This window comes from Helianthus annuus, chromosome 14 (genome assembly GCF_002127325.2).
Source record: "Helianthus annuus cultivar XRQ/B chromosome 14, HanXRQr2.0-SUNRISE, whole genome shotgun sequence".
In the NCBI taxonomy this organism is placed as follows: Eukaryota; Viridiplantae; Streptophyta; class Magnoliopsida; order Asterales; family Asteraceae; genus Helianthus; species Helianthus annuus.
Window position 1 is genome coordinate 10607598 of NC_035446.2, and position 72089 is coordinate 10679686.

At 36.8% G+C, this 72089-nt stretch overlaps 1 protein-coding gene and 2 long non-coding RNA genes across 3 annotated transcripts; 2 read left to right on the forward strand and 1 right to left on the reverse strand.

The window, feature by feature from the left end:
- Positions 1–14887: 14887 nt before the first annotated feature.
- LOC110906378 lies at positions 14888–15983 on the reverse strand. The gene is made up of 2 exons (XM_022151521.1): positions 15495–15983; positions 14888–15379 (listed from the first exon to the last, which is right to left on the reverse strand). The coding sequence occupies exons 1-2, from the start codon at positions 15981–15983 to the stop codon at positions 14888–14890; spliced, it is 981 nt and encodes a 326-aa protein (XP_022007213.1).
- A 22703-nt stretch (positions 15984–38686) lies between these two features.
- On the forward strand, positions 38687–39778 carry LOC118486374. The gene is made up of 3 exons (XR_004878681.1): positions 38687–38766; positions 39389–39529; positions 39694–39778. It is a non-coding gene; the product is annotated as an uncharacterized LOC118486374 (long non-coding RNA).
- A 141-nt stretch (positions 39779–39919) lies between these two features.
- Positions 39920–41037, forward strand: LOC118486375. The gene is made up of 3 exons (XR_004878682.1): positions 39920–40021; positions 40773–40874; positions 40976–41037. It is a non-coding gene; the product is annotated as an uncharacterized LOC118486375 (long non-coding RNA).
- Positions 41038–72089: the final 31052 nt, after the last annotated feature.

The window sequence follows — 72089 nt, forward strand, 5'->3', positions numbered from 1 at the left end:
AAGATCGGACGTTGTCTTTGAATAGCAAGCCGGCAAGAACGGATTCAAATAAAGCATGCCAGAGTGATTCAAATCAAGCAAAAAAACCGATTCCAATTTTAGCATGGAAAGCAAAAACGAATGCAAGCAAGAATCGAGAAAGTAGAAAGAACCGAATCAACATTAAGGGGGTGAATGTTGGGTTTAATCTTGATTACGGATCAAGTACGGTTTACAGGTAAAAGGGTCAGATTTTGTTACGTGTAATTGTTGAGGTTTTTGCTGCAAGTTTTATTTGTGAATTGGTCAACATTTGACCGAGTAAATTGGAGAATCATGTTGCATGAAGTTACGTGGTTTGTTTTAACAATTTAGCTTGTGTTTTTTTTTTTTTTTTTTTGCTTGTTTAATATGAATAGTTAGTTGGGTAGTTCATTAAATGTACCTCATTTTCATGTGCGTAGAACAAAAGTGTTTTTCACTTTTCCTTCGTATTATATTTCTTATTCACTACTCATACATATATACGAGAGGTGAGATGTGTGTCTGAAGTGAGGGGCCTAAAACCAACATCTAGTTCCTATATTTTTATACTTTGTATGTGTAGCAATTGTGTACAGAAGGAGGGGAATATCTCCCAATGTCCAAACTGCTAGACAGTTGGACCGAGGAGAAAAGGAGAAGAGCGGACACTGGCATAACTGATAAGGTTCGGCCAATGTATAGATTTTTGCGTGATCAGTTAACCTCCTAAAAACTCTGTTAATCACTACAGAAAGAAAATAAGGTATATATGATATCCCTTTGCAGTTTTACCACCATAACTATTCCAGCAAGACTTTCGCTCTATGGTGGAAGTTAAAAGTTAAAAAGAATTCTATTATACTTGGAGACTCACAAGAAAGAAATCAGGTATGTATGATCAAATAAAAGACTTTGGATATCTGGTTTTCTTGGGAGGCAAGTTCATAGAATTCGCTGGTTCTTTTGTATTTTGTTGCTCAGAATAATAATAGGCCTTTGCGTGATAAAGAAGACATGACATCAAAAATAAACAACATATTGTCGAATTGGGTCAAGGTATCCTTGTTTTTTTTTCCTTTTGCTATTAAGAAACTAAATGTCAGATAACAGGATCTAGCATCTCACTGAATACACTACAAGAATAATCAGTAATAGCGGCAACATCCAATATGTCACAGCTATTGCCTTATGAACACCCGGTGTCCCAACAGAAACCCTAGCCACACGTTTCTTATCTTCATCACGGATGGGGTTTATCCAACTTAATAGGGGCGACATTTTAGGTCAACGTGATGTTCATCAGATCTGAGCCAGAAACCATGTGAAATCCCGTCAGATCTGATGTAAAAGTGTGAGATTCTTAAGTTTTTGTATAAAAGTTGTGAAAATCTGTTAGATCTTGGGCCGTTCTTGCTTAAATGGTGCTCCACAATATTTTGTACCAACTTCTGAGTGGAAACCACCTCCAAGAGACCCCAAATCAGTCGATTTTCATGTAAGTATTGAAGTGTTTGTGTGATTTTGATGAAGAATCTTGTGTAGAAGTGATAATTGATGAAAGTTGTACAAGAATCTGGGAAGAATACTTACGATTTGCCTTGAATCTTGCTTAAATGACTGAGAGTGCGTGTGGTCGGATGACAGAGAGTGAAAGGTGAGAATGAGAGCACCAAGGGCCTATTTATAGCTGATGTTGACGGCTAAGGCGGTGTACGTGCGCAATGGGTCGGAAGGCTATTCGGTCGAATGGTCATCCTATCGGATGGTCATCCGATCGAATGGTCATCCGGTCGGATGTCCATTCGGACAGCCGAGACCCGTTTGCTAGTTTTCCAAATTTTGGTTCCTTTTGCGAGCTAGATTAAGTATTGCGTTGCTTATTATTGTGAATAAACATTACATGATACAATCCTATAATTAACACAAAAGTTTCCGTGTTACAAGTTGCGTTCAAGCTAGTTTATCATACACTAAGTATTCGTTTCTCGTTCAACAAGTATCCACAAAGTATCAAAGTTTCTCGTTCCATGAGTATCAACAAAGTATCAAAGTTTCTCGTTCAATAAAGAATCAAAGTTTCTCGCTCACTAAGTTTCAAGTTTCTCGTTCAATAAGTATCAAGTATCAAAGTATCAACTATCAAGGTCTCTTGTTCAATAAAGGATCAAAGTTTCTCGTTCAATAAGTATCAAGTTTCTTGTTTAATAAGTATCAAGCATAACAAGTGTCTAGTTTCAAGATTCGAGTTTCAAAGTATCACAAGTGTTAAGTATCACAAATGTCAAGTATCACAAGTGTCACGTATCACAAGAGTCAAGTTTCATAAAAGTATTGTTAGTGCATGCGTCTGTCGACTTTTTCTTGTATCGAGTCTTGTTTGTAGATAGTTTGAACAGGGCACGTATTTCGAGAAATAGATAATTTCGCATGGGACAGTAATTCCGCTTGAAAAAGGCTTGAATGTAATTCCGCACGAAATTAGATTCCGCGTGGAATCCTAATTTCATTTGGAACACCTTCAAATAGAATTAACTGCCTATATATAGGTCAGTTCATGCGATATTACGGACATTCATTCCGGTTTGTGCAACGAAGTGCTGCCGAAGTGTCGTCTCGCTGTAATTTGTCATCAGATCAATTAAACGACAGTTTAAAGTGATATTCTTGCTGAATTGACCTCAGTACGACTGTTTCCGCCTTCCGTACTGAGCATAAACTCTTCTGATCGACTTGTTCGGGTCCGAAAACGATCCTACAAGTGGTATCAAAGCTTAGGAGGAAGAGTTCATACCAATTCAGCTGCAAATTCTGATTTCTACACCTTATTTTAAAAATTGAACTTGTTTTCATGGTTAAAATGTCTTGAAATTCACAAAGTATACTCGCAATTGTTTGTTAACAAACCCTTGAAAGTTTCAGAACTAAAATCGGCCTATAACTTGATCAATTTGACAAATTTTGCTTCGAGATGATGACATCAGCATATTCCGCACGAGATTACCTAATTCCGCACCAGATTGTTGATTCCATTTGAAAGTTTCACGCGAAATTAGTGATTCCGTTCCAAAGGTGTAATTCCGTTTGGAAGTTCACGCGGAATTAGTTAATTCTGTTTCAGTTTGTAATTTCGCTTGAAAGGTTCACACGAAATTAGGGTAATTTCGTTTGAAGGATTAATTCCGTTTGGACAGTGTATTTTCGTGTGAAGGGTAATTTCGTTTGAACAAGACAGTTTTGAAAATCCGAAACATGTAAGAGGAATTTTATAACACTTTTGCTACCCCGATCACAGTTACTCAGCAGACAATGTTAGAAAACGAAACGGGCACTATGCAAAAACCTCCCAAACTCATGAACATCAAGGAGTATAAGGGTTGGGAAGAACGTTTTGAGAATTGGGTACAAGCAAATGAGTTGGATGCTTGGGAATGCATTGAAACGAAATACGTTAGACCAACGAATGATGACGAAGAGGTGATTGCTATCAAAGATCTTAGTGCCGAGGAGAAAAAGAAATACAAAAATGAAAAGATGATGATCAGTTTAATGCAACAGGCTGTGAAAGAAGATATCTTGGTCTTACTGTAACACACTGGGAGTGCATATTCGATTTGGAAAGCATTACGATCAAAGTTTGTTGGAAGCCAAGAAATGATAAAAAACAAGAAATCACTTCTGAAAAAAGAGTTTGATCTATTCCATGGTCCGAAAAATGAAAGTACAAAGTAGATAATTGAAAGATACTGCAATCTGTTGGTAAACATGAAGAGAGTTGGCGTCAACAAAGATAATGAAGAGTTGATTGAAATACTGGCTGATGCATTGCCACATGAGACTTGGGGTACATACTTGATGATGCTAAGAAACAAGAAAGGATTCAACAATCTAACACTGCGAAAGTTCATTGAGAAGCTTGAAGCACAAGAAGTGGAACAAATAAAGATTTCTAGAATGAAAGTGTTTGATAGTGAACAAGATATTGAATTGTATTACAAAGCAGGATTGAATGAAAAGACAAACATGTCACTGAAGGTTGAGACAACATTTAATGTAAAAAGCTCATCGGGAGGTTCGTGTAAAGGATCAAGCAGCAAAACGAGTTTTTCATCATATCCATCATTTGAACCAAATTTGGCAACAACAAAGAATGGCAGGAAGTTACAGTGCAACATTGTTTTGAATCTTGAGGATGATCAAGATTACACAGAAGAAGTTGCAAAAAGCCACATGTCTTTGTTGGGAACTGTTTTAGAATCATATGGAAGTTTTGTTGCAGGTCGGATCGGGAATCCAATGCTGATTAAGGAGGATTACGATCAGATCGATGCTGAAGAGATGGAGCTAATGGACATAAAATGGTGTTTGGCAAGTGTGTTGAGAAGGGCTGAGAAATTCAAACAAATCACGGGACGAGATGATTTCCGTGATGCATGTGTTTCTACTTTAGGTTTTGATAAATCTAAAGTCACTTGTTTTCGTTGCAGGGAAAAAGGACACTTCAAGAGAGAGTGCAAGAATCGCGAAGCAAGTGGAGCTCAAAACCCGTTCAACAACAATAATGACTACTATCGGAAAGCAATATACCATCAAGTTTCTCAACCACAACAAGAACCACAAGTAGCATAGGGAAGAAAAGTAATTGAAGATTCTTCAAAGAGAGCATGTTTGGTGAATCAAGAAGATTTCAGTTGGGACAAGTATATGTCAGCTGACAACAAAGCATGCATAATCAATCAAGATGATGAAAAGTTGCCAGAAGGTTTCAGCTGGGAGAATTTCAATTGGGATGATTATGATCCAAACAAAACTTCAATTCAAAAGGCTTTTGTTGCTCGAATTGAAGAAGATAGTGATGATGACACTGAGTATTATGCAAAAAGAATGAGAGATCATTTGAAAATGATGGCAGAAAGCGACAATGAAGATGATAAAGCTAAAAAGAAAAAGAAAAAGGTTAAAACACCTGTCAGCAGTGATGATGAAGAAGTTCTAGTTGTGAGGAGAAAAGTGAAAGAAGTTCCAAAGTTCAAAGTTGATCAAGAAGCTGATGCATGAAAGATTCCAGCAAATTGTGAAACCTGTGAGATTTTGAAGAAGAAAAACAGTGAACTGATTAACAACATGAATAGGTTGAAGGAATCGTATGATGTGCTGAACAAAGCCATGAATATGTACAATGATACAAGTGAAGAACAGGCAACAGCAATGAAGACACTTCAAGGAGCTTTCATGATAAAGCAAAAAATTGTGAACAATTACATTGAGAAGTGTGCTGCTTTGAAACAGAAACTGGAAACACAAAGAATTGAAACTGAAAGAGTTAATCGTTTGTTAAAAAGTTACTCATGTACGTCTTATGTCATTGACAGGATTTATCCAACTGTTGAAGGCATGAAGGCATTTGAGGATGATGAAGTAACTGAAGAACAAAAGGTTACTGATGAAAAGGCTCTAGAAAAGAAGAATGACATTAAGAAAAAGACTGACAAAAAGAATTCTGGTAAGAAATAAGGTGTCAGTTATAACAAGTGTCCACCCCCGCTGGAAAATGGATATTTGCCCAGAAATCCAAATTCTGAAAGAGTCCAAAAGGCAACAAACTTACAATGGGAGTCTGAACCTACAGTCAATTTGCCAGAAAATATTGATGTCACGTTTACATCGTCTGACACTGACCAACAATCTCAATTGATGAAGAAAGTGGTGGATCATGTGTTAGATAACGATGAAACAGAGGAGTCAAAGTCGGAGTCTATGTCGGAGTCAAAGTCTTAGTCCAGCACTCCGAGTCAAACTGAAAAACAGGGCAAAAGAGTATACAATAATGAATTCCTGTTATCAAAATCTAATTTGAATGATGGAACGTTCAAAGTTGCATATACTTTGAGTGATTCTGACAAATTATATTCTGATGAGGAATTTCCAATAAGAGGTGTCAAACCTTACATGATAAAAAAGGTTTTCAAACTAACAGAAATTAATATTTCTAAAATAAAAGATGCATATCTTAATGATAAACCTAAAAAATACACCTCAAGAGTTCAACAAAGAGAAAACAAGAAAAAGGATTACAGTTCTGGTTTTGGTTATCGAAAGAAACCAAACCATAACGGTAATTTCAAAAAGAAAGGTCTTGGTTTTATTCCACCAGAAAATCATAAAAATGGAAAATATGTTTGAGATTTTAAATCAAAGATGATATTTGTTTCAGGTACATCTTCTGAAGAGGACATAGAAAAGTTGTTTAGAAAGCAGTCGAACAGAGAATTCCTTGCGAAGAAGCAAGAAGAAATGCAGACTGTTGATCAGAAGAAGGAAACGCGAACCTGTTTCAAATGTAGAAAAAATGGTCATATTGCCATGAATTGTTCACAGGCAAAACAAATCAAACAGGGAGTTTCTAAACTAAAAGAAAAAGTTGTTGAGTTTTAACCACCAATAGAGAGAACTAAACTTTTCAAAAATTCAAAATTTGAAATTGGTGAATGTTCAAACAGGTTTTATAAAAAGAGAGCTAAATCGGACAATCAGAAATGGGTTTTTAAGAAATCTGATGATGGGTCTAGCAATGATTCTGATTCATCAAAATCAGAGGAGCTATCTTCTGGCGATGAATCTGATTCCACAAAATCAGAGGAGCCACGTGTTGAAGCAAAATGTGAAAACTCAGTTCCTCCAATGGATGATGCAAATTTTCCACCATTGAGGGCTGAAAATTTTAAACAAAAGGTTGGAAAAGATGAAATTTCAAATCAATTCTTTTCAGAAAAAGAAGAATTTGATGTTGAAAAGGCCTTTAACCCCAAAGTAAAACACATCTTTGGAAAAATGATTGACAGAAAAGTCAAAGGGGTTAAAGAGTTCTAAGCGAATCAGATTACTCAAGAGACTCCACAACACTAATAGTTTCAATATAAATTAATTAGGTTTCATGAAATTGTCTAAGAGTCAGACGACCCACAACCACATAAACCATCAAAATACATCATGATTCAAATGTTGTTCAAAACTGTCAAATTTATCTAGATGAGTTTCTAAGCATCATCCTAGCTTGTTTTCTTGAATCCCAGCTACTATCAACCTGCAACATGTATTAAAATACAATCAACAATAATGTTGGCGAGCAAACGAGTTTGAATACGTAGCATAATAGTTTAAAAGAACTCATGTCCATCATAAAACATATAATAAGTTTCACCATGCTAGTTTACGCAGTCCAAGTGATAGCCCATGTTTCCAATGCGTTAAATGCCTTTCCCAAAGTCTAACGGGAGGTTAAATGTCTCATCCTAGCAATACCCCAAAGACTAACGGGGAGGTGCATTACCCCTTTAGCGTTACCATTGTTAAGGCGGAACTACACACCAGGATTAAACGTTCACATAGCATAAAAAGTCTCAAGTATCAAGTTTCAAGTTTCATGTTTAATGAGGATTGAGTATGTTTCAAATAAGTTTCAAGTATCAAGTGTCAAGTTTCTTTGATATAGAATACATGTTGCATCCCAAAAGTGTTTAAAACAAAAAGGGATCGAGTATACTCACAGCGGTTGCTTAAACCAAACACTTCTTAGATTGGATCAAAGGGAGCGCTGGATCAGTCTGCGTGCTGGGAATAGAGCATAAGTCCTCTAAGAGCTGACCCGGTTGGGAACAGAGTGTCGAATGGTGCGAAAAATCGAGTAAAAGTGTCTGACTGAATACCTGAGCGAATGGTCATCCGGACAGATGGTCATCCGGTCGGATGACCATTAGAACGGATGGCCATTCGAAAAGTGGGTAAAGTTTGCGAACAGTTAAAGTTTCAAACATTGTGATCATAGTGTCCTATAAAACAAACAAGTGTCTTGATAATCAGATCATCTGGACGATGGTCATCCGATCGGATGACCATTCGGACAGATGGTCAGTGATTGTAGTTTCTGTGAGCTTGCTAAGTTTTGAGTCAACGGAGACGGTGTAACGACGCGTCAAACAACGGAATCGTACCAAACCCAGCTCGTTCGGTCAGTTGGGAACCACCCCTTTTTGAACCGACAAACTGTTTATGGTGAGGTTTCATATTTGGACCCGCCAATCAGTCCGTTTTCCAGTGGAAATCAGATTTTAAGCCGGCTTTTGACTAAGGAACGAGTCAATAGTCTGTTTGAGTCCGATTCCACTACTGCTTTGTATAAGAATGGAAGAATAATCTGAAAAGTAGTTGTAAAACGTGATGTTCATCAGATCTGAGCCAGAAACCATGTGAAATCCCGTCAGATCTGATGTAAAAGTATGAGATTCTTAAGTTTTTGTATAAAAGTTGTGAAAATCTGTTAGATCTTGGGCCGTTCTTGCTTAAATGGTGCTCCACAATATTTTATACCAACTTCTGAGTGGAAACCACCTCCAAGAGACCCAAATCAGTCGATTTTCATGTAAGTATTGAAGTGTTTGTGTGATTTTGATGAAGAATCATGTGTAGAAGTGATAATTGATGAAAGTTGTACAAGAATCGGGGAAGAATACTTACGATTTGCCTTGAATCTTGCTTAAATGACTGAGAGTGCGTGTGGTCGGATGACAGAGAGTGAAAGGTGAGAATGAGAGCATAAGGGGCCTATTTATAGCTGATGTTGACGGCTAAGGCGGTGTAAGTGCGCAATGGGTCGGATGGCTATTCGGTCGAATGGTCATCCTATCGGATGGTCATCCGATCGAATGGTCATCCGATCGGATGTCCATTCGGACAGCCAAGACCCGTTTGCTAGTTTTCCAAATTTTGGTTCCTTTTGCGAGCTAGATTAAGTATTGCGTTGCGTATTATTGTGAATAAACATTACATGTTACAATCCTATAATTACACAAAAGTTTCCGTGTTACAAGTTACGTTCAAGCTAGTTTATCATACACTAAGTATTCGTTTCTCGTTCAACAAGTATCCATAAAGTATCAAAGTTTCTCGTTCCGTGAGTATCAACAAAGTATCAAAGTTTCTCGTTCAATAAAGAATCAAAGTTTCTCGCTCACCAAGTTTCAAGTTTCTCGTTCAATAAGTATCAAGTATCAAAGTATCAAGTATCAAGGTCTCTTGTTCAAAAAAGGATAAAAGTTTCTCGTTCAATAACTATCAAGTTTCTTGTTTAATAAGTATCAAGCATAACAAGTGTCTAGTTTCAAGATTCAAGTTTCAAAGTATCACAAGTGTCAAGTATCACAAGAGTCAAGTTTCATAAAAGTATTGTTAGTGCATGCGTTTGTCGACTTCGTCTTGTATTGAGTCTTGTTTGTAGATAGTTTGAATAGGGCACGTATTTCGAGAAATTGGTAATTTCGCATGGGACAGTAATTCCGCTTGAAAGAAGCTTGAATGTAATTCCGCACAAAATTAGATTCCGCATGGAATCCTAATTTCGTTTGGAACACCTTCAAACCGAATTAACTGCCTATATATAGGTCAGTCATGCGATATTAGGGACATTCATTCCGGTTTGTGCAACGAAATGCTGCCGAAGTGTCGTCTCGCTGTAATTTGTCATCAGATCAATCAAACGACAGTTTAAAGTGATATTCTTGCTGAATTGACCTCAGTACGACTGTTTCCGCCTTTCGTACTGAGCATAAACTCTTCTGATCGACTCGTTCTCCACAAAATGAAAAATCTCGTTTATTTGCAAGTCTTCGATGGGGACCTAAATTCCTCATTCGCTAAACACTTCCGAAGATTAGATACGGGGAATGTTGGGTGTACATTGCTAAGCTCTTGCGGCAAATCGATTCGGTAAGCCACCTTGCCAATCCTTTCGAGAATCTTGGAAGGACCCACATAGCGAGGGGCAAGCTTTCCCTTTTTACCAAAGCGTATAACTCCTTTCCAAGGAGATACTTTGAGCAGAACGAGATCTCCAACATTGAATTCCAGAGGCTTACTCCTTTTGTCAGCATAGCTCTTTTGTCTGCTCCTAGCCTTGATCAAGTTATCACGGATTTGAAGAATCTTATCCGTCGTCTCTTGAATGATTTCAGGGCTAGTAAGTTGCTTGTCACCAATCTCATGCCAACTGAGAGGAGATCAGCACTTGCAACCGTATAAAGCTTCGAAAGGAGCCATCTGAATACTAGAATGATAGTTGTTGTACGAGAACTCGATCAATGGCAAATGTACATCCCAATTACCACCAAAGTCGATGACACAAGAATGAAGCATATCCTCTAGGGTTTGAATAGTGTGTTCAGTCTGTCCATCCGTTTGAGGATGAAAGGCTGTACTAAGATTCAGGTGAGAACCCATAGCAGACTGAAAAGTTTGCCAAAGGCGCGAAGTGAAACGACCATCACGGTCTGAGATTATGTCAATGGGTATGCCATGACGACATATGATTTCGTCGGTGTAGATTCGAGCAAGTTTCTCCACTTTGAAATCTTCACGAATAGGAAGAAAATGGGTTGATTTGGTCAAACGGTCAATGATAACCCATATACTATCATGACCGGCAGGTGTACAAGGAAGTTTTGTTATAAAGTCCATAGCGATGCTATCCCATTTCCAAATTGGGATTTTGGGTTGTTCAAGAAGACCTGAAGGACGTTGGTGTTCGGCTTTAACCTTTGAGCAAGTAAGACACTTTGAGACATACGCGGCGATGTCCTTCTTCATACTAGGCCACCAATAAGTCATACGCAAGTCATGGTACATCTTATCGGCACCAGGATGAATAGAGTATCGGGATTTGTGAGCCTCATTCATGATGAGTTCATGAAGATTGTCGCGATCTGGCGCCCAGATGCGATTGAGGTAGTATTGAAGTCCATCAGACTTTGTTTCAAGTTGGTCAATCGAAGCACCTCGTATTTCAACGATTAGACTACCTTTGTTGGCTGACGAGTATTGAGCTTCACTGATGCAAGCATGAAGATCACTAGTGATCTGAGAACATAGAATGCAACTAACATGAGTCTTGCGACTAAGAGCATCGGCCACAACATTCGCCTTGCTAGGATGGTAGCGAATCTCGCAGTCGTAGTCATTAAGTTATTCTACCCATCGCCGCTGACGCATATTCAGTTCCTTCGGGTTAAAGATGTGCTGCAGGATCTTATGGTCAGTGAAACCACACACTTAGTACCATATAGGTAGTGTCGCCAGATCTGCAACGCAAAAACAACTGCACCAAGATCTAAGTCGTGGGTAGCATAGTTTTTCTCATGTATTTTAAGCTATCGGGAGGCATAAGCGATGACCTTGCCCGTTGCATGAGTACACAGCCTAGGCCACCGTTCGAGGCATCATAATACACCACAAAATCGTCATTCCCATCAGGGAGAGCAAGTACAGGAGCGTTATAAAGAAGATTCTTAAGAGTCTGAAAGGATTCCTCTTGCTCGGGACACCAAGCAAAAGGTTTCTCTTTCTGAGTCAATGAAGTAAGAGGAACGGCGATCTTTGAAAAGTCCAAGATGAATCGACGGTAATAACCCGCCAATCCCAAGAAGGAACGAATCTTAGACGCAGATTCAGGCGTACTCCAGTTCTTCACAGCTTCGATTTTGGAAGGGTCCACATAAATTCCTTGTTTACTAACAACGTGCCAGAGAAATTGTACTTCATTAATCTAAAATTCACACTTAGAAAACTTTGCGTATAAGCGTTCACCACGTAAAAGTTCTAGCATAAGGCGTAAATGGTGTTCATGATCAGCTTGAGTTTTCGAATAAATAAGAATATCATCAATAAAGACTATCACAAAACGATCCAAATAAGGTTTACAAACACGATTCATAAGGTCCATGAACACGGCGGGTGCGTTGGTCAAACCAAAAGGCATAACCACGAACTCATAGTGCCCATAACGAGTGTGAAATGCAGTTTTGGGGTTATCTTCCTCGAGAACACGGAGCTGATGATAACCAGATCGAAGGTTGATTTTAGAGAAACAGCTTGCGCCTTGTAGTTGGTCAAATAGATCATCGATACAGGGAAGAGGATAACGATTCTTAATGGTGAGTTTATTAAGATTCAAAACGCAGGGCGTTACAGCCAGTCTATACGGTGCTCTAGCAACCGGTTTCGCACCGGGAATTAGTTCAATTCCAAATTCCACTTCACGCTCAGGTGGCATCCCCGATAGTTCTTCCGGGAATACATCTTCAAATTCTCGTACAACAAATACGTCTTCCATCTTTGGCGAATCTTTTTTCCGAATCACGTATGTAGGTCAAAAATGCCGTACATCCGTGTTGTATAAGCTTACGGGCTTTCATCATTGAACATACTATGGGGTTATATGTCACACCCCAACCAATGGCGGAAACATCGGGATGAGACGAAGTGTGAAGATTGCTAGAGACATCATAACGCTATTTGTGACAATATTTAGAAATTCCAAATTTCATTTCATTTCATAACTTCAAATAGTCAACATTACAAGAAATTCAAATACAACAAGTTTAACATAACAACATGATAACATAACAAAATTTGATACAACATATTAAACCCTAACGTCTATATGTGTATCTAGGCATCAACGCTACTTCTTTTCTTAGCATCGTCCTCATCAACCTGTAACATGTTTAAAATAAAGTTCAATGCAAAAGCAAAGGCGAGTATACAAGTTTGATACGTACATAGCAAAAGATAAGTTTGAACAATTCCTCATAGCAAGCATGTGATTCAAGATAAACATTTAAACATGGCATGTGTCTAACATATCAAACCAAGAAAACGCAACTTGCTCATGACATAACCAAAGTTTCAGTAGAGGCGGGTCGTTAATCCTATAGCGCTACATATGTCAAGGTTTGGCTCGTACGAAGTTAATGATAAGTTCAACACATAAGAATCACCCAAATTTAAAGTATCAAGTCATCACATATACAAGCATGTTATAGGAATGTTCACGTGTTTAGACAAAAGTTCATGTGTAAGTTTCAATAGGTAAACATGTTACACCCCAAAAGTAGTAAAAGTAAAAAGGGGAAAAGTACGAGTATACTCACAAAGTTTGCATATGTTTTCCGATTATCCAATTGTTGACGAGTAGAGATTTAGAGTCCGAATGTATAAGGGTTAAGGTTCAAGTATGTTTAGAGTCGAGATTCGGTGTTTAAAACAACATAAAAATAAGATATGAGAATAACATGGAAAATAATCATTTAGTACATATGATGCTTGTTCTTGACACTAGGAAACTCGAAGGAGTTTAGATGTTTTCATGGAACAAGGTTCCATTAGAATCGTGACAAGTTATCATAGTCTAGGATGATGTAATCTAGTACCCCGACATATGAACACTAGTTCATCATCAAAGATTCGATTATTCGAATAATATATTTAGGTTATATAATATATGTCCAATAGTTCAAGCATGAGGTAGAAGATTAAAATCTTCATTTTGGTACCTCTAAATGTCATAGAAGTCATGTAGGAGGTAGGAAGATCAAGTCTTCCATTTAGGCACCTCTATGTGTTCACCACTACACTTGATGTAAAAAAAACAACCAAGGAGGGTCATGAACATACAATAAAGAATAAGAAATATACACACTAACTAAGAGAAATCATCAAATCATGTGAGGATTGTATGTTTAGACAACCCAAGTTGTTCCATAATCACTCATGTATCAAAGACAAAGTTTGACATGACTTGTGGGTTAAAAACCCTAAACAAAACACCAAGTTTATGAGGTTTAATCCTCTGATTTTAAATGTCTCAACCTTGTTTTTAAGCTTAACCAACCATGGGATAAGTTGTAAGCATTAGGACATAGGTATGAGATGTGTTAGACACAAGTTGCATAGGTTTAAACAAGTTTTTGATGAACACAAAAACAAACAGAAAGTTTATGGACTATTTCGGGGCATTTCCAGGTCTGATTTCTCCAAGGAGAAATCTAGGAATCGAACCCCATGATTATACAAGCAAGTAGGAAAAAGAATCGAGTGAATCGGATAAGAATTGAGTGAGTTATGCTCATTTTCGTGAAGGGGTGTCAATCTACTCGAACCCTTGCTTTCAGCTACGGTTTGGTGGATGTTTTGTGAGTTTTTAGGGTTGCAAAAGTGGTAGGGAGGCTGGTTATAAGTGGTATTTATAGGGGGAAGGATTAGGGTTTCAATGGGTTGGGCTTTGGAAGTGTTTAGAAGGGGTTACACCTTGAAACTAGCCCACAAAACCCAACTATATGGGGCTGAATTTTGCTGAATTGGGCTGCCATATTTCTTTATTTTTTTTTATTTTTTAAAACATTATAATGAGTAATTTTGTTAATTAAGTTGTGTAATAATGTGCAACAATGCTTCCCCTAACTTGTAACAAGGTGAAATATGAAATAAAACATGATTTAACTAGGTAAAAAGTGTAATGTACAAGTTTTATTTACGTAGCAAGTTCCGTATTTTACAACGATTACAATGAAAGAATGGTTATAAGAACACAAGATTTCCAAAGTTAGAATTTCACGTAAGGTTTCTAAACGTAGGAAGTTTGAAAACGCAGGGCGTTACATTATAACTCTTCTCCCCATAAATATTGACATGCCTTCCGCTCGGAGATACTAATTGTATTTCCTTACGTAAGCATATCACCTTGGCGTGGTAGCGAGACAACAAGTCCATGCCAACCACCACTTGAAATTCCCCCATTGACATGGGTATCAAATCGACCAGGTAATCCTCACCATCAATATTTAATTTGCATTCCTGACACATATCCCAAACAATAAAACTTTTATTATTACCTACTTCTACTTCGATAGGCGTAGGTAATTTTGTTAATGTAAATGAAGAGTGTTGAATAAATCTATGTGAAACAAAAGATTTATTTGCACCCGTATCAAATAAAACATATGCAGGAATAGAATTTACAGTAAATATACCTGTAACCACATCGGGTTCCATCTTTGCTTCAGCAGCAATGATGTGGAAAGATCTTGCTTTTGGCTTTGGGGTTTTCAATCTTTGAGCCAACGCCCTCTTTCTTTCCCGTTAATTTCGGGCACTCCGATTTCTTATGACCCGATTGATAGAACTTATAACACACCGTCACCTTATCGGGGCAATTTGAAACCCCATGCCCCATTTTCCCACATAAGACACATGGTTTGTCTTTATAAAAACATTTGCCCCGATGGGCACGTCCACATATTTCACAGCTCGGAGATCCTTCTTTCACATTTCCTTTCCTTGAAGGTTTAGTTACCTTCGGCTTCTTTGTGGGGCTTGGGTTTGCAGCCAACGCCCTCCTTTCTCCTATTTCGATTTGCTTTTTCAGTTCAATCTCGCGCTCCCGCGCAGCATTAATTATATCAGTGAGGTTTTCATAATTTGAGGGAGTCACGAACTCCCTATATTCAGCCCTGAGTATATTGTGATAGTAGTATATCTTTTGCTCCTCGGTCTTAACCAATTCGTCATAGAATTTCGGTTTATCGAGGAAAGTAGCCCATGATCTTGTCTACAGTCTCCCCTTTTTGCCTTAGTTGCATAAATTCTTCTTTTATCTTGTTGATTACCGCTTTTGGGCTATGATGTTTGAGGAAAGGTGTTTTGAAATCCTCCCATGTCATAGCCCGCGTAGCTTCATCCCCTTTTTCATTTCTAAGGTTGTCCCACCAATCTTTGGCTTGACCTCTTAGTTGGCCGGTTTCGTAGGCCACAAAATCGCTCACATCACAATGTGTTCGTTCAAAGACACCTTCAATGTCGCTTATCCATCTTTGACAAGCAATTGGATCTACCTTTCCATTATAAATTAGGGGTTTACATGCCATGAATTTGTTGTAGGGACAACCTTTCTTTTCCTTGACCTTACCTCTTTCATGGATAAGATCCTCCTTCAGTTCATTTATCCTCTCCTCAACGATCGAGAGTATTGTGTTTTGTAACCTTTCCATAAATCCCGGTAGGCTAGCTTCAAGGGCCTTTCCGACTTCCTCGGAAATCTTTTCTTGTATCTCCTCAGTCATCACTGATACAGTATTATCACCGGTCCCTCCCGACATCTCTTAACTGAAATTTCAAAAGTAATTTGATAAATAATTTTTTTAATCATTCCCACGTCTTTATATAGGAATTTATACTCATCACTCCCCTAAGTATACAACTTTGCCTTAACCATTTATGTTTAGTGTACTTCCGAGTTCTAGTGTATTACTACACCCCTCCCATACACTTTAAATCATTATCTTTTCTAGTACTTTTGGTTGAAATTCACTTCATAATTAATTCTCACCGATTGAAATTCACTTCATAATTAATTCTCACCGGTTTTGGATCATTGTACTTTTCTTGTATTTTGACAGTTTATGTATTTTGAACGATGTCATATATATGTACAAACTTATTATGTAATTAAATTTGTAGTTTCAGTTTATTTGTTTATTTGTATCTGTGATTGTTTAGTTTAACTGTTTGGATTGGTTTGCTTGGTTACATACAATGTATAATATCACACGTCATGAATACATCAACATAAAAAACATAATACAAAATTACGCTACATTCAATTCGTTGGCCAATGATAGCTATTCTTGTTTTTGTTTTCCCAATAACATTTTTTGGATTTTTTTTAATTTAATTTTCTAACACCCCTTTTAACATAATGTTCCACAATGTCCACATCCCCACTACACCGGTTTTAGAAAAACACCCCATAATACCACATGGCGCAAAACGCTCAAAGGTTGGGGCATTATTTGGGTCTTCCACTACACATGGTTTAGGCATTCTTTAATTCTTGTTTGGTTACTTCTCTTTTCTTCTAAACTAGAATTTTGACCCGTGCCCCGCGTTGCGGCGGCACCGCTATGTTTGTGACTTTGTTACACGCATAACGATGATGATATTAGCGTGCGCGCATTAACTTGTGGTGCGCACATGTGACACAATTTATGTTCACGACATTAACGTCATTAGACATATATAAAAAGAGTATATCTAAGTCGTTGCGGTGTAAACTCGTAAAAGTAATTTAGTTATTAACGTGGTTAGGCATAGATAAAAAAAATATAATAATATGTTGCTCGTTACGGTATAAAGTCGTAAAAGTTAGTTAAACAAAAGGAGGTGTTAAATTAATAAGGCATTGTTTTTTTTTACTTTGTTACACACGTTACGTTCGTGACATTAACGTCATCAAACATAGATAAAAAAGAGTGTCACGGACATTGCAATGTAAAGTCGTATAAGTAATTTAGACAGTGATGTAAAGTCGTAAAAGTAAGAAGGTGTTAAGTTATTAAGTAGAAAAGGTTGGAATGTCAAAGTTGTCAATTACCAAAATTTAGAAGAAAATGTGTAACTTATCTAAAGATAAGGATTAATAGGGTTTCGTATCAAAATTTTAAAGTTGATGGTGTGAATAAAAAACAGTTGGTCCATTACATAGGGCACGACCTTTGTTTTTAAAATTATATATAATATAATATAATTAACATTATCTCAAATATTGTTTCACAAAGAAATTCCAATAGTAAATTTATACTTGGTAGTCAGTAATTATATAGTGGATTTTTGTTACTATTGGGGATACAAAATTACCGTTTACACTATTTATATAGTGGATTTTTTCCATTAAAAAATAAAAAATAAATAAAATGTAGTTTTAAATGAAAAATTAATTACTTTACAGCCATAATAGATCAGTACATCACTCCCATTTGTCTGAAGACTACCACTTGAATCTGCAACCCCATAGATAAGAGCTTGCACCAATCAAACAAAAACACCTAGACCAAACCATCTCACAAAAAGACAATTTGTTGGTGGCATACCACCGACATTCTATTTTAAGATTATATAAATTTTGAGCTTTTATTGTGATCGAGACCTCAGTTTTGATTTTATGGTAGCTTTGGGTTCTGTTACGACTATAGCACACTTACTTGTGACATGTTTCATCATGAAGGGAACTAAATTAGAACTCATATGTTAATTGTTAATAACATGTTGACATTTCATAGCATAACAGGGATCCGTGGCATAGTGCACATGGTAATGTTAAACTTTACAATTATGAAATTTTAATTAAATTACCTCTTTGATCTGCTCTATTTTATTCATTAGCATATCCATAGAAAAAGAAGGTATTAGTTGAAACGGCTGAGATTGGGTTGGGAAGGGAGCAGGGTTAGGCGACGGCCCAGGGCTTGATCTCCCCATGTCCAAAATGTTGTTTATCAATACAACTTTTAGAAATGAAAAATCTATATACCTTGTTAAACACTTAAACCCGTGAATATTTTATTTATTTTTCCCCATTAAACATTAAAACTCATTTTGAATTAAGCTTATTACTCATTTACTAGTCATCACCCATTAGTAAAGGTTAAACACATTTATAATTGGTCCAATAGCTTAAACATAAACCCAATTAATATTTCAACCTATTTAAATTGGTCCAATAGTGGCCCCCTTTTTTTCAATTGAAATATCATGGGAATGATCGAAATAGACTACTGAATGGAATCGAAATAGAATTAATTATATATGTCTATGAATTCGAAATAGAACTTAGTGAACATGATAATATCAAAATAGGATCTCCTTGTTAAAAGCCTATTTCGATAAACATCATAGATCAATTTCGATGGAGAAGCAAGTGTCCAGCTGTATTACGATGTGTTTCCAATATTTGTGTGTTTGTTTCGATGTATCTCTGTTGTATGTACTATAAATACAGCAGAGGCTCTGTTTAAGAACGGTGAGCTTGAATGAGCTAGAGAGAGAGTGTAGTGATAGAGAGTTACCGGAGTTGTTTGTATTTGTCGAATATTGTACCGAAACTCTGTCAAAATCAATACACGGAACAGTTAATCATTGACAACTTTGCGTATTGTTCATTCTCTCGCTCGGTTTATGTCGTAACGTGGATTCCGCACTCGTTAGGGCATCCAAAACAAGAAATCATTGTAGTCCGACAATCCGTATCAGGACCTACAGTTTCAAATTTGAGTTGAGCCGAGTTAGCTCGGTTAATAATCAGGTTGAGCCAAGCTTGCTTGGCTCAGCTTAGATCGGCTCGATATATACCAAACCAACGTTTATATCTAACCCACTTGATTAACGAACTGGATTAATACTAGGATTGATCCTTCGGAAATAACATATATGTGATATCGCTTCACCCATGGCCGGCCCTGAAGGTGGGCGGGGAGGACCACCGGCCAGGGCTGATATTTTGAAGGGCACGTTATGTTTTAAAACACTCCAATATGTATATGTAAAAATATATAAATTAATAGGGTATACCCATACAAGACCAACATAGGCCCACTTACAAAACTATTTTTATGGTTTAGATTAGTTATTAGCCAGTTGCCATTAGGTTTAGACCTTTAGTGAGCACAATACCCAATTTCGTTAAGGCCTAAGGGCACGTTTTTTTAAGCTTGAACAGGATACATGAATTCTCAGTACCGGCCCTGCCTTCACCGCAAAAGTTTTCTGGCAAAACTTTCGCTCAATGGTAGAAGTTTATCCCACATGTACATTTTAGTGATAAATTATGGATATAATTTAAAGTACTTTTGATGTGAAAAAGCGTTAAGTAAACAAAGAAACAATGAATATTCAAATTCAAAATTCAAATTCAAAAGAGATAAGGCACAATAGATGTGAATAGTGAAAAAGTTGGAAAACGACATTGCAACACATAAAAAGGTTAGCAAAAATGTTTACATTGAATTGCACGGAGAGAAAAGAGTTGCAATTTAACTTGTATCTTATTTGTTTTGATAATGAGTCAAGTTATTTTACAAAAACTTCTAATTGTAAGAAGTGTAATAAGGATTTATAGAGTGACAATTGTCCAATAACCTAAAAAAATCCACTACATCACCACCAAAAACCTAAACACCCACCCCCACCCCACCCCACCCACCACCACCAAAAAACCTAACCCCCCCCCCTCCCCCACCAAAAAACCTAAACCCCCCCACCACCCCCCCCCCCCCCCCCCGGCAAAAAAAAAACTATACCTCACTAAAAAACCCCCAAAAAACCTAAACCCCCCCCCCCCACCCCCGAAAAACCTAAAAAAAACCTAACCCCCCCCCCACACCCCACCCCCTAAAAACCTAAAAAAACCTAACCCCCCCCCCCCCCTCCCCACACCCCCAAAAACCTAAAAAAAACGAAACACCCCCACTCTCACCCAAAAACCTAAACTCCCACCCCCACCTCCTCGGCAAAAAAAAAATATATTTTTTTTTTAGGGTGGGTGATGTGGGGGGTGGCGGGGGTGGGGGTGGGGGTTTAGGTTTTTGGTGGTGGTGGATGTTTAAGGGTTTTTTTTTTTTTTTTTTTTTTTTGTGTAGTGGGGTTTTTTATGTAGTGGGTTTTTTTAGGTTATTGGACACTTGTCACTCTATAAATCCTTCTTACACTTCTTACAATTAGGATCTTTTGTATTTGATCCTAATACACTAATTACTATCATTAAAGTTGCATACAACAAGATATTGACGTTGTAGTTTGAGTACTAGCAAATAGTAAACCACATAGTCGTTTAAGAGGCAAAATTATGGCATTTATTAGCGCCTGCTTATGGAGATCTTAAATATTTGTGTAATTAGTAATCTTTTTAGTTAGGGTGTTGTCTTTAGATTTTTCTTTGGAGTAAAATGCCAAAATGGTCTCTAAATTTTGGTCACTTTTGCCAATTCAGTTCAGTTTAAAAATGAAACTTTTTGTATCGGGGCCTGAGGTTTCATTTTTTTTTTTTTTTTTTGTTATTTTCATCCAATTTGCAAACTGGGTTAGAATTTTCTGTTAATTTCTCCCTTTTTATCGGGTTACTCATTTAAACTAAGGATATAATCACTGTTTTATACCATAATATATTTTAATTAAACGAGGAAAACGACATAAAATGGGAGAAGTTAACAGAAAATTCTAACCCAAATTACCAATTGAATGAAAATGACAACAAAAATAAACCTTATAGACCAGATACAAAAAGTTGCTTTTTTGGACTAAACTGACCAAAATGGACTAAACTTAGGCCTATTTTGGCATTTTACTCTTTTTCCTTGTTAAGTTTGGGTTTTATAATTTATTCGAGGGGTACTTCCTAGGCTTAGGCTTTTGATCATCAAATCTTTTAGGCCTCATTTAAGCAAAATATAGATGTAATATAATGATTATAAATATTCCACCCTATTGCTTTGGAGATTTGAGTTCAAATCTCAATCACCAAACTTTCTGGTTTTTACATTTCTTTTACTATTTTAGAATTGGACGGGCCATAGGCCCAAAACAAAGATTTTTTCTTACGTAGTCCAATAATATAAATAAAAAATATCGCATCCTACTACAGGCACAATCATAAACCTAATTATCCTTATGTTATCTCATTAGACTGGTCTTCGGCTGCCGCTACTACGGCTGCCTCTGTCGGCCGCTACTACGACTGCCTCTGTCGACAACACTAATCGGAAACGTTTGGATCTCACTGCAACGGAAAACAAGCAACGCCATCTCAAGGTAAGCATTCTTTAATTCTTGATTCCTTAATTCAATTTTCTTCTTTATTTTGTGTTTTTGTAGTGATGAGCACTCGGTTTTGATTTTATGGTAAGCTTTGAATTTTGTTACGAATACAGCACACTTACTTGTTACAGGTTTCGTCGTGAAGGGAATTGAATTAGAACGCATGTGTTAATCATTCATAACATGTTGATAGTTCATAGCATAAAAAGGATTCGTGCCACTCAATTGCACATGGTAATGTTAAACTTTACAACTATGAGATTTTATTGAACTACCTCTTAGATCTACTTTATGTTCTTTATAAGCATATCCAAAGAAAAAAGTGTTAGTTGAAACCGCCCGGAGCCGAATGGAATGTGAGTGGGGTGGACGACGACCCATGGCAGGAGTTCCCCGGGACCGAATTTTTTTTATATATACGGTTTTTTTAAAAAAAAATCTGTATCCATTGTTAAAAAATGCAAGTAAAATAGCATATATACTAGGGTATTTTATATGATATACATATAAAAAATAAATTGTTTTCTTGTGTATGGTTATTTATAAAATAGCCGCTGCTTATTTATCACTATTTGCAATGTAGGAAATAGTTACCTTATCGCTATTTGTCACTATTGCCATTAACAACTATGTTTCTCTATGTATTTAGTGTTTAATGGGATAACGATGTGGACAAAATATAACCCAAATGCACCCACCAAAAACGATAATTTGTGGACACATAATACGAGTTAAGCTTCTGGATTATATATACATTTCTTAATCATTTTAGTACAGAGGCCTATTAAACTTCCTATTTGGATGGTGTTCTGTACTATGTAGGGACCGTTCTTAATATTATTGACAAGGCATACGTGTATTAACGGTTTGACACGATTAGATGTTTTGCAAATGTGAGATACAAATTTTTGGCTTCGCCATAATGGTATCCTTAGAAATTCATGGATTGTTCCCATTTTGTTCAACAGAATAACCATATGTCGCTGCCTATTGAAGAAGACAAGAAAATTACAGAAGAAATGATTCAAGATTCTTTAATTTTGAGCACAAAAAGTACAATGGAATTTATCAACATGGGAGAAGGTAACCTTATGTTTTGCTTACTATTTGTGTGAATGGAGAAGCTAAATGTCTAGTTGAATGTCCTTATGCAGAAAATAAAAAAGGAGAGAATTCAGAAAAGAAAACGAGTGCTGAGAGTGACACCCGACTCATGGAATAAAGATGGATGGGGTTATTCAAAAATGTCAATTTGTATAGAATATAGATGTTTGGCCATTGAAATTGATAGCTTTTTGAGTTTAGAAAATTAGAAAAGCTGTATAAGATTGTCCACCAACTAAAATCTTTGTGTTAGTGTTTATGCTTTATAACAATTGTTTCCAACATAACGTGGCAAAGAGATTGGGTTCATAACCGATCGACCCGAAGCCGAAGACCACAAATTGGTTTGAACAAAACTTGAAACTCCAACTTCTGAGCTGATTGGAAGTTGAAAAAGTCATGACACAAAGTCATGGTCTAACGAGGACAGTGAATTAATCCCATTAAAGTCGCGATACCTGTGAGAGATCATCAAAATGTCTCTTAGTAGTGCCCAACACTAACCACAAAAAATCACTTGAAACCAAAGTACTGGTTAGGATGATATTTAATTCCTGCCGATAAGATTTCTGCCGATCTTAGCTTCTATTGGGCAGATAGAAAATGTTGAAACCATGTTGTTTGATCAAGCGGTTAGTAACTTTAATGGAATTGAATAAAGAGTGTAGGATGAGAATGGCAACAACGTGTATATGTTGAACTGTAAACTTATTCTAGTATGTATGCTATGTACATTATTCGTATATTAGGTTAATTGACGCATTATTATGTTTATTATGATTGTAAACCATGTATTATATTTGTAATAAAAAAGTATCGGCAATGACGGTTGTTCCGCCAAATTCTTAACGTCACTAACCGGTCACATTAACAATGTACATCAAGTTATCTTCCTGCAATTTAGAAGATTACCTAGATTGTTAGTAGACCAATTCGAGATGGTCAATCTCCAAAGTAATAGACATGTTGGGTGGGTTATGCTCCAAAGAACATAGATGAAGAAACTAGATATTTTGCAACATTTTTTCTCGTTCCTTTTTATTCCCAAGAGGTACATATATAGGAAAAACAAACGTGAACATGGGTTCCTAAATTACTGCATATGATGGCTCCAAGGATGAAGTCACCCAAGGCACATGAGTGTTTTTCTAGAGGGTGGGTTGTGACAACTGTCACAAAACCATTAATTTCCTTTCTATTTTGTTAATTATTTATTTCCTGCAATTATGTGCTTAAATGTCAACATTATGTGTTTACTTGCTTTACATATGAATTCATGTATGTTTTATACTTCAAATATTGCATTGTGCATTACATTAAATGTTGGGTCAGAAAGACTAGTAAACTCACCGGTAAGACACGCTGTGTCAGCACTTCCGCAGAAAGCAGTCAGACAGTAGATTTAGAGCCTAGGAGTAGGTCCAACATCAAAAACACATTAAAACCCAAGTGTGGATACAAGGGTTAACGTATACACTTTCCGGAAGCTAAAATAAGCACTAAAAGACACCCGAAACTCACCTTAAATGCTGAATTCTGTAGAATTCAGCAGAAAAACAGCAAAAAATAGCATTTAAACACTGAAAAACTATGCAGAATTGATGTTTTAGTGTCCAGAATAACTTGTAAAGTGTCGGGAACTAAAACTGTCACAAAAGGTGCTTCATACCTAGGAAAACTGCGCAATTTAGCACTTTAACGAACCGATAACCGAATGAATAACCGGACACTACCCAAAACATCAAAACTAGACTAGAAGCATTGTTTTTATGATATAAAGCTAGTATTGATGATAAACACCTTAAAAATCATAAAAACACATAAACACACCAAATATTACTTAAACCTTCTAGTTTACACTTTCCACCCACAACTTCCAACTTTTTACATTTTACCCCCCGCCCCTTTGTTTGAAACCGGCCCCAAGGGACCCACACCCACCTTTTGATTAAGATATTAATCTTGTTAGCAAGATATTAAGCATATGATCTTATGGATAAAGTGTTTGGTGGATATAAGAACTAAGGACCATGAGATTCACTTCACTTATCACCTACATTCAAAAACTCCATCTTCTTCTCCTTGCTTCTTCTTGTTCTCGGCCACACAACACCCACACTACATCAAACATTTTCACTCATAAACTAAGCAATTCAAGGTTATATTATGGTGTAAGAGAAGGTGTGAAGCAAAGAAGCTTAAGGACCACTTGGAGGAGCTTTTAACCACCTATCTTCATCTTCATCTTTGTTGAGCCACTTCCCTAGCCATTAGAGCTAGTAGTAAGCATGCTAAACTCTAATTTACTTCATGTTAGTGTCTTGTACAAGTCACACCATCTAAGAAACTAAACTTCAAATGATGAAGATATGAAGATCTAACATAATCTAAAGAAAAAAAAAGTATTTTTAGTGATGTTTGATGTATGTGATGAAGTTGTTGTTGTGGAATCTTGTGTTTATGTTTAGATCTATCATGTTAAAGCTTGTTAGAAACTTAGATCTAACAAGTTTAAGCATGGATCTTGAAAGATCCATGGTTAAACTTGAAGATGAACTTGAAAGACCATTATGTGAACTTGAAAAATAATTTTTAAGCATGATCTTGTGTTCTTGAAGTAACTAAGTTTATGTAAAGTAAACTTTTGAAACTAAACTCCATGAAAAGTTTGTAAGAGGTTCATCAAGAAGCTTATTTATGAAAGATTCAAGCATGTAAAGCATGGATCTTGAAAGATCCATGATGAAACTTGATTTTAAACATAAAGATCTTTTAAATAAGCATAAGAATGGTTTTAGAACATGTATTTCAAGACTTTGAAACCCTAAAACTCATGGATGGTTTAGTTAGTAAGTTAAAGTTTCATAAAAAGTTTGTTTAAAATTTAGAAGAACACTTGATTTTAAAAGATCCTTGTATATAAAGTGTAGGTCTAAAAGACTACACATTTTTATCAAAAATCAAGTTCATCATAAGGTTTTACATGATGTAATTAGTGTATGTTACTTGTGAAAATTTTTGTAAATTGTTTTGATGATGAAAAAAAATAAACACATGTTTTGAAAACATGAGAAACCTTCATTTTTAGGGGAAACTATGTCAAAATTTTGACACTTAGAAAAATATAAGTTTTGGTGAAACTTATTCCCCAAAAATTCACTTAAAAATATTTATCAAGGTTTCCTAATTTTTGTACAAGATTACAAGCTAAGAAATAAGGAAGTTAAAATCAATATTAAGTATGTATATTTTTAGGAAATATATATATATATATAGTGATCACCAATTTTTATACTAAGTGTATATTATGTGTATTATATGTAATAGTGTATTAGGAACATGAAAATACACTAAATACTCCCAATGAGTATCACCAACAAAATACACATAAAAATACATAAGAAATACTTAAGGATATTCACACAAAATAATCCATAAAAAGGTATATGGACAAATACAAGAAAATATATTCACATTATTGGACTTGGACAATTTATGGACATTTTGGACTCGAATATATATACTATTACCAAGTAATAAGAATTATACAAAAATCGGAAAATGACAAAATAAATATATATTTTTACAAGCATAACAAAATATATATATTTCACACAAATCTTAAAAATATTATTTTTAAGAAATATAATTCCGAAAAGTATTAAAAATCAAGGATTGATTTTTGGCCAAATAATGTAAAATACACAAGTATTTACATAAAAATACAAGTATACTTTCCTAAGTATACTTGCGCGAAAATAATATTGAAAATATTATTTAACAAAATACTTATATTTATTTTTGAGAAATAATATAAGTGACATATTTGGACAAGTTAAAAATAGCGTTTATTTTTAACACCCAACATTTGTTAAATACTACATAAACAAACACGTATCTTTTGGAAGTAAAATATATATTCATAAGTGAACGATACCAAATACCAATTTTTGACAACGCGACGAACGGGCGAGACCCGACAAACAAAGGCATGACCCTCACACATAATGAACGTACACAAAATAAATACATAAACTTAAGATGGTGACTAGTACCCAGTGTGTTACAAGTCTAGTGACTAACGTACATAGAACAGGTATAGGTCACGACGCTTACGAGACAAACCTGGTGAAGTTTACGACGCAAGATACGCAAAACTGTGAGTTCATGTCCCCACTTTTAAACTTTTACTTGTTTTCTAAACTTGGGGAAAATACATGTACTATGGTATGTAGAACACAAAACTAAGCAATGAGACATAGATCATGTGACGAGTAGGGTGACATAAGCACCATTAATCAACTATATACCTTAACCGCGGAACAAAAGATTAGAACTAATGGGTTTCAGGCAGCCACACTCCGGGCCATGTTCTACCTAGAGTGCTTTTGTGTCTGGAGTCGCAAATCGACAGAAAAATGCCTATGGTTTGGATGCTTCCTGTGTCGTGACATATGTTAATGTCGTAGCTAAACATTTGTGATCTCGTATTCCTTACATTTGCAAAACACAGTTTACAGATACATTTTACAAATTACATACCATGTTTTCATACAAGTATACAAACATTCTATACAAAAACTGCATGAATTCACACCAACTTATGTTGACAATTTTCCAAAACTTACATGTATTTCAGGTAACTAGGTGGATGTACGCGCGGTCTCCTTGTTTAGGATGGTTTTTTATGTATCAAGTCATTTTGTGTCGATGCTCCTTGCCACTTTTGCAGGATTTGTTCATTATCTCCCACCTTGTGCGGAGATATAATGAACAAAACCTTGATATTTTGTTTTTGAAATGGTGTTGTAGACTTTCAAACAATTATCTTTTATGTGATGTAAACTTTAAACTTAACTTTTTTTTTTGGAACGATTAAACTATGAATGGCAATTGGAGTTTATTTTATAATCATGTAGTATGTTTATTGTTCGTATGCAATGAGAACCTTTCAGGATCACACCTCATGCTTCCACCTTAGAAAGGGGTGTGACATGGGTTTTGTTATTCGGTTCAATAAATGAACAGGGGAGTAACACTTTGGCTTAGTCGGAGATGGAACGCCATGGGTGAGTTCGTGAACGAAAGCACCAATGTTAGTAGACCGATTCAAGATGGTCAATCACACAAGTGATAGACCCGTTGAGTGGGTTTGGCTCTAAAGAACATAGATGAAGAAACTAGATATTTTGCAACATTTTTTCTCATTCCTTTTTATTGTCAAATGGTACATATATACATATTGTCACACCCTCAAAATCCACATGCGGGGTTTTACTGTGAGGCGTGCGATTGACCAATATCTAGCCACTAATCATGTTGAACCAACCATTTAAATAATAAAAACCCCACTAAAAACATGACTAGCGATAAAGTTTAAATGTCCAAAACACAGTTTATGTTGCAGCGGAAAAATAATGTAAAACCCATCAAAAACTTAAAACCACAAGTTTAATAAATGATCCAAACATAAGGCTTTAACGAACCACACACTCCAGCCGATTGCAATGTCCGCCCATAGCTGTACCTAACGACCTGCAAAGCATGCGATAGTGTGTCAACATAAAGTTGGCGAGTTCACATTATTCCGTTTGATTGCAAAGACAAGTCCGTTCAAATACTTTAGTTTATTAAAACATGTCATGGGTAGCTAACCCGTTGTTAAGCTACTAAATTGTGTAGTACTGAAAACTTGACTGTTGTATGTTGTTGTGCCTCGTATCAATGTCTATCATCATTGATAAAAGTGTCAAGGTCAATAGTTCACGCCCGGCTCCCAACACGGTGTGCGGTTTGTCGAACCTAATAGCGCTATCAACTATACCCCGCTTGCCAAACCCGGCAACTAATTGGTATGATGTGTGAGGACTTTCAGAATATATTCGTTTAGTACGCTAAAGACATGAAATGTAAACTGCGGTATTTAATTAGTAGTATTCTAATCTAGGAATATAGGGCAATCTAGGGATAGTGTGGTTCCCAATACCCGGGAATGCATGCTTTTAGTAATGTGTGAACTCACCTTAGATTAGATTGGCATATTAAGAGTATACGAGCTAGAATGGTCAACCACGTCCTATTATGGTTGCCAAGAATATTAGAGGTTGTTTGTGCATTTCACGTAAGTCCTACACGTATCTAGCAACTAGCACGCGTACAAGTTGTCACAAATATTTCAGTGTATGGTTTTCAAGCACATATTTATGATTCTCTGATGAAATGTGCTTGTTTTTAACATTTTCTTTTCACAGTCTGAACTCTCAAATATTTCTTGTTCAAAAACTTTTTCAACCACAGATATGCATTCTCATCACAACTATCGGAATTGTTTTCCGACTTCTCAAAAGGAATATCGATGGTTTCGGGTAAAATATCTTTTGGGTCAGCTATCAATGGTGTTAACATCCTTCAGAGATTTTTTATAATTGTTATTAATTGGAGGTGGACATCTATTATACCCGATATCTCGATTTCCTTGACCATATATGTCTTCCCCAGTTTTTTCATCTTTTTTAATTGGTTTGGGGATGATATGATCAAAATATGTGATGTTGTCACATAACTTTTCAATTTTCTATCAACTCTTTCAGATTCAATTTTAATTTCTTCAATTTCTTGTTTTAGCATTGCAATTTCATCAAGATATTTGCTAATTGCTTCTTGATTTTCTAAAATAGCTGCTTGTAAAAGTTCATTTGTCTTTTGACCTTTTCTCATTTCTTCAATGAACCATTTTTAGCACATTGCAATTTTGTAGGACCGGTTTTTCGACCGTTCGATTGCGTAACGAACGTTTCACGTGCGGAATCCGTGAACGAACGTGACCGAACACACGATAACGTACTACTAATGTGATTCCATTGATAGAATTGACGTGTACGGTACAAGAATCACAAATACGATACTTTCTCTCTCTACTTTCTCTCTCTAGAAAGTCTTCTCCTCCAAGTCTCCTCCTAAACTTCTATCTAGAACTCTATCAAGAACTAACTAAACTAGTGACATAATCCCCTATTTATATGGTCAAGGCTATTTAATGAAAGTTCACACTAATTACAAGTTTGCCACCTTGCCATTTCTAACTAAATATGACATTATGCACTTGATTCCTTCCGGCTTTTCACTACGACTCGGATTGACGAAGGCGATAGACAAAATATGCATCAACAATCTCCCCCTTGGATATTGCCGTAGTCAATCTCGTAGTGAAACTCATAGCAACTTGTCTTTCTCTCTCTCTTGAGTTCCTCTTGCTTGAACAGAATCCCGGTGGATCTGTCTTCAGCTTCCGTTGCTCTCTTTCTTCAGAATCTTCAGGCTCCCCCTTTCGTCAAGCTTCCGTGCTTTTGGGATCGACACCTGGCTTTGCGTATCAACAGATTGAATGTTGACGGAATCTTCAGTGAGAGTCTTCAACATGACATTCTCGGATATAACATGGTCTTCTTCAGAAATTCTGCCTGGATCTTTCTTTCTTTGGCTATAACTTTCATCAGACTTCTCCTATCACCCTGCTAGGATAGACATCTGGGATTTGTTACCACCATAGAAATTATCTCCTGGCTTCTCTCTATTCAACTCATCATCTGCATCATCTGCATACATCTCAAACACTCTATCACAAACAAATAAAGTTGTGATTCAACTTAATGAATCAACAAATCATTTGAGAATTTTTACAAATTAAACACTGATCACAAATATGAAACATTTCAATTTCTGATTCAACCTAATGAATCATTTTAAACATTTCAAACCACTTAACCAACCTGTCTGTCCATCAAGTTTAGCCTTTGAGATTTTGAAAATCAGCTCTTCACCATCAGTTGTCGAAAATCTTTTTGGATTTTTGAAAATATGAAACATAAATGTAAAGACAGAAATTTAAATGCAAAACAAACATATTTTTGTGAGTTTGTGCAAGAGGATCATATCAGTTTTTGAGACATAACACAAGCACCGTTAAGCTTCTAATCGTTTTAAGTTCTAAACGATTCACGTAGATTGACGATATATTTGTCCTCTTAAATTTTCATACAATTTTCAATCTATTCAGGATACTATTTAGGTATTTTATGAACTTAGTTCAACTCATGTGTCCCACCTCTTGAATATACTCCCGTATCCAGAATCCCAATATTCAGTCTTACAGGTATGAACACTACAATGATGTCTGTACATAAATTAGGGGAAAGATGCGAGAACTGAGGGATCTCAGGTCAGAACTTCCGTTCAGCAGAGAGATATCAGCTTCGACTTAGCAGTGTGTCCCCTTTAGAGGATCTTTTCAGCTACAACAGATGATTATCAATTTTATTGTCTAATCAACTGAGGGCTTTATGCTATATTTCAAGCATTTTGTGGAAAGTATTAGCCAAGGACTAGGTCAGAACTACCGTTCAGCAGAAGTCCCGGAATAATACCCCAGACATCATAGAGTATAAACACCTAGTATATCAGAATACGAGACCTTTCAAACGAGATTTCAGGGGTTACCTATATATCCAAGTAGTGTTCCCCACGAATTTCATAAGTTTGAAATTTTAGGTTTATATCCCGAATAAATCTACTAAATGTACAAAAACCTATCGTCACATCATCAGTGAGACCGTTTATCACATTTTACATTACATTTCTTTAGCATGCTGTGATAGTCCACTGATTTACAATCATTTCCTCTTTTTCACAACAAAACTCATTTTTAAATTTTTAATGTTTTTGACATTTTCAAATTTTCTAATTTTTTTAAAATTTTCTCCCCCTAAAATCAAAATATGTTTCAATTTTGATTTTCTGAGAAAATTTGAAACAAACTGTACAAACTTGACAACCTGATGAGAATCACTTCAATTCTCTATCCACCTGGCATAAACAATCAGAACTCCCCCTCACAACAAACTATTTTCCCATTGTGATTTCAAAACACTTAAGTTTGTTTTAATCAAAATGGCTTTTCCGGAAAATAAAAGTTTGTTTACCAAACAGTTTAGGTACGGGGTTACTTCATCATCTTGTTTTCTACACAAAAGTAGGAAAATCCAAGTACAAGTTAATGTCCTTGATTTACCATATGCAGTCCAGAATCCTCTGTACCACTTGTAAAACATTCACAAACATAACCAAACCTCTTTACCGTTTGCATGATTGACGTTACCGAATAAAATTCAAGAAAGATGCCGATTCATGCTCCACGCTTACCAACCTGGGAACTCCGGCAATTCCTGCAAAATCTTCAAACACAGATTTAAAAAGATGCCGATTCATGCTCCACTCTTACAAACCTGGGAGCTCCGGCAAGTCAGGTTTTTCTATTTGAAAAGTTTCACCCAAGCCTGACCAGCCTTGGGTGATTTTGAATTCTTGTTCAACAATGGTGGAAAATTTTTCTCACGTATTGTTAAACTAGAATTCTCGACCTTTACCTCAACATATGGCTCCTCTGGCTTTACCATTCCAGAATCATTGCCTGAATGTGGCTTGTCTGACTTTAATGAGTCAGATTCATCGCCGACATGTGGCTCCTTTGTTTTTGAAGAAACAAATTCATCGCCAGGAAGTGAAAACTTCACTTTCTTCTTTTTCTCCTCTTTTGTCCTCAGATTTGCATCTGATGAATTCGACTTGCTTGACTTTGCAGTTGAGGAAGTTGATTCATCAGCACTCTTCTTCGATCTGTCGGGTGAACCCGAGGACAAAATCTTTTCGAGATATTCTCTCACTTTCTTTCTCTTTTTCCTCAGTCGGTCTTTCTGCCCCTAAGAAAGCTTCACTTTTGTTTCTTGAACTTTAGGTTCTTTGACCTTCTGTTCTCTGACGTTTTGGCCTGAAGCTTTCAATTCTATGGGCTTGACAACGACTGGTATCTTCTTTGCCATTTTCTGAGAATTGGCCCTCAATCTTTCATGCGATCTTCTTGAGCAATCTCTGGCAATGTGTCCTTTGATTTGACAATTATAACATCTTTTTGTCTCAAATCTCCAATTTCGGTAGTTAACAGCAATGTGTCCTTGATAACCGCATCGGTAACACACTCTGTTATCGTACCGTATACCACCTTCACACCAAACGCTCAGATCATAGCATTGTCTGGCTTGGTGATATTCTTTCCTCAAGTTTGCTGGATTTGGCTTTTGAGCACTGTGGTCAAACCTGCACCACTTATTACCAATATTTTTTGAGTTTTCATTTTTCAATTTTTGTGATTTTTGATTTCGATTGGATGATCGATCTGATGAGCTTTTATTTTCTTTTTGAGCATTTTTCAAATTTTTAACTTTTTGTTTCTGCTCTACAATCTTCTTAACAGGTTTTTGCTTAGAGCATTCTCCCTTTTCAGTCGATTGCAAAACAGTTTTCTGAAATTTTTCTTTTAATTTCAAAAACAATTTTTGTTTTTCTATTTTTTCTTTTTCATCATCAAATTTCTCATCACAATCTTCAACTTTGACATTGTCAAAGTTTGTGACATTGTCACTTATTGGAATTGAATTGATTGGTTTTGGACAGGGAAACTTCAAACTGTCTGATGCAGTCACAAAACCTATCAATTTCTTCTCAAGTTCATCAATTTTGATCCTCGAATTCTCAGCTTCACTTTCAAGCTGAGATATTCTCCCAAAATGAGACTTGATTGTTTTCACATTATCATTCTTCAAATTTTCAAGAACAGACTTTTCATTTATCAAAATTTTGATCTGTTCCTGAAATTTTGATTCATTCGCTTTCAGATTCTTGTTTTCAAGCTTAATCCAGAAATCTAAATCTTCTGAAGATTTCTGTTTGTTTTCAAGCTCTTTTACCAACTCTTTGATTTTCTTTTGAGCGCTTTCACCTTCTTTTTCAAGTTCGACAATCTTCTGAAGATGGGAATTTATCATTTTCTGTTTTTCAATGTTGTTTTTACTGAACACATTTCTCCCATCTTCAAGAATTTTCATTTGCCCTTCAAATTCTTGATTTTTCAATGTCAAACTGTTAAAATCAACCAACAGTTTGTCATTTTCAGCTTTCAACTTCTCACAATTTTCTTTCAAAATAAGAATCTGATTTTCAACAACGTGTTTCTCGTCTTTCAACTTTTTGACTTCAGATGCCAAACTTGCCATATCTTTCACGAGTTTGTCATTGTCTGTCTTAAAGTTGTCACATGTTGAGCACATTGTTTCATTCTTCACCGATTCTTCAGCTTTTGAAGTTTTCTTCTGATGTCGCTATAAATGTACCTGCACAGAACATTTTAACGAAATCAAAAGGATTTCCATTATTATCAATATAACAACCTCGTTTGAAATCGTATTTCAGCACATGTTTTGTCCTGATACATTTAGTAACTCTTTTGTGCATCTCTTCAATCACATCTGAACTTAGATCTAGCACATGAGTTCAATCACATCAAAAGGATTTCCATTATTATCAAAAGCGTCAAACTGCAAAAGTATGTCAATTCGTAGGGTTTCGGACCTTACGGAATATGACCATGAGTTTAACATACTCTATTTAACCTTTGTATAGCTTAGATATAGGCTTAGAGGTGTTTGGTGCGCTAAAATAAACTTTTAGGTCATGCAGGGACTAAAAGTGTCAAAAAGTGCACAAGTTTGCATTTTCACGCATATCTTGCATTCTGAATATCCCCGGACACCCAAAAATTTATGTAATCACTAAAATATTTTATTTTAGTGTTTGGCTTGATAAAAATTCCATTCGTTGCGTAATTTGGTTCGTTTTTAGCGTCCGTCCGTATTTCGTCGTAATTAGCCAAACAACGGGACCGTACGACCAAACGAACCGACATCCGGCTTTTTGAGCATGTTTCATGTTCCCTATGCTTAGGCATCATGGTAGAGCCTTAAAAATGGTTTAACGGGCCTTAAATGTATCAGAAAGGACGTTTGGGAGTGCAGGGGCCAAAACTGTCAATTTATGAAAGTTCCCATGTGCAGCCAAGGTCCTTACGGACCGTGTGAAGGACCTTACGGTCCGTATAGGGGTGCCAGCAACCAGATTTTTGAAAACCAGCTTTGGTTTTGCTCTTGTCTCTCAATCCTTGAATCTAGGGGCTGCCCATTGTTTTGTAAACTATGGGTAATAGGTGTATGGCTCAGATTTGATCACGGTTTACGAGGAACGATACTAACGGTTCTCAAAAACCTATAAATACCCCCTTTGTTTTGGGTTTCATTTGCACCTTTCCTTCCTTTCTGATTTCTCTGCATTCCTTGAGGGTCTTGAGCTTCTTGAGAACCTCTTTCAGTCCTTTGGACTTTTGTAAGTGATTCCTTCATGCTTAGTTTATTTATTTAGCGTTTTAAACCGAAAAGTCAAGCGTTATCGATAAACGCTTTGACTTATAAACGGTTGAGCCATGGTTCGCAACAAACATGGCTACGTGACCGTAATTAGGTAGGTGTTAAACCCTCTAATGGGCTCCTCCTAATTACCACGTTTACATAGTTAATTGTCGGGTCAAACTAATTAAAATAAAAGTCAAACGGGTTTGTTTTTAAATAAAATTAATAACCAATAATGAAAAAGTTATAAAATCAGTTTAGTCACTTTAATAACTTGGTAAATATTAGTTGAACATATCTAAGCATGTTCAACCCGACAATTCTAAGTATAGGCTCGGTTCACAACCGAAAGTCGCAAAGTTTGACCTTTGCTTTGACTTTCAGTTCTGATCCGAATTAGCTTGGGTTTATTTATGCCTTAGGGTCCCTTGTGACCATGTTATATGTTAGTATAACCTCCTAAAGTTATACTACATGGTCCTTTAGAATTAAAGTTCATTACATGATTCCATAATGCCTAAATGTGACCATAATGCCCATTTGATGTTAAAACGAGATTCTTGAGAATGTGAAAGGAATAAAACCTTTATTACTGATTCATAAACATGTCCACAAAATTTCACATCAGTTTGAGGTCTAGATTAGGAGTTATGCTCATTAGCGTAATTAAGAAGCTTTTTAGTAAATAAACCGTATGATTAGCATATAGCCTATCTAAATTCAATTTTTGATACCAAACTCTTTACCCAACTGATGTAATATAATATTTTGGGATTTTTGGAGATTTTTATTTATTTTTAGGCTGATCATAACCTAGAGTTCTAAGCTTAATTCGGTAGTTGTCGGTTTTACCCTTTTAAGCCATAAAATGAGTTTACCAAACCTTTTGATACCAAATCTTTTTCTACTGATCTAATATGATAAATAAAGTATTTTGAGCCTTTTGGAATAATAAAAATATCAGCTTCCCTTTAAGAACCCGGAAATAGCTCAAAATCACCTATTTAAGCGTTTTTAACGCATAGTATATATTGAAACCACTTTAGATACATAAGACTTGATACCTACTGATGTTTTAAGTAAATTTTCATACTTTAGCAGTAAGCAAAAGTCTTAAGCTCAGAATCCCAGTTTTGACCTTTTTAAGCCTATGTGAAATTACCAAAATACCCTTAAGATGCATACTTTGGTTATAAAGGATAGATTTCACATATAAGTTGTACCCTACTAATATAACTTAGTAAATTAAGTATTTTTATTGTTTACATCAGACCCGAAACTCAGATTACTATATAACCTCTTTTATAACCTTTAAAATGACCAAAATACCCCTACGGAGCATAAATTGGTTTTAAACTCGTTTTGGGCATAATGGAAGATATCCTACTGACATCGCAACATAGCAAAGGCATATTAACTTATGGAACATGTTCATGACTCTTATGGTTACCCGTTACGCTTGTTTCGCGTTCGGGTCGGTCTATGTAACTTGTTTATACATATTAGCCGAAATGGGTCAAACCATAATATTTTTGCCTCAAAATCCAGAATGTGATTAAGTTACCCATATTAAGCAAGTATTCAAGCTTGTCGGGTCAAAACCACATTCTAAACCGGTCTTCGCTTTATCATGTGATTGAACCGTATCTTCCTTTTGAAAACTAACCGGTCTAAGTCTAAGCTTGATTATAGACCCGTTAGGATTCTAATAGGTTATTAAAAACCTTCGTTCCAGATTAGGAGCCCAGTAAAAGCTACGTGCACTTGCTGTATTTGATTTATACATTACTCAGGTAAATACCCTTAACTTATTTTCCCTACACGGGCTTGGGATACGGTACTATAAAAGTACCGCTTGGTCGGGTGTATGTAGTCATTTAAATCGTATTGTGATTGATGTTTTACATAACCCGTTTGATATGTATTATTTGGTGTATGGCCCTTGGGGGTTAAATGACCCTGTCCCGGATATCCTTGGAATCATTCATGAAATGGCCACGACCTAAGCACGGGGTGTAGGCGTACACCTGACAGTTGCATTATGTAAAAACTGGTATCCCACTATAAGGAATCGACCTTGTGGGCATTATACCTGTGGCGTGTCAGTTAACTTAAGTCCGGCCCTACAAACCGGCCCTAATGGACGACAAATGAGTAAAACTGTACACAAGATTATTTTGAATAATTGTCCCAAGTTATAAAAATATTTTGCCGAAGTGCATTTAAATCAATTTTCAAACTCTTTTCAAAATGAGTCAGTTGAGTTGTATTTACCAGTGCAAACTGACGTATTTTCCAAAAAGGCTAAGTGCAGGTACTAGACGAAATATGCTGGCTACTCCAGGCATCATTACTCAAGTCTCGCAAGCTTTAGATGTCAAAGTCTGTTGAACAATTTTCCTTTTTATTTGATCTGCCTGTGGATCTGTTTCGACTGTTTTGTGATACTTAAACATTACAATTTATTCAATTGAAATAAATCTATATCTTTTGCTTCCGCTGTGCATTTATATGTTGTGTTGTTTGACTATGATGATATCAATGACGTCACGATACTCTCCACCGGGCCCACTGGTGACACGTGGAAAATAGGGGTGTGACATAACAGCACTTCATAACACCAAAGTCATTTAAACACTTTTAAACACTTTTAACATCATAGATTAGACTATATTTTCCACAAATTTAAATGCTTGTGTTTATTTCTTGAGAACATTATTCTCCATGAAAATGCAAACCAATATCTCTACATAAGGATGGAATCTTATACCATTTACTGCAAGATTCATGATTTCTAAGCTCAATAACACTATTTTACCGCTCATGAAAGTGGTTTAAGATACTATCAGAAAAATAATAGAAAAAAAAACATGCCCTGATGATGATCGAACAACAACAATCCAAACAGACCAGAACATTTCTAGAAGCACTAACATGGTGGTGGAAACAACAACCCAATATCATTATTGCATCAACAGAGCATTCCTTAAAAATAACACCAAAGGCCAAATCAAAGAATCATGTAATCATGAAATAAATTAACAATACCTAGTAGCCAAAACTAGTTTACACCCGCATTTAGATATGATGTTTAGAATACTCATAAAATAGACATGTATGTGTGATACACAACGCACACATTTGATTGTTACATGAATTGTAGATAACCTTCGAACCAGTTGAAACAACCACCCTACTTGTCGTGGTTGTCGTGAGTGTAAAGGAAATCAGAATCCCTGGAGCGGACTAGTGTCGCCTAAATAATCAACGTCATGACTGGGATGGATCAAAGTTACCTTTTTTAGTCAACGGTTATCCACTTTTCCATGCCAGAATTTTTTAAGGTAAGTTGTTTGCAATAATCCAAGGTTTCCACGTTAGATTTCGACGCACTAGATCATCCAAGAATGGTTAGAGCATTCACATTGGAATTGTTATCTTTATACATATAATTATACTAAAAATCCCTACTTTTTTCCTCTCGTTTTCAATTAAACAATATTTTTTTATACCTTTACTATTATACTAGTTTATAAACCCATGTAATACATGGGTTTTATGATAGAAAATGAAAGACATTAAGATAATCATGGATTTGATCGAGTTCTTTGGGGAAATAAATGTTTTTTTCCATTTATATAATCTTGAATGAATTTTTTAAAATAACTATGTTATTGTTGAGGTTGGTTACGTTTGAAGGACACCGCTATCCATTGACAAGGACTTGGGTGTAAATTTCAGGTTTTTAGGGGTTGCTAATTGTAATACACAAGTCAGGTTTCAGTATATAAAAGACGTGACGTGCTCCTACTAAAAATAAAACAAGCAGCGCTGTTCTTTCGTTCCAGCAGAATCCCTAATTCCTGCACCCAGATTGCATTTCAAATTTCATTACAATCAGGTAAGTGCAGTGTGAGAAAATCCAGGGCCTATAATCTCAGAAAGAAACATGGTCATCTGCAACCGGCCAATTGACAACTTTTTTCTAATTTTTTTCTTGAAAGGTTCTAGAGAAACCCTAGTTTTTAGCTACGGTGTTTTCAGTTTTAGCAATTTTCTTTAAACTAAATTTATCACTTTTAATTTATAATCAAATATTCTGTGTCAAATTTATCACCTTATCCTTTAATCGGTGTCCTTCCCGTTCGTGTTCGTAAGCCTTTTTTTAGTTTTTAAGAGGGGGGTTAACTCTTGTCAAGGGTTAGACGCATACTTATCAAATTGAATTGAAGATCAAGGCTAGCATGTTCAATCTTACTAGTGATGTCATAATTTCATTAAGATTACCTGACTGGTTAATCTATAGTCCTTTATAAATGAACAAGCTTCACTGAATAAGTATATACTGATTCTTGATATCTTTTATTTGATAATCATTTATGTAATGTAAACCGTACTGTTGGGAACAAAATGTGGATCTAAGTATTTGAGTGTTGGTTATCTATCTAATTCTTGAATGTGTTGTGTTTATATTGTGTTACCCATTTTAGAATTTATATTTAACTGATCTGTATTGTTCTCAGCTGGCATAAGATATGGCATCTTTAAACACTTTGGAAACCATGAACAGCAATGGAAAAAATTCCCATAATCCCAATCACGAGTCAACAAACATAAATGAGGAGAAGCAGTCATATTCCGCACCGAAAGTTTCTCAATCTAATGTAAGTATAGGATGGAAACATATAGCTACGACCCAATAAATTTTATTATTATTATTATTTTATTCATTTATGTTGTTATTATCAATATAATTTTCGTCAGCCCTTTTTATTATGTGCACTATTTACGGTTCACATAGTGCGTTTTCAAATCATTCGACACGCAGGGCGACGTTAATGAAACGGTTATAGCAAGTGATGACGAATACGCTATTGATGCTGACCCAATCTCATATAGCACACCATCCATGCAAAGGGTAAGCCTATAAACTGGTTGTCTTGGCTCGTTTTCTATGTGGCAATGCTATCTTAAGGGATTAGTCCCACTCACATTATTCTTCTTGAAGTGATTTGAGAAAGTGTAAGACTAATAGTAATTTTTCAAACCAGCGTCGAAAAAGGAGAACATTACAGAAATCTATCGTAATAGGTACTTCAAGCATCAAAATCAGCCTTCCTGAACCCGAACGTACCGAAATTGAAGCCATGGATGCGGTGATTAATCTTGAACTTTTTAGTAACACTTGATTGTGTAAATATAACCTCCCATTACCCAATTTCACCATTACATGAACCACTTCTAGTATGGACTTGCACTAAACCAATGGTTCAGGTTTACAACAGGTGCATAACTACTATTTGATGGAAAACAATGTTCCACATTCAGACTTTATTGTTATGAACAAATCTAAAGCCTTATTTATTGGAATTTTGCTACAATTTTAATATAACAGTACACAACAAAACAAATTGGTCCAGATTTACAATAGTTTATCCTAACTTAGTATATTACTATGGTTGGTCTAGCCATTTCAAAGTCTAGATACACCCATGCGTACATTATACCCTGGAGACTCTTCCGTGCCTTGCTTAGGTAGCAGTGAACTGTTTAAAGGATTCTATCTACATAAATTTCTTAATTTTATTAAAAATAGGTAGTTGAATAGACTGTGTTCTTTTTTCTAGTTCCATTTTGCTACAGCTTGATGTTTCCAAATTAGAAGTACATCGATTTCACCATTTAAACTGAAAACAACCTTCGGTAATTACATGAATGATATGCATCCAATTCTAGCTAGTGACTAAGATGTCAGTATTTTCAGCCTTGTTCTTAAGTAAAGGTATTAGCGAGTTCAAACTGCATTCTAGTGTTTTATTGTATAAAAGTTATTCTGATTCCATCAAGTTTTTACTGCACCCGCATCTTTCTCTCTAGCTCCTATATTTTTATACTTTGTAAGTGCAGCAATGGTGTACAGAAGGAGGGGAATATCTCCCGATGTCCAAACTGCTTGACGGTTGGACCGAGGAGAAAAGGAGAAGAGTGGACACTGGCACAATTGATAAGGTTCGGCCAATGTACAGAGTTTTGCATATTCAGTTAACCTCCTAAAAACTCTCTAACTAATCACACAAAGAAAATAAGGTATATATGATATCCCTTTGCAGTTTTACCACCATAACTATTCCAGCAAGACTTACCGCTCTATGGTGGAAGTTAAAAGTTATATTTAGCATCACAGCGATCCACATAAAAAGAATTCTATTACACTTGGAGACTCGCAAGAAAGAAATCAGGTATGTGTGATCAAATAAAAGACTTTGGATATATGATTTTCTTGGGAGGCAAGTTCATACAATTCAATGGTTCTTTTGTATTTTGTTGCTCAAAATAATAATAGGCCTTTGCATGATGAAGAAGACGTGACATCAAAAATAAACAACATATTGTCAAATTGGGACAAGGTATCCTTGTTTTTTTCCTTTCGCTATTAAGATTCTAATTGTCAGATAACAGGATCTAGCATATCACTGAATAGAATTTCTTAATAGCTGACTTACTATATAATGAAAGATAAATCAAATGAATATCAGCTGTAGCTACAAAATCATAAAGTTTCACTTACGGGAAAGGCTGATCAAAAGAGAAATGCAAATGCATCTTGTTATAGGAAACCAATTAAACTTTGAGACCTCAAAAAGGTTTCTTTAGCGTCATTCTACATGATAAACAACACTAGAGCATCGGAATTAACTTTCCATCCTTCTGCATGCTAAAATTTAAAATGGATTCTATCATCAGACTTTTCGAGGTGGAATTTAGCATCATGCCCTTGGTGGAAATTCTATCTAAAGCATGAGAGGCCAACGCCCATTTTTCATCTTCTATACTTTTATTACAATACATAGGTGTCTAGTAATACCTGTGGTTTTGTTTCAAACTAGCTTATGGCAGCACGTTTGTATTATAAACATAAGTAAAAGCTTCTAGTGTTCAATTCTAACTTTAAATTACATTTGTATCAACATGAATATGCCGACTTTCAAGACATGGATGCACTACAAGAAAGGGACACCTTTAGCGGCGACAGGTGTCGCCGCTATTGCCCACATTTGTCGCCGCTATTACCTTTTAGCGGCGACATGTCGCCGCTAAAGGGTCGCCGGTATTGATGGGTCGCTATTGGCCTGGTTGTCGCCGCTATTGATACCGTCGCCGCTAATGCTCTTGCCGGAGAATTTGCAGGAAAGATTGCCTGAGATAGATTGCCGGAGATTACATAACAAACCGTTTATCAAAAACTTGTCGGAACTAATAAATTTAAAGATTACATAACTTTTCATTCAAATTCTCATCTCAAAAAATGGATTCAACGGTACTATCAAAAACTTGTCGGAACTATACATTTTCTAAACAATAAAACGATAAAATGAAATTGGCCGGAACTTGTCGGAACTATACATTTTATAAACAATAAAACGAAAATGGCCGGAACTTGTAGGTCCCTCGGAGGATGAGGTTAAACCTTATCCTTGTTATGTTTAACACACTAGCAAGTGCGGAATCCAAGCTAGAGTGCAAACCGAGATGAAACAAGCAAAAACAAGACACACAATATTCACCGATTAACACCACTTGTATTAATACGTATGAAAGGTTTGGTTACAAGCTCAATATTTACAAATCTATTTTGCAAACTCTCTCTAAGTGTGTGTGTGTTCTCTGCTCTCTATGCTTGCTTGTCTAAAAATGAAGTGAACACATTACACGGGTATATATACCCAACACAGATCGTCTGGTCGAAGGATTAGATAGGCTGATCGAAGGATCAGATAGATGATCGAAAGATCATCTATCGATCTGAAACCTATCGAAGGATCCACATATACCTCGAATGATGATATCCTTCGAGGTCCATCAACATCCATCGAAGGCTTATCCTTCGAGCTCATCGAAGGATCTAAACAATCCTACGATGACTCATCCTTCGATGAGTCATCCTTCGACAACTCATCCTTCGACACAAATATATGACTATCAGGTTCTAACTGTTTGACTAAGTCAAACCAGGAGGATGGTTGACTTGGTCAAACTTACAAGACTAACAAAAGACATCGTTTTATATCAGACAGAATACAGACAAAGTACAGACACAAGTGCACCAACAAACTCCCCCTTGGCTGTAGCTTTTTCTCGATCTTCGTGTCTTCAAGTCTCTGACGTCCTTTCAAGTCTTCAATGTCGGAGGATCTTCAAAGTCTTCACGTCTTGAAAGCAGAAAGTGTATCAACAAACTCCCCGTTTCATGTAGGAAGTGTGTTGACAAACTCCCCCTTAACATAAGCTCCCCCTTGAGTTATGCTCGTGACTGACTTGACCATTAATGTTTGAGATCCTTGTGGTGTTGATGATGGTCAGCTGCAACTCGATCATTTTCATCTTTTAAGTGCCTTCACGTCGTGTCTTCATTCCGAAGCTTGTCATCGACTATGTTCTCCTTGCCTTTAGAATCTGCACATGCAAGAAATCTAAACGCGTAATGAGAACAACTGCTTGGAATATAGTTAGTATAAACAACCGACACACGAATGACCATGTCACAATCAAACACCGTCCGACAGTTTGAAAGTTTAACAAAATTTATCAATTTCAGATTTAACTTTCAAAACTTGCAAATTTCGACCGTTTATGAAGGTTTAGTCAATTCGGTTTTCGTCAGGTTTCAGGTAACGAAGACTCGAGCTCCAACGTCGTACGATCGAAAATAAAGTAGAAATAAAATCTTTTTGGCTTTTATAAAGTTTATATTAAAACACACCTAAAATCTTTTTGGTATTTTTAATATTTCGAAATACAAAGACTGAAAGCAGTAAATAAATATATACAGACATACTTTTTGCGAGTTTCGAGGGTAAGAGAATCATATCAGTGTACGGTCAAGCCAAAACACTCTCTTTGTTCAGTTAGTTAACATTAAGACAAGCATCCTATAACAATTATCGGTATTGTTGTCCACATAAGCTCAACTTATCAGATGTAATCATGGCGAGGGGATACGTTAAGGTATGATTTATACTTACCGACCGGTGTTCATCCACATCACGACACATTCCCGTATCAAGGTATGCACGAGGGTTCATCTTACCGGTGAGTATACCGATTATCATCTGTTTGACCGTATATGATGTGAGATTCTCACTTATTTTGATTTGAAAACAAGCCCTATGTGATAGAATCACTTATTGATGAGGAACTTGATTTTCATATGCATGAGGGCACAGGAGCAAGTTCGTGAACAGGTCAGTACTTCCGTACAGCAGAGAGACGAACTTGACTCCCGGATAAATGTGATATTTTATCACTTATTTGTTTGGACATGTGATTGTTTATCACTTATTGAGGTCGAATGCAGTATGTACACGTATGTATGGTATCATGGAAGATCTAGACTTGCGTCCCCGTTATTTTTCGGTAAAAGATACAACCATGATACCCAGATGATAAGCAGCATAAAGACCGAATATCTCAGAACCTCGGCAATCTATCAAACGAAATTTCGGTACTAAGACCATATGCCAATGAATGGTTCCCACCTGGTCTTCAGTCGATTTAAGATTTATATCACCCTGCACACTTTAAAATGATTGTGAGCCTACCGATACATCTTATATAGAGCTGCTTATCGTTTTTCATTTAAGGTTTAAAGAGGTTTGGATAGACCACTGATGTACTATCATTTTCTCTTTTGCTCGCCAGGAAACTCATTTTAGTTTTTCTATTGTTTTTGTGTTTTTGAAATTTTTCGATGTTTTTGGATTTTCAGATTTTTGGATTTACTCCCCCTAAAATCAATAAACTAAGACAAATTTAAAAACACAAAGGTATTTACAAACTGATTTTCCAATGTTGGTTTTACTCTTGCTTGACCTTAATGACGTTTACCAATAATAAAAAGTCAAATCTTGATTTGTCAAACGCTTTGGTAAATAGGTCGGCACGTTGGTCATCGGTGTGGACCTTAACAACATCGATTAGCCTTTTCTCAAAGCAATCACGTATGAAGTGATATTTGATTTCGATGTGTTTGGTCTTTGAGTGCTGCACAGGATTTCTAATGATCTGTAATGCAGCAGAATTATCAACATAAATAGGAGTAGTTAGGAATTCAAAACCGTAGTCGCGTAATTGTTGTTGGATCCAAAGAACTTGAGAGCAACAACTTGAGGCAGCAATGTATTCAGCTTCGCATGTTGATGTAGCGACGCACGTCTGTTTCTTGCACTGCCATGTGACTAGGCGATTTCCTAAAAACTGACATCCAACCGTTGTGGATTTGTCGTCGATTTTGCATCCGCCAAAATCAGAATCACTGAATGCGATCAAGTCAAAGTTATTATCCCTAGGGTACCATAGACCGGTGTCAGGGTAACCCTTCAAATAACGAAAAATCCTTTTGACAGCTGCAAGATGTGAGGCCTTCGGGTTGACTTGATATCTAGCAAGCAGGCACGTTGGGTACATTATGTCTGGCCTTGATGCTGTGAGGTACATAAGAGATCCGGTCATTGCGCGGTAGTATGAGGGGCTAACAGCTTCACCCTTCAAGTCTGGAGTAATTCCGTGATTTTGTGGCAGTGGGGTACCAATGGGCGTTGCATCAGACATCTGGAACCGGCTCAAGATGTCACCAACATATTTAGTCTGATGGATGAATATCCCAGACTCAGTTTGTTGCACTTGTATGCCCAAGAAGAAGGTCATTTCCCCCATAGCACTCATCTCGAATTTATCCTGCATAATGCGCTCGAAATTCCTACACAAGACATCATTAGTAGAACCAAAAATAATATCATCAACGTATACCTGTACCAGAAGAAGATCTCCATCTTGTTCTTTGATGAAAAGAGTACAGTCAATAAGACCTCTTCGAAAACCATTCTCCAGCAGATAGTTAGATAAGGTTGCATACCAAGCTCGCGGTGCTTGATGAAGACCATAGAGAGCTTTGTTGAGCAACCAAACCCGATCGGGATGGATAGGATCTTCAAAACCTGGAGGCTGTTCGACGTACACCTCTTCTTCAACCACACCATGTAAGAATGCACTTTTGACGTCCATCTGGTAAACCTTGAATCCTTTGAATGAGGCATAAGCCAGAAAGATCCGAATTGCTTCCAGACGTGCAACAGGTGCATAGACTTCGTTGTAGTCGATTCCTTCTATCTGACGAAAACCTTGAACGACTAAACGTGCTTTGTTCCGGATAACAACTCCGCGGTCATCCTTTTTGCATTTGAAAACCCAACGGGTACCAATCTTCTTGTAACCAGCAGGTTTCTCTACGAGTTTCCAGACACCCAGCTTCTGGAATTGTTGCAATTCTTCCTGCATTGCTTCAACCCAAGAGTTATCTTTCATGGCTTCTTTCCAAGTTCTTGGCTCTTCTTGGGAAACATAACACGCGAAAGACCAATCGTTTTGTTGCCCGGATTCTCGAATAGCTGCATACAGGCCTGCATTGTTGTTGTTCCGCAACATGTTTCTTGTTTGAATGCCACTTTACACATTTCCAATGATGTTTTGTTGAGGATGGGTATTATGAATCCTTGTTTCTGGATTATCTGGAACTGGAATATTTATACCCAGATTGTTGAAATTCAGATCAACAACTAAATCAATGCCCGGAATTGACGAAGAGGATGATGCAGTAGCTTCAGCTGTTCTATGGGCATCCACTGGAGGAGTACGCTCTGAAGTACCATGAACTGCTGTTGTTGGAGCTTCTTGATCTGCATCTAGAAATTCATCATCCTCTGAAGATTCGTTCAATTCGGTTGCATCATGAAAATCCTCATTGTCGAGAGTATTTTTGTTTACCGAAGATGGTTCTTGATTGACAAGAATTGGGCGAACCACCGGTGAAACTGTTGCATTGTCACTCTCGAAAAACATCCTTGCCGCAGCACTTTCTTCAACGGCTTCAACATTGATCGAATTGAAAAAGTCATCATACTCAAACATCCAAGGCTGACCAGGACATTTGACTGGCAAAGTGTGCCTTTGTACTCTGACCTCAGACCATTCCTCGACTCTTTTAGTCTCTAGATTCCAGACTCGTAAGTTAGGGGTGGCATACCCAAGGAAGTAGCCGTCAATTGCTTTAGCCCCAAACTTTCCATTAGGATCGATGATTGTACATGGAGCTCCAAACGGTTCAAGATAAGACAAATCTGGTTTCCGCTTTTGAAGAAGCTTAAAGCAGGTCTTATTGTGCCTTTTGACTGTGAGGACTCGGTTCAATGTGTAACATGCAGAGGCCACAGCTTCAGTCCAGAATGGAATGGGCAACTGCGACTCTACCAACATTGTCCTAGCAGTCTCGATCAATGTGCGGTTCTTACGTTCAGCGACGCCATTCTGTTGAGGAGTATAAGCTGCACTAAACTCATGAAGAATACCCTTTGAAGTGCAAAACTCCGCCATGGCATGATTTTTAAATTCAGTACCATTGTCGCTACGTATCCGCCTAACCTTCAACTTATACAAATTCTCAATCTGAATGATCAAGTTTTTGATAATACCAAAGGTTTCACTCTTGTGTGCCATGAATGCCACCCAAGAAAATCTTGAATAGTCATCAGTTATCACCAGACAGTATTGATCATTCCGAATACTCTTGTGCTTGACAGGACCGAACAAATCCATGTGCAAACGTTCAAGAGGAACTGCCACCGTGTTGATCTTCTTAGTAGGATGTCGTTTCTTCGTTTGTTTTCCTTTCTGGCACGAAACACAGACGTCTTAAAGATGGAAGTTTTTAAGAGGAACACCATTCACCAATTCATTTGAAACCAAATGATTCATTTTGCGTAAGTGAATGTGACCCATTCGTCTGTGCCAAGAGATAGAGTCTTTTTCTGTGGCTTTGGAAACGAAACAAGTTGCTTGTGCAGACGTAGTAATAGCTTGGCTCATATCAAGGACGTACAAATCATTTATCCTTGGAGCTGACAAGAGAATCCATTCTTTTGGAATTTTGAAGCCGGGTTTCAGCACATGACATCCATTAGCATCAAAGTGTACTGAGAATTGCTTGTCACAAATTTGAGAAACACTAAGAAGATTGTGATCAAGTTGTTGCACAAAGTTGATCTTGTCAAAGCTGACAATCCCGTTGGATATCATTCCTTCACCCGTAATATAACCACCCTTATCTCCAGCAAATGCAACATAACCTCCTCTAATAGATTTGACGTCGTAGAGAAGCTTCATGTCGCCTGTCATGTGCCTGGATGCCCCACTATCAACAATCCAATGACTACTGATAGTTCCTCCTGGAACACCCTGCACATGAACTTAATTGATTAGTTGGAGATGGGGACCCAAGCCATTGTGGTCTTGGGTCTTCCATTTTCATCAATAACAATAACTTCTTGTCTTTGATGATTGGTAAATTGTGATGGTCCCCCTGATTCAGTAACCGTTTTTGGTTTCCAGGTCTGTTTTGTTTTACCAGTATTATTCTTTAAAATTTTAACTTCATGGTTGTCTGAAGTTTTTGAATTTTCTGGTTTGACAGAAACAGATGTTTTGTTAACCACATCGGCTTTAATTGCCTTTTCAATTTTCTTGACCTGTTGGCGTCTCTGTTTCATTTCCCTTTCTTTTAAAAGTCGGGGATCTTGTATTACCGAAACAGTTTGCCTGCGGTCAGTTTGGTCACGGGGAACATCAACTTTTCCTTTTTGTTTATGAAGATATGGACAATTTCGAATTATATGTCCAATTGTTCCACACTCAAAACATGATCTTCGTTCAACAAACCCCGAAGTATCATGTACTCGTCTTGCCGATGATGATGAACTTTGTGATCCCGAGGTACTAGGTTTTGAACTACTTGGTTCATTTCTTTTCTGTACAGTTGCTTTCTTAACAAAATCTAAGTTAGATTTGTTTTCAAACGTTTCGATTTTGTCCGTTCCCGTCGATTTCACAAAGTTTACATTTTTGTTCTTCTTTTGATTCGGCTTCTTTTGTGCTTGAGCCGGTGATTTTCCTTTTGGCTTGGTGTGATTTTGCTGTTTTTGCACTGTTGGTAGTTTCTTATTGCCATATTGTTTTCGAATTTCGGCCTTTGGAATAGGAGGACACTGTGTAACTGTAACATGTGGTCCTGTCTTTCCCAAAAACTTACTAGTCGAATTCTCAAAGACTTTACTGATTAAGGATTGATTAACATTCTTAATAGGAAAATCTTTGTCTGAATAAATTTTATCATCACCAACCAGAGTGTACAGCAAGTTCACACTCTCCGACTCTTTTGCAGACGAGGACTCGATTGCAATAGTCTTAGCGGGTTTTGCAGGGGGATCACATAGAATGTAGTTCTCAAGAGGTATGTCCTCATCTTTGACTACCGCATCAGACTTTGCTGGGACAGCATCATCAGATTCATCATCAGAAGAATCAGCATCCTAAGTAATGACTGGAGGATCCGGATTCAGTTCAGCAGAAGACTCACATGTATCTGCTGATACATCTGAATCTGATGATACTTCTTTCTTGTATCCGAGCCCTGTAGCAAACTCCTTTACATCTAGAGGAACAGATGGTTCAAAGAACACTCTATCCTCCTCGTCAGGCATTGCATCATAATTGTGTCTCACTGGTGGTGGACATTTCTTGTAACCTATGCATGTGACATCCCGTTTCTCTTTCTGAACGTCAATGATGTGATCCAACACATAGCTAGAGCTCAAATAACTGTCTAGCTTAAGTTGGATCGCCTCACTTTCGGTTTTCACACAAGCCATCTCTTTTTGCATAATCTCAAGGCGAGATATATACAAATTAATGTCAGTTTGTTTTCTAGAAACCATTTTTGTCAGTTCGGTTTTATCTTTCTTTAATTTTTCGATTACCGACTTAAGTTGCTTGTGCAGACGTAGTAATAGCTTGGCTCATATCAAGGACGTACAAATCATTTATCCTTGGAGCTGACAAGAGAATCCATTCTTTTGGAATTTTGAAGCCGGGTTTCAGCACATGACATCCATTAGCATCAAAGTGTACTGAGAATTGCTTGTCACAAATTTGAGAAACACTAAGAAGATTGTGATCAAGTTGTTGCACAAAGTTGATCTTGTCAAAGCTGACAATCCCGTTGGATATCATTCCTTCACCCGTAATATAACCACCCTTATCTCCAGCAAATGCAACATAACCTCCTCTAATAGATTTGACGTCGTAGAGAAGCTTCATGTCGCCTGTCATGTGCCTGGATGCCCCACTATCAACAATCCAATGACTACTGATAGTTCCTCCTGGAACACCCTGCACATGAACTTAATTGATTAGTTGGAGATGGGGACCCAAGCCATTGTGGTCTTGGGTCTTCCATTTTCATCAATAACAATAACTTCTTGTCTTTGATGATTGGTAAATTGTGATGGTCCCCCTGATTCAGTAACCGTTTTTAGTTTCCAGGTCTGTTTTGTTTTACCAGTATTATTCTTTAAAATTTTAACTTCATGGTTGTCTGAAGTTTTTGAATTTTCTGGTTTGACAGAAACAGATGTTTTGTTAACCACATCGGCTTTAATTGCCTTTTCAATTTTCTTGACCTGTTGGCGTCTCTGTTTCATTTCCCTTTCTTTTAAAAGTCGGGGATCTTGTATTACCGAAACAGTTTGCCTGCGGTCAGTTTGGTCACGGGGAACATCAACTTTTCCTTTTTGTTTATGAAGATATGGACAATTTCGAATTATATGTCCAATTGTTCCACACTCAAAACATGATCTTCGTTCAACAAACCCCGAAGTATCATGTACTCGTCTTGCCGATGATGATGAACTTTGTGATCCCGAGGTACTAGGTTTTGAACTACTTGGTTCATTTCTTTTCTGTACAGTTGCTTTCTTAACAAAATCTAAGTTAGATTTGTTTTCAAACGTTTCGATTTTGTCCGTTCCCGTCGATTTCACAAAGTTTACATTTTTGTTCTTCTTTTGATTCGGCTTCTTTTGTGCTTGAGCCGGTGATTTTCCTTTTGGCTTGGTGTGATTTTGCTGTTTTTGCACTGTTGGTAGTTTCTTATTGCCATATTGTTTTCGAATTTCGGCCTTTGGAATAGGAGGACACTGTGTAACTGTAACATGTGGTCCTGTCTTTCCCAAAAACTTACTAGTCGAATTCTCAAAGACTTTACTGATTAAGGATTGATTAACATTCTTAATAGGAAAATCTTTGTCTGAATAAATTTTATCATCACCAACCAGAGTGTACAGCAAGTTCACACTCTCCGACTCTTTTGCAGACGAGGACTCGATTGCAATAGTCTTAGCGGGTTTTGCAGGGGGATCACATAGAATGTAGTTCTCAAGAGGTATGTCCTCATCTTTGACTACCGCATCAGACTTTGCTGGGACAGCATCATCAGATTCATCATCAGAAGAATCAGCATCCTAAGTAATGACTGGAGGATCCGGATTCAGTTCAGCAGAAGACTCACATGTATCTGCTGATACATCTGAATCTGATGATACTTCTTTCTTGTATCCGAGCCCTGTAGCAAACTCCTTTACATCTAGAGGAACAGATGGTTCAAAGAACACTCTATCCTCCTCGTCAGGCATTGCATCATAATTGTGTCTCACTGGTGGTGGACATTTCTTGTAACCTATGCATGTGACATCCCGTTTCTCTTTCTGAACGTCAATGATGTGATCCAACACATAGCTAGAGCTCAAATAACTGTCTAGCTTAAGTTGGATCGCCTCACTTTCGGTTTTCACACAAGCCATCTCTTTTTGCATAATCTCAAGGCGAGATATATACAAATTAATGTCAGTTTGTTTTCTAGAAACCATTTTTGTCAGTTCGGTTTTATCTTTCTTTAATTTTTCGATTACCGACTTAAATTCCTTTTCATGGTTTTCGTAAAACATGTTGGCTTCAGTGCATTTGGAAAGATCCACAGTCAACTTCTGATTGTGGATGAATGTCACATCATACTTCTCTTGCAAAGCCTCGTGTTTGCTTTGCAATTCACACCACTTAGCATTCAAAGAAACATGTTCGTCTTGCAAGTCAAACAAACTAGCTTGTAAAGCATCATGTTTGCCTTGCAACTCAGACATGTTTGCTTCCAACTCAGCACATTTAACACTTAAACTATCACAATTATCACAATTAATAGCAGTGGGTTCATCGACACATACCTGACTTGATGAACTGTCGACATTAGCCATAAAGGCTGAATGGAGAGAAGACGAAGAATAAGCAGCTTGATCCACCAAGATAGATCTTCTTTGAGTTCCACCTGCAGTTTCCTCCAAAAGCTCATCAATATCTGCATCGACTGACGCATTTGATGTCTCACCCACATGATCATCGCCTGAACTTGAGGATTCTTCATCTGAACTCCTGCTATATCCCGAAGAGTCTTCATCCTCAGAAGATTCACCACCATTGGCGGAAGATTCTCCACCACTGGTGTGAACTAAATCCTTAACCACTTCAGCAAAACATGTTGTTCCATCTGGAGCATCACCACTCAACTGGATTGACCAGTCACAACCTTCATCCACTTGAACCACAAGTGCCCGGTTGGCATTTGATGTTCCAGCTTGGCTCTGGTTGTTGACAGGTATTAATGTACGCTCATTGTTCCTGTTCTGGTTCTGCTGGTTGCCTTGGTTTCTGAAGGGATTCTGGTTCCCATGCTGTGCTGGCTTTGTACATTCCCTTTTAAAGTGCCCCCTTTCACCACAATTGAAGCACTTTACTGCCTGTTTATCGAACCCATACTTGGTGTCTTTCTTGCTTTCCAAGCTGGTTCTGCCAGTACTTTCCATGAAATCCTTTGCCCTTCTTACAGCACTAGCAAAGGCCCACTTGATATCCATCAAGTCCATCTCTTCCTTGTCAATCTGCCGATAGTCTTCTTGTGTCAGATTAATGTTGCCAATCTGACCTTCCACTAACCCACAGTACGCGCTCACTAAAGTGTTAAGCAGCTCCATGTGTTCCCTTGCTACTTCTACACTGACCTTAGAGAAGCTTGAAGTGTCGAGCTGTACTGTATTTGGTTTTGATTGCTGACCAGCAGATGATGTCCCTCCATAACACGCTTGTTGTTGAGCAGGAGGAGATGGTTGTAGAGGATTTCCATACATGTCTGTGGTGGGAGCCGGCTTAACAGGAACTTGTACTGGATTGCCATACATATCCGTGCTTGTGACAAACGCCGTTTGAAGTGGAGCATGTGGACCGGTTCTTGCAGACGAAGAACTGGAAGTTCCATAATACATCTCTGGATTTTGTGGCACTGGAACTCTTTTTGCCTTTAAGGTTTCCTCCTGATCCTTGTTTTCTAAAAGCTGCACGAAGTCGTTGATGTTTGTAGTCCTCAAAACTCCGTTATACTTCAAGATTTCCAAGAAACTATTCCATTGGGGAGGCAATGCATCAGCAAACTTCTTCACCACCTCTGCTGTAGTTGTCACTACTCCATAATTGTTCAACTCTGTAAGCAAGTGATAAAACCGGCTTGTCATATCTCCCAAAGACTCCTTATCCATACACGTGAACCCGTCAAATTCTTTCTTGAGAAGATCATGACGCAATTGACGTGTTGCTTCATTCCCTACTCCTCTGGTTTTCAACGCATCCCACAACTTCTTCGTTGTCTTGAAACTGACAAACTGGTGGTAGATATCTTTGCTTAACGCCTGAGTGAGAATGGCGTATGCTTTCTTTTCCAGATCATACGTCTTCTTTTGATCTTCAGGAAGATCGGCAAACGTGCCGGCAGATGAAGCGGCAACCTCTATTGTTTGATCGAAATCTGTGGTGAAACGTAACCACAATTCTGTATTTTGCCCTAGCACGTAAGTGTAGAACCTATCAACCCAACCCGGATACTCGTTTAAGTGCATCAACTTTGGAGGTCGATTCAAACTTCCGGTTTCGCTTTCGCTCAACAAGATACTTTGAATGCTCGGAGTTTGATTTGATACTAATGCCCATTGACCTGTCGATATGGCATTTCCTTGCGAAGATGTCGACACCGGAGATTCGGCCCATGAGGGAGATAGACTTGTATTTGTGTACTTTCCACTATCTGGAGCCGGTGTACCCCACCATGAGGGAGTTGAACCTGTATTTGTGTATTTTCCACTGTTTGGAGCCGGAGTTCCCCACGAACTTGGGTTCATGTTTGATAAGAAAAATGAATTCTATGAATTCTATGTTAATATCTCGAAAGATAACAACCAGCCGAAGGATCTCTGATCGAAAGACCTGAAAAACACAAACTTGTTAACCTAAATAGACTAAGATCGAAGGATCAAGGCTTGTTCGAAGGATCAACAGTGTTCGAAAGATCACTGTTGAATTTCGAACAATAATTTCGGAAGATTCTCCAAAACGAAAGATCCTTATCTTTCGAATAAGAACTATAGATCGAACAATATATCCTTCGAAAAGATTCCTTGGATCGAAAGATAAGTCACAGACTTTGAAGGATGTTCGAAGGATGATTATCTGTCGAACCTCCTTTGATCGAAAGATAATCTTTCGACTTCGAAGGATATCCTTCGATCTGTACGAACACAGCAGACAAAAGGTGACAGGTTGGTGAAAAGGTGATTGGTTGGTAGAAACTTTCGGCAGAAAGTATGTTCAGACCATACTTTCTACCAAATCAGATTTGACAAAAAAAATATTACCAAAAAAAAGGAAGGTTCCTATCCAGAAATCGGTCACCGGAGTAAACCGGAATTTGGCCGGAAATTACCAAGTTTCTTAAAAACAAGTTTTTAAGTTACCCAACCCGTCCTTTAACACACCCGGTTAGTTTAGAACACGTTTTTACGTCAAGAAAAGCGAGAAAAACACTAAAAACGGGTGCTAAACCATGTGAGTTTTGTCCAAACACACCAAAGTCTTGTATAAACTCGGTTTTTTAACAAGGAAAAGAGCCACGGCTCTGATACCACTTGTAGGTCCCTCGGAGGATGAGGTTAAACCTTATCCTTGTTATGTTTAACACACTAGCAAGTGCGGAATCCAAGCTAGAGTGCAAACCGAGATGAAACAAGCAAAAACAAGACACACAATATTCACCGATTAACACCACTTGTATTAATACGTATGAAAGGTTCGGTTACAAGCTCAATGTTTACAAATCTATTTTGCAAACTCTCTCTAAGTGTGTGTGTGTGTTCTCTGCTCTCTATGCTTGCTTGTCTAAAAATGAAGTGAACACATTACACGGGTATATATACCCAACACAGATCGTCTGGTCAAAGGATCAGATATCGAAGGATCAGATAGATGATCGAAAGATCATCTATCGATCTGAAACCTATCGAAGGATCCACATATACCTCGAATGATGATATCCTTCGAGGTCCATCAACATCCATCGAAGGCTTATCCTTCGAGCTCATCGAAGGATCTAAACAATCCTACGATGACTCATCCTTCGATGAGTCATCCTTCGACAACTCATCCTTCGACACAAATATATGACTATCAGGTTCTAACTGTTTGACTAAGTCAAACCAGGAGGATGGTTGACTTGGTCAAACTTACAAGACTAACAAAAGACATCATTTTATGTCAGACAGAATACAGACAAAGTACAGACACAAGTGCACCAACAGAACTTGAGCTTGATGATGGTGGTTCAACGGCGGTTCAACGGCGGCTGAGATAGATTCACGGTGGTGGTGGTGCAGCTTGATAATGGTGGTGTTGGAGCTTGATAATGATGGTGGTGGAGCTTGATGATGGCGGTTCAACGGTGGTTGACGGAGCTAGACGGTGGTGGTGGTGCAGCCGGTCCAATGGTGGTGGTGGAGATTGATGATGGCGGTCCAACGGTGGTGGGTGGAGCTTCAGGGTGGCGGTGGTAGCTTCATGGTGGTGGCGATCCGGTGGTGGTGGTAGCAGGTTGTTGTTGTTGTGAAGATGATGGAGTTTGGTGATTGTGTTTGTGGGTGAGTGTGTTTGTTTAAGGAAGAGAAAGCAGGAAGGAGCCCAAACCGTTGGATCATACTCTCATCAAGGGCAGAGATCAGCTCTTTTCAAGCTTCACACGGATTGACTTTTAGCGGAGACAGCTGTCGCCGCTAATGCCTATTGTCTTGTCGCCGCTAATGCTCTTTAAATCCCCAACCGTTAGATCAGAATAAGGATCAACGGCTGGGGTTTGGTTTCAGACTCGGGGACGCGGATCGACCAATAGCGGCGACATTTGGCATGTCGCCGCTAATGGTGTCGCCGCTAAAAGTGGTTATTTCTTGTAGTGATGAGGTGCTTGTCGCTCTTTCTCAGTAACACCTCCTTGCATAGTTGTCAATACGTGTATAGATCTAGGCTCGCTTTTAGGGTTGTAGTTATAGATAGCAATAATAGCTACAGTTAATTTTGTTTATACAAATAGCAATTAAATATAGTTATAACTAACTGAATTTTAGGTTTCTGTTAAGAAATGCAAGTAAAATAGCATATATACTAGGGTATTTTATATGATATAAATATAAAAAATAAATTGTTTTCTACTGTGTGGTTATTTTTAAAATAGCCGCCGCTTATTTATCAATATTCGTAATGTAGGCAAGTGTTACCTTATCGCTATTTGTCGCTATTGCCATTAACAACTATGTTTCTCTGTGCATTTATTGTTTAATGGGATAACGATGTGGACAAATATTATCATTAAAACAAAGCCATTTTTATTGAAATTTCGCTTGAACATAACCCAATTGCACCCACCAAAAACAATAATTGTGGACACAAAATACAAGTTAAGCTTCCGGATTATATATACATTTCTTAATCATTTTAGTACGGAGGCCTATTAGACTTCCTATTGGGATGGTGTTCTGTAGGGACCTTTCTAAATATTATTGAAAAGGTATACGTGTATTAATAGTTTGACATGGTTAGATGTTTTGCAAATGTGAGATACAAATTTTTGGCTTCACCATAATGGTATCCTTAGAAATTCATGAATTGTTCCTATTTTGTTCAACAGAATTACCATATGCCGCTGCCTATTGAAGAAGACAAGAAAATTACAGAAGATATGGTTCAAGATTATTTACTTTTGGGCAGAAAAAGTACAATGGAATTTATTAACATGGGATAAAGTAACCATATGTTGAAGAAAGAGTGTAGGATGAGAGTGGCAACACCATGTATATATTGAACTAGAAACTTAATCTAGTATGTATGTTATGTACATTATTCGTATATTAGGTTAATTGACTCTTTATTATGTTTATTAGGATTGTAAACCATGTATTATATTTGTAATAATAAAGTATCAACAATGACGGCTGTTCCCGCCAAATTCTTAAGCGCCCTAACTGTCAGATTAACAGTGTATATCAGGTTATCTTCCTGCAATTCAGAAGATTACCTAGATTGTTAGTCCGATTCGAGATGGTCAATCTCCCAAGTAATAGACATGTTGAGTGGGTTATGCTCCAAAGAACATAGATGAAGAAACTAGATATTTTGCAACAGTTTTTCTCATTCCTTTTTTAATTCCTAAAGGTACATATATATAAGAAAAACAAACGTGAACATGGTTTCCTAAATTAATACATCTGATGGCTCCAAGGATGAAGTCACCTAAGGCACATGAGTGGTTTTTATGGTGGATGAGGTTTGGGATTTGGGAATGAGTTTTGTTATTGGGTTCATTAAACGAACAGGAGAGTAACACTTGCGCAGTTGGAGATGCAACTCCATGGGTGAGTTCCTGAATGAAAGCACCAATGTTAGTAGACCGATTCGAGATGGTCAATCTCACAAGTGATAGACATGTTGAGTGGGTTAGGCTCTAAAGAATATAGATTAAGAAACTAGATCTTTTGCAACATTCTTTCTCATTCCTTTTTAACGTCAAATGGTAAATATATATAGGAAAAACAAATATGAACATGGGTTCCAATATTATTGGATATGATGGAGAACATGGAAGGAAAATGAAAAAAAAAAAAAAACGGACTAAACGACCCATCTAAACTTATGCATGCATGAACTACGTGGGTTGAGAGACTAATGTGTTGAAATGGTCTTCCTCATGGGTCATGGGATATTGCATTTCAATTCGATATCCCTATCCCATTCAATATCAATTTTAGTTCTAGTGTACGTGTCCTGTCCTTGATTCCAAATACAATACACTGGTATTAGAGTATTCATAAACTCCACCCTAAGGCTAAACACCATCCAAGAGACAAAAAACTCTCTTGTATTCATAACGCTTTCCTACCATCACTGCAATGATGAACGACCAAGAAAATCGATGTGAATACAATTGAACCAAAGACAATGTTACCATTTTCACTGCTATAGACACTATTTAGCGAATTGTGCAATCAAAGAACAAGACAAAGCAATTGTTTGTATATGTCAGGCGCTCGAGGCAATCAATACAGGAACACAAGACCAATTTGTAGGATCATATTTTGATCTTCACAAACACCGGCGCCATAAATTCAACCTGCACCAATCCATTATTGTGTGGAATCCACTAATCAATCTATCAAATGAAAGCACAATGGTCTAATTTAAACTGATTTGTTTTGGATTAACACGAACACATTTGATTACAAAGGGATTGGAAATATAGGGTTTGGGGGTTTCTAGAGAGATAATCTATGGACTGTGTGTGAATTGTGAGGGAAATGTATTCTAGAATGTTATGACAATTAGTAACTTATTCCCCTTATATAGTAGATTTTGTAAGGACTCCTACCCAAGGATCTCACTTAGCAACAATCACCTGGTGTGTGGAATCCACCTAGCAATCACTACTTTATGGTATTGGATCAAAAAAGTGTAGAACAAGAATGATAAAAATGATGAATGACGTCACACACAGTAGCCGTCAATTCACACATAGTGACAATGATTAGGGTTTCTTGAAGAACAAACTTTCCACAAAAGAAATGGCCATGTATAACATATCACTGAGAGTTTATATACAATGGGAAGTCCTGACTACTAAAGTCAGGACATGGGCCCAAAGCCCGAGACAAAACAAACCCTGACTAAACAATCCACCAAAATTCGGACTAGGGAAAATCCCTAGGTCCTGACCAAACCAAAACCCTAAATAACTAAGTCCTGACTTAAGAGAACAAGTAAATTCGGACCATACATACTCTTTTAACAATTTACATACAAAACCCTTAAAGATTTGAGAGCCTGCACCTATCACCCAAAGTGCATTTACAGACTCCCCCTTATCAGTGCGGTTCCTCAATGTAAAGCTCAAGATCTTCTCTTTGTTAACGCTTCGAGTAATCGCTGCCTGCACAAACTTGATTATTCACACAGAACTGCACTACCTTGATGAAATGAACTGCCAAAGGACGATCTTCTTTATTGTAGCACAGAGGCAGACGACGAAGAACCTTCAGATGTTCCATCTTCAGATTCACGAGCCAAACTGGATCCAAAATCCGAAGGATCTCTTCAGTCAGCTTCTTTTTTGTTATAACTGCTTTGCCTGTTTTTCCATCGTAATACCAATCCCCAATTCCCTGAATCTTGTCAAGATCGAACTTGCGCAAAAGAATTTTACGTGGGCATCTGGCTGTGGGTAAACCATCTTCAAAACATGTTTACGAGTGAACTTATCTCTGGTTTTGATGGCTCGGCCGACTGCAGGTTTGAAAGTCTTCCACTTGCTTTCGCGGCTTTCAACTACCAGATAAGGAATTAAACCTCTAATGCTGGCTACATTGGTATGGTTGTTTAAATCTAACTGTGCCAGATGATGAAGATCACGCGCAGGTAAGGATTGCAAGAATTTGGCCCAGGACCTGAAATATTGAACCCCGTCGTTCGTTTGATCATAACCAGACTATGTTGTTCGTCGAAATCCCAACTTATTATATGACCTGTGTATTCCCCTTTTGTGTTCACATACCTCTTCTTTTGAGTCTGATCAGGAAGAGATTTTAACCATTTGTGAGATGCCAAAGGGATCTCTTCGGGAATTTGTATCGGATCAGTAATTTCGTCCGGAGGAGCATCTCCAAAAACATAGCTTCTTAGATGATTCATATTCACACCCACGGAGTCATATTCAATATTCTTTCCCTTACAAGTTTCAACGTAAGCATACTTATCTGCAATCTCATCATCTGTCCTCCACTCTTCCACTGGACCAATCAGAACATCACCCTCATCCAGAATCACATCAGTAGAAAAATCCTGATTATCAGGATCAAAAAGAGGACCAGAATCATCGGCAGAAGGACCCATTTCTTGTCCACCCACAGCTCCTGAACCAGACTCCCCCTCAACCTGAGCAATGGTAGCAACTTCAGAAGCTTGTGAGCTTCTTGGCTGCTCCCCCTACCTAGCGGCTTCGGGATCCTTGTCTTTATCCAAATCATCACGAATTTTCTTGAGCTCATCAATCCTGCATTGAGCTTGCACTTGAAGAGTTGACTTCTCCCCCTGAGTAGTGAGGAGCTCCACAAGATCCGTAATGATCTGATGTAGTTGATCAGTAGCTTTAACTAGATTCTCATGTTTGGATGTTGTAGCAGCATCCTTTCTAATGAGCTAACATAACTGAGAGCCTTGTTCCTTTGTCAGACTAAACAAATGAGTTATCTATTGAGACTTCAATTCATCTTTCCATTTCCAATAAGCAATCTCTCTCTTGTGAAGCTGGATCAGATCCCGATGTTCCTTCATAACTGAATGAACATCCGCAAACTATTGACGGACGGATTCAGGAAATCTCTGTGCACCATTACCACTGGCTGTACCTCGAGGTCTCGAAGTAGAAGTGGGAGGTTGAGAACCGAAAGCAGTTTTTGAGCGACCACCACTAGACGAGGCTGCACCCATTGCTGAAGTTCGCATAATCATTTGAGGACCTGAAGGACATTGAATGACCTGTGGCCTGCTAAAAAAATCTGACGGCAACGGCGGCAAACTTGCACTTTCTGAAACAGTACACATATTACTAGAACTAACAGAAGTGCAAAGCGAGCTAAATAGAGGTGCAGAAGGAATAGGAGAGGATGAAACTGGAGGTAAAGCAGCTATGGAGGAAGCAACACATGTGGATTCAACTAGAACAGCTGCAGTCACAACTAGAAGACAACTCGAAGTCTGAATAGAAAAATTTGAACTACCGATGACTTTTCTTCGTTTATAAACCATAGCAGGCAGTGAGAAACTGACAGCTGCAGTAGTGTCCGACAAAAGATTGTTTAAGTCTTTGTTCCAAGAGGCTAGACGTAAACCCCAACCCGAAGAGGGATCGAGAGACGCAACTCTTGCTCGGAACAAGTCAAGCATCTCTATGTCAGACTGGGAGATCTTGTTGAGCATATCTTTACGAACCAACTCCAAATACTCATCCCGAGTCAGCGTATCGTCAAATGTATCTTCAGCACTTTCTACAACTACCCCTTTTCCTTTATCCAAAATTTTAGAAGAAGATCCAGTTTCAAGAGTTGCATCCAAGGAAATAATAACTGGATCCGTTTTAGCCAAACCAATTGGCACAGAAGTACCGATACTTGTAAAGTTTGCTCCAAAATGTTGATACATTTTGTGTGGATGCGGCACGTTTGGTTCAACACTTTAACAGAATGAAGACCAAGTCGGATATCCTCCTATCCTACTTGGGTCTCACAAGTTTGTCTCGTTTGTTATGTAATGATAAATGACCGTGCATGTTGCATATTGGTTCGTTTGTGTGTTTATAATAGTTTGCAACACATCATACATGGGGAAACTCCCATGGGGAAACTCCATGATGAAACTCCTAGAGTTTCACCATGCTAAATGACAAAACCATGATGAAACTTCCCCTTGTGAAACTCCCTGCATGTTGATGAAACTTCTTTTGTGATGAAACTCCTAGGAGTTTCACCATGCTACATGACTAAACTCTAGGAGTTTCATCAAGCTCCCAAGTTTCGTCGTCCCCTCATTCAAGTTTCGTCACTGTTGTGCCATGCTGCCTATATAAACACCTCATAGTTTCACTTTGAAACTATGACAACACAGCCCACTGTAAAAGTTTATTTCAAAGATTGTTTGTATGTGTTTGATACCGGTTCTCATCTAATCAATTGAGTGTGTTTCATTGGTTACTTTGTGCTCTTCATCATTATCTGTGTTTAGTTTTTCGTCCTTGGTGGAAATTCTATCTAAAGCATGAGAGGCTAACGCCCATTTTTCATCTTCTATACTTTTATTACAATACATAGGTGTCTAGTAATACCTGTCGTTTTGTTTCAAACTTATGGCAGCACGTTTGTATTATAAACATAAGTAAAAGCTTCTAGTGTTCAATTCTAATTTAAAATTACATTTGTATCAACAGGAATATGCCGACTTTCAATACATGGATGAAGTGTCTGTCGCTCTTTCTCAGTAACACCTCTTTGTATAGTTGTCAATACGTGTATAGATCTAGGCTCGCTATTAGGGTTGTAGTTATAGATACCAATAATAGTGACAGTTATTTTTGTTTATATAAATAGAAATTAAATATAGTTATAAATAACTGAATTTTAGGTTTTTGTTAAAAAAATGCAAGTAAAATAGCATATATACTAGGGTATTTTATATGATATACATATAAAAAATAAATTGTTTCCTAGTGTATGGTTATTTACAAAATAGCCGCCACTTATTTATCACTATTCGCAATGTAGGAAATAGTTACCTATCGCTATTTGTCGCTATTGCGATTAACAACTATGTTTCTCTGTGCATTTAATGTTTGATGGGATAACGATGTTGACAAATATTATCATTAACACAAAGCCATTTTTATTGAAATTTCGCTTGAACATGACCCAATTGCACCCACCAAAAACAATAATTGTGGACACATAATACAAGTTAAGCTTCGGGATTATATATAAATTTCTTAATCATTTTAGTATGGAGGCCTATTACACTTCCTATTGGGATGGTGTTATGTAGGGACCTTTCTAAATATTATTGAAAAAGGATACGTGTATTAATGGTTTGACACGGTTAGATGTTTTGCAAATGTGAGATACAAATTTTTGGATTCACCATAATGGTATCCTTAGAAATTCATGGATTGTTCCTACTTTGTTCAACAGAATAACCATATGTCGCTACCTATTGAAGAAGACAAGAAGATTACAGAAGAAATGATTCAAGATTATTTACTTTTGGGCACAAAAAGTACAATGGAATTTATCAACATGGGAGAAGGTAACCATATGTTTTGCTTTCCATTTGTGTGACTGGAGAAGCTAAATGTCTAGTTGAATGTCCTTATGCAGAAAATGTAAGTGCAGTATCCCTTGACTGAGATATCAGTGTCGGACAGAACTGATAGCAACAATTAAGGGGGAGTCTATAAGTGCAGTTCCTGCCGGGTAACTATGCATTATCCGTTCTGGTCTATGGTCAACAAAGTCCAAGCCAAGTCAAGAATTCAGAAGCTTTATCAGTTCCGAGTTTATGATGTTAAACTCGGAATATGTTGATTATTATTGTTGTACGATTTATTTGTTTTGTATCCCGGACAATATGTTTTGTCCGGGTTTAGTCCCTACTCTATATATATGTGTTGTATAGGGTAGATTAGGGTAACCCTTGAGATAGCTTTGTGCACCTCTCATAAATCCCAGCCATCCTTCACTAGTCTTGGCATTCTAGAGAGAGAGGGATACTATGTGTTAGTGACAGAAAGCTAGGTTTAGATCTATGTGATCTAAACCAGCTTGTAGATGATGTATACTCTTTTGGGTTGTGTAATCTGTGATGGCTGATTCAATAATAAAGGGATTCATCTTCTACATATTTCTATCTTGTTCATACTTTGATGTCTCGCGTCTTGAATCAAGTGCAATGTTGATGTTCATCATCGATCCATGGGGTCCATGGGACTTTCAGAAAATAAAAGAGGAAAGAATTCAGAAAAGAAAGCGAGTGAGTGCTGAGAGTGACGCCCGACTCTTGGAATAACCATGGATGGGGTTATGTAAAAATATCAGTTTGTATAGAATATAGATGTTTGGTCTTTGAAATTGATAGCTTTTTGAGTTTAGAAAAACAGAAAAAGCGGTGTAAGATTGTCCACCAACTAAAATCTTTTTGTTAGTGTTTATGCTTTATAGCAATTGTTTCCAATATACTGTGGCAGAGAGACTGGAGTTCATAAGCGAACAAACCAGAGCCGGAGACGACCAATTGGTTTGAACAGAACTTGAAAACTCCAATTTCTGAATTTCTGAGCTGATTGGAGGTTGAAGAAAGAGTGTAGGATGAGAGTGGCAACACCATGTATATATTGAACTATAAACTTAATCTAGTATGTATGTTATGTTCATTATTCGTATATTAGGTTAATTGACTTGTTATTATGTTTATTAGGATTGTAAACCATGTATTATATTTGTAATAAAAAAGTATCGGCAATGACAGTTGTTCCTGCCAAATTCTTAGCTGCCCTAACCGTCACATTAACAATGTATCAGGTTATCTTCGCAACTCAGAAGATTACCTAGATTGTTAGACCGATTTGAGATGGTCAATCTCCCAAGTAATAGACATGATAAGTGGGTTATGCTCCAAAGAACATAGATGAAGAAACTAGATATTTTGCAACATTTTTTCTCATTCCTTTTTTAATTTCAAAAGGTACATATATATAGGAAAAACAAACGTGAACATGGGTTCCCAAATTAATGCATATGATGGCTCCAAGGATGAAGTCACACAAGTCACATGAGTGGTTTTTTTGGTGGATGAGTTTTGGGATTTAGGAATCGGTTTTGTTATTGGTTTCATTAAACGAACAGGAGAGTAACACTTAGGCAGTTGGAGATGCAACTCCATGGGTGAGTTCGTGAATGAAAGCACCAATGTTAGTCGACCGATTCAAGATGGTCAATCTCACAAGTGATATTGAGTAGGTTAGGCTCTAAAGAACATAGATGAAGAAACTCGATTTTTTGGAACATTTTTTCTCATTCCTTTTTAACGTCAAGATTTTTTGAAACATTTTTTCTCATTCCTTTTTAACGTCAAATGGTACATATATATAGGAAAAACAAACGTGAACATGGGTTCCTTAATTAATGCATATGATGGAGAACATGGAAGGAAAATGAAAAAACACGGACTAAACTACTCATCTAAACTTATGCATGCATGAACTATGTGGGTTGAGAGACTAATGTGCTGAAATGGTCTTCCTCATGGGTCTTGGGTGGTATCAAAGATATTGCATTTCAATACAATATCCCTATCCTATTCAATATCAATTTTAGTTCTAGTGTACGTGTCCTGTCCTTGATTCCAAATACACTGGTATTAGAGTATTCATAAACTCCACGCTAAGGCTAAATATCATCCAAGAAACAAACTCTCAGTATTCATAATGCTTCCCTACCATCACTGCAATGATGAACGACCAAGAAAATCAATGTGAAGACGACTGAACCAGAGACAATGTTACCATTTTCATTGCTGTGGACACTATTTAGCGAATTGTGCAATCAAAGAACCAGACATAGCAATTGTTTGCATACGTCAGGCGCTCGAGGCAATCAATACAGGAACACAAGACCAATTTGTAGGATCATATTTAGATCTTGTTCTTCACAAACACCAAGAGCGCCATAAATTCAACCTGTACCAATCCATTAGTATGTGGAATCCACTAATCGATCGATCAAATGCAAGCACAACGGTCTAATTAAAACTGATTTGTTTTCCAGAACACATTTGATTACAAAGGGATTGGAAATATAGGGTTTGGGGTTTCTGTTGGGAAAATTAGTGAATGGAGATTTAGTTAATTTATAATTGAGTAAAATTATATTTACTAATTAAATTCCATATGTGAAACTCTTGAGTAGAGTTTTATGTCACCTGATTAGCTTTTATTATAGTTTTATGTCTCTAATTAAATCACTAATTAAGTGAACTTTTATTAGAGTTTTATGTTTCTAATAAAATCACCAATTAAGAAAAACTCTTCACTACCCACAACTCTTGTAAAAAATTGTAGGGTATGTGACTCATTGGAATGATGAGAAAACTACAAGAGAAAGATAATATGTATAAAGAATTCTTGGAGAAGTGGTGAAGACTTAAACATCCATATGTTGGGAATTATAGAAAGATGAGTTTCCTCTACTCGATTCCATCACCTTCGTATCATTATTTTTCCACAAGTTCGAACACTATAATTCTATTTGGTGTAACCTCGGGCGCGTGGCCATTTCTGGCAGTGCAGACTGCTTTGGCTGTTGTACCCTGGGAGACAGACGCGTCGTCTTTAGTAGAGGCGCGAAATCTGTTTTAAGGGAAGCGTGTTGAACACGTGCCTCAACCATAATCGTCAACATTTGTTTGTTCTTTTGTAGGAAATTATTGTACAAGAAGACGTGGTCAAAGACCTTGTTGAATCCTACACAACGGACTAAAAACACAACGAACCATACAAATAGACGCGGTTAAAGATCAAGTTGAAGACTTTACGTTTTGAAGATATTGGTTTGAATCGATTGTTTTATTAAATATGTTGTAGTTCATATTTATTTTCGTTTGAATTTGTACACGGTTCATGTGCTACAATTTCCCAAATATTTAAAGAGAGTATCTTCATTTTTTTATTAGTTTTATTAATAAAAATGTGACCCATTTCCTACAAACTTAAAACAGATTTCTTGAGATTGTTGGTACAATCTTAAAAACTTTATTTATAAGGATTTTGGGTTTACGAAAGGATTTATAATAGAATAAAAAAAATATTTTTAGAGGTTATGATCTTATATATAATTTTTTTTTGAGAAATATGTATGTAAGTACAACTTGTTGTGTTTGGATTTTTTGAGATTGAGATACAATCTTAAATCGTATACCGTGGTACAAAACCAATAGTTTTCGTTCCAACATTTGGGTTTGAAATGAATTTGGGAATCGTTAATTTTTCTAACCTTTGTGTTAGATCGGGTTTATTAGTGTAAACCATACGTTTTTTGTAAACGTTAAATTCTCTAACATGTGTGTTAGACCGGAATTATTAGTGTAAACCATACGTTTTTTGTAAACGTTAAATTCTCTTAAGTAGAGTTTTTATGTCTTTAAATAAGAGTTTTATGTTACTTGAATAGAGTTTTATGTCTCTAATTAAGTCTCTATTTAAAGTGGACTCTTCATCCAACCATGGATTGATATGAACAAATAAATCTTATAATGATTTTTGTAATCATTTGTCTTCTAACATGTGTGTTAGAAACGTTCATGAAAAACGTTAGTTTGGAAGCAATTTTTTAATTGTTTAGTTTCTAACGTGTGTATTAGAAATGACTTATTTATTTGAACCATATATGTGTTTTTAGCAAGTCGAATTAACATTTTGTGGAAATGTTAATATTTCTAACGTGCGCATTAGAATTTCATTTATTTTAACATGATTGTTAAAAATGGTTAAAATACAAATGCTTTGAAATGTTTATGTAAACATTTTATATAAGTAATTTGTTGTAGCATTGTTTTTAATGCTTTATGTGATTTAGAAATAAAATGTCATACATTGAAGTTGATGTTTTATTGGCTTCAAGGAATTAAATCACCATAAAGTTATGGTGTGGTATTTATATGAATTTAATGAAATTAAAATCATTTACTAGACTTTCATATGGAATGGAAGATAAACTCTTAAGGAGAGTTTCATGTCAATGTATTAGTTTTTATTAGAGTTTATGTCTCTAATAAAATCTTTAATTAATTAAGAGTTATCTCTACCCCATGTGTCTTGTATTAAAAGTAGGCTATGTGCCTAACTTGATGAGATTGACAAAAAAAATACAAGAGTAAGAATCCAAGAATTAAATCACCATAAAGTGATGGTGTAGTTGTGTGTGATTTTATCACCAACTTTAATTTGTGATTTCTAAATCTAAATGGTCATGTTTTACATAAAATGACTTAAATTTTCTAACACGTGTGTTAGAAAATGTGTATAACGAATACGAGTTTAGAGATTGTTCATAATGAACAGGAATGTTTTATGTAAACATTTAATTGCCTATGTATGCATTAAAAATGATGAGAAATGGTTTATTTTATAAACAATATCTTTCGAAAAACGTTTTATGTAAACGTTCGATTCTATAATGTGCTTGTTATAACATTTTTTTTCTAACATGCGTGTTAGAAAATGTTATTGTGTGAAAAACAACTTGGTGTTGTTGTGAACAAATTTAGTTGTTCAAGTTTACTACTTAAATGTAGTATTTGTAACAACTTGGTGTTGTTTTGAGCATAATTGTCCAAGTTTAAAGTTTCAAGATGAAATGGGGAACTTGTACTTACAAGTGCATGGAGTCTTATTGAGGGAGTACCTCAAGACATTCCATGGCACGATATTGTTGAGAAGATTTCGGTCAGATTACAAAGTGTTGAAGATAAAAGCACTTTGCTATTTGATGTCTACATATTGTCTATGCTCCCGTTTAAATTTCAAAAGTGATTGGCACTTATGATTTAGTTTCCAGTGTATTTTATTGTTTTGTGTTGAATATCTTCGGATAACACATGCAATTTTTTACAAAGAAATAAATCACTAATGGTTGTGACGTATAAATTATTTTTGTGGAAAATAATTATAACGTCGGTTATACATTGTTTAAAAGAATATGGTTTTAAACGGATAGTACATGAAAATACTTAGACATAAACGACTTGAGAGTTGTTATATTGACTAAAAGTCAAAGACGAAACATCAAATGTATAACCACATCATAAGTGAGTAATGAAAGAACGTAGTGAGTGTATTGAGATTAAATACACTAACGACATTCATGTCGACATACTTCATTAGAAGTCATTGGAAAATCCAGAAGTGTGAATTCTAACATATGAAAGTAAAAGTACTATATGTTATTGTATACCTTTAATAAATCTTGCGAGATTTATAAGTAGATGCGTCTACCACTTGATTATTATTAGATCTAAATGGAGATTTTACCTTCATTTGGGAAAACATCCTAAATATACATATCTCCTAATGAATAACAATAGATGTGTGCAAATCACTTATGGCAAAATTATTAATGCCATGTTGTTGAGTGTCGATCTAGTTGACTCTATCTCACACATAATAGTGATTGTAGACGAGAAACATTCATCTTGTTGGTGATGAATGTGTTCACCAAGTGACTTGGATTAAGACTTATGTTTAAGTACTTATGAGTCAATGGAAGATTGTTGGAGATCAAAGGTAAACAAGTTATGTTCTTTAAATGAATGATGAAATTTAGCTATGTGCTATATACAGTAATTTGTGAGACCTTCCTAAATATTGATGTTTTAGGATTATGAATAAGTCTCATTATTTTGTCTTAACAAGGGATGAATATTGCAAAGTGATATTATGATATCCTTAGGGCTGTGAAGAATCAGAATGATGCATCTTCTATTCACATGCTAAAGTATTGTAGTCTAAAGCATGCTAGACTAGTACTTGGTTAATTATGGGTCTTGACGGAGACTAATTAACTCTAAACATTCAAATGTGTATGAACACAAAAAGAATTTGTGTATAGACAAAGTTGAGGGAGAATTTTCATTCATTACAAGGAAAAGACATGTAACTTTTGAAGAGTTTGTTGGAAAAACTAATGAGGAGAACTCATTGTCTAGGCTTATTCTAGGTGTTAAATTAAAATTATTCTAAGTTGGTGACAAACTTATGACAATGGCATGTGTTGCTTTGGTTAGCTCGGAAGCTTATGTAAGCTAATGCAATATGAGTTGAATTCACTGATACAATGAGGTTGATCTTGTTCAATCATATGTGTATAAATGCCGTCATAAGTGAAGTTACAGAAATGTTGATCAAATGGCAAGAAATGTGGGGGAGGATCCATTTAGAAATAACCCTATAAGGGTATGTAGAAATGGTTTTCATTACCCCATCTGGATGATATCCTATATAACACTTAAATATGGGGGTGTCTTGCATTTGTATCACAAAAGTTTGGTAATAAGGATTTTGTAATCAAATCTAACATTGCAAACAGACGACTATGTGGAGGACACAAAGGTCGTAGTGCATAATGGAGATGTGTTTGCCTTAAATGATAAACATAGCTTACAAAGACATATATTATAACCAGATTCAGATGGCCACTGAGGTTATAGTCTTAGAAGTTGGCTATAGGCAAAATTAACTTACGAGTTAAGAACACAACATGACAACTGATCTCAAATACGTAAAGTTATTTGTTAATGTTATGGATCCAACAACCTGAGGGTTTATTAGAGATCAAGTTGTTGAATGAGACTGAAGCCCATGGAAAAAGGGTATGTGAAGGACATCTAACTTAGTTGACTAGAGATCCCAAGATCTAAGTTCAATAGGACAACTAACTCATATGCTTAAAGGTGGTCACTGTGGGGGTATAAATGATATGCATAAGCTAGTATATATGGTTATACATACCCCCAAAGTATAAAAGGGTGTTTGAATACGTCCTAGTCTATTCCTATGATATTTAGTGACAAAGAGTGAGGCTAAGCATAATATGTGGTAAATGATTTGGATAAATCACGATAACCACAATGCTTTTAATGATCTAAGGAGAATCACCTATGTTAGAGAGAAGTGGGGTCGCTTCGAATGGAATTGAGGGCACAATTCCTAGAGCTCTCGCAGAACCAGGAAAGTGTTCCACGACCATTATTGGACACGACTATGAGGAGATGACCCGACTAAGGAGAGTTTTGTGTGAAGTGTATTGTCGTCTACACAAACGACAGACGAGTTCAAAGACATCGAGATCTACTCAGAGCTAGTGGGCTAAGTGCATTTCATGAGCGAAGGTTCAAAGGGTAACACCTACCTATCGTATGCAAAACTCAACTGTCGAGGTTATATTGGAAATTTTAAGTGTTTTGAACAATCTCCATTCATGTGGGGGATTGTTGGGAAAATTAGTGAATGGATATTTAGTTAATTTATAATTGAGTGAAATTGTAATTACTAATTAAATTCCATATGTGAAACTCTTGAGTAGAGTTTTATGTCACTTGATTAGCTTTTATTAGAGTTTTATGTCTCTAATTAAATCACTAATTAAGTGAACTTTTATTAGAGTTTTATGTCTCTAATAAAATCACCAATTAAGAAAAACTCTTCACTACCCACAACTCTTGTAAAAAATGGTAGGGTATGTGACTCATTGGAATGATGAGAAAACTACAAGAGAAAGATAATATGTATAAAGAATTCTTGGAGAAGTAGTGAAGACTTAAACATCCATATGTTGGGAATTATAGAGAGATGAGTTTTCTCTACTCGATTCCATCACCTTCGTATCATTATTTTTCCACAAGTTCAAACACTATAATTCTAATCGGTGTAACCTCGGGCGCGTGGCCATTTCCGGCAGTGCAGACTGCTTCGGCTGTTGTACCCTGGGAGACAGACGCGTCGTCTTTAGTAGAGGCGCGAAATCTGTTTTAAGGGAAGCGTGTTGAACACGTGCCTCAGCCATAATCGTCAACATTTGTTTGTTCTTTTGTAGGAAATTATTGTACAAGAAGACGTGGTTAAAGACCTTGTTGAATCCTACACAACGGACTAAAAACACAACAAACCATACAAATAGACGCGGTTAAAGATCAAGTTGAAGACTTTACCTTTTGAAGATATTCGTTTGAATCGATTGTTTTATTAAATATGTTGTAGTTCATATTTATTTTCGTTTGAATTTGTACACGGTTCATGTGCTACAATTTCCCAAATGTTTAAAGAGAGTATCTTCATTTTTTTATTAGTTTTATTAATAAAAATGTGACCCATTTCCTACGGTTTCTAGAGAGATAATCTATGCAGTGTGTGCGAATTGTGAGAGAAATGTATTCTAGAATGTTATGACAATTAGCAACTTATTCCCCTTATATAGATGTGAAGCCCAATTACGCATCCATAGGCTCCCCTTGGCAATAGCTAGATATGTTTTATCTTCGGTCTTGATTTGTCTGAATCTCGCCTCTTCATTTTGGAACGTGAGCTTCAAGGATGTATCAACAGACCACCCTAAGCTGAATTTTCAATCTTTTAACTCGAGTGCTTCTTTTGTTAATAGCGGATTAGTTTTATGTTTGTACGTCTGCATTTGTTGTGAGGCATTGAAGTATCTGGTGATCTTCATGGTTTGTTTACTTAGGTGACTATGCCGAATTTTACACCTCATGCGTTTTGCAGCAACTTAT

Coding starts and splice junctions, on each gene's coding strand:
- LOC110906378 (XM_022151521.1), bottom strand. CDS start 15,983: ATGTCGGGAGGGACCGGTGATAATACTGTATCAGTGATGACTGAGGAG. Junction 15,380..15,494: donor AACATCATAGCCCAAAAGCG/GTAATCAACAAG, acceptor GAATTGGTTAAG/ACCGAGGAGCAAAAGATATA.